This window comes from Sorex fumeus, unplaced genomic scaffold, assembly GCF_029834395.1.
Source record: "Sorex fumeus unplaced genomic scaffold, SorFum_2.1 ptg000047l, whole genome shotgun sequence".
In the NCBI taxonomy this organism is placed as follows: domain Eukaryota; kingdom Metazoa; phylum Chordata; class Mammalia; order Eulipotyphla; family Soricidae; genus Sorex; species Sorex fumeus.
The window spans coordinates 44824935-44894167 of NW_026606104.1; the positions used below are offsets into that span (position 1 = coordinate 44824935).

General features: G+C 50.2%; 1 protein-coding gene across 1 annotated transcript; it reads left to right on the forward strand.

The window, feature by feature from the left end:
* The first annotated feature begins 22636 nt into the window (after window positions 1-22636).
* OPRD1 (opioid receptor delta 1) lies at window positions 22637-60153 on the forward strand. Its single transcript, XM_056123304.1, has 3 exons — window positions 22637-23056; window positions 56687-57036; window positions 59565-60153. Exons 1-3 carry the CDS (start codon window positions 22830-22832, stop codon window positions 60104-60106), a joined length of 1119 nt encoding a protein of 372 aa, XP_055979279.1. The 5' UTR covers window positions 22637-22829; the 3' UTR covers window positions 60107-60153.
* Window positions 60154-69233: the final 9080 nt, after the last annotated feature.

Here is a 69233-nt window from a genome sequence, read left to right on the forward strand (position 1 = left end):
AGACAAATCTTGGAACCCAGCGGCTTTTGGCAGAGATGCGTCTGGTCCCCACAATGGGTTACTGTCGCCGGGCCACCCCAGGGGGAAAAGGGTGCTGTCCCTCCCCCTGCTCCCCCTTGGCGGCTTGGTGGCTGCCATTTTCCAGAGGCCATTGGACAGTCAGGTTTGGGCCTGCAGTGACAAGACACGCGGGGCCTCACAGGATGGGGGTGGAGTCGGCCCTTTCCTCCCTACCCCAACGAGACCCCGAGTCGCCACCCACGAATGGTCTCTCTGTCTCCTGATCAAGCTGCTTAATGGTCATGATCCCAGAGACTCAGAAACAAATCTTGAAACCCAGCAGGTTTTGGCAGAAATCCCTCCAGATTTAATTGTTAAAATTTCGGAATTCCAAAATCGAGCAGCCACTACTGTGGCCGCGCAATAGGATATGTTATTCATAATCAGCAATAGAAAACAAATTGTCTACTGTTGCCTTTTCGGCAGATCTGAGTATTGGGGTAAACTCCCAAATAATAATGGTAGGTCTGGTTTCAAAATATTGAATGTAATTAAAGTAGAGAGAGAGAGTAAAGTGGAAATCCTCAGACCCACAGTTTTGGGAGGGCATGGGATGGGGGGTATACTGGGGTTTTTGGTGGTAGAAAATGGGCACTGATAAAGGGACGAGTGTTTCATTGTATGACTGAGACTTAAACCCGAAAGCTTTGTAACTGCTCTCATGGTGATTCAATAAATAAAATTATAAAAAAGGAAGAAAACAAAAGTAAGGTGGAGTTCATGCCTAATTCAATCAGCCTAATCAGTGGCTGAATAAATAGCAATACTCCTACATTAAAAAAAAGAATTCTATGTTATGTATAAAACTATGAACAAAACACAACAAAACCCATGCTGATCGATAGATTTTTCTTAGACTCAGGCAGATTTCATCTTGGAGAAAACAGGTTTTTTCTTTTTGGATAGCATGTATGCCTACTTGACCTTCTGGTTAAACAGAGGAATGGAATGGAATGTATGTGGGGGTGGGGTAGTTGATACCATAGAATTAAACTATTTTTATTTTGGAGTCACACCTCACAGTTCTCATTGATCACTTCTGGTGGGCTGAGGGATGCCAGGGATGAAACAGAAAAGCAAAGACATGGCAGAAAGCACCGATCCGAGCAGAGAAGGCCCACTAATATGGTAGGAGGCCACTGCATGGAAGGCTAAAGGACCAGCAGGTATGACTGAGGCGAGTCAAATTTGGCTTTTCTGCTGGGACTCCAACATTATGTTTCTGCCCCCTGAACTACAGCCTCCCACTCACCTCCCCAGTCTGTCAGCAGGGTGGTCACAATCAGAAAACAGCCTGGGTTCAGCTGCCTCTGGGCTGCAGGAAAGAACATCGGTCCTGTCCCTGGTAAAGACAGTTTCAACTGTGGCAGCTGCCTGAGGAAGTGCTAATAAGACAGCCTGGAACCATTAGGAAGAAACAGAACAGCTGTTGAGACTGCTTGGAAACAAGACATACAGCCAGAGTGAAGTGTGAGGTTCGGGCGCAGGCTGCCTTGCTTTGATTCCTGATTCTACTTTACAAACTGTAAGAATGTGAGTGAGTTAATTAACCTCCCTGAGACTCAGTTTTACTTTGTTACATGAGCATGACAGTCTCTAACTCAGAGGGCTGTCATGGGGATTAAATACTGGATGTTACTCCGCACAAGACCTGTCACATGGACTTCAGTTCAGCCCTACGTATGGAATCACTGTTTTGGGTTGACAGGAAATTCATAGGACTTCATATGGCTGGAGTCATAGTACAGTGTGTTGAGCATTTGCCTTGCACATGGCCGACCTGGGTTTGATGCCCTGCATCCCATGTGGCCCCCTGAGCACTGCCAGGAGTAATTCCTGAGCACAGAGCCAGGAGTAAAGCCTGAGCATTGCGGGTGTGACACCCCCCCAAAAAAAAAGGATTGATTATTCTTTTGGGGGGGGTCACACCCGGCGGTGCACAGGGGTTACACCTGGCGGTGCTCAGGGGACCATATGGGATGCTGGGAATCAAACCCAGGTCGGCCACGTGCAAGGCAAACACCCTACCCGCTGTGCTATCTCTCCAGCCCCAAAAAGGAGTGATTCTTAAGCGCAGAGGAAGGAGAGAGAGAGAGAGAGAGAGAGAGAGAGAGAGAGAGAGAGAGAGAGAGAGAGAGAGAGAGAAATCTCTGGTATCTTTTGATCCCATAACTGAAGATCATAACCCTAACACCATGACTGAGTGTGTGAGCGCCACAACCAACCAAGCTCCACACCACAACAGGGTGTGTGGCCCCCAGTTTTCTCAGTGGCAAAGGGAAGGGAAAAAATGGAAATTGAACTCACTGGTTTTGATGTGAGTTCAAAGGTGTGATCAGAAAGGTTAGAAAGCAGAGCGTGCCCCTGCTCCCATTGTTATGACCATATTTTTTTCTCATTTGGACTTTACTAAATGTACTTTTACACTGAGTTCTGGACTTTTATTACCTATATCTGAATTTTTTTTACTTGATTTCTTTTTGGGAGGGTGGGGATCTAGACCACACCTGGTGGTGCTCTGGACTGCTCCTGGCTCTGTACCCAGGGGTCACTTCTAGTGGAGCTCAGCCTGTGATTGAATCAGGTCACATTTGAGGGAAGTGCTTATCTCTCTGACCGCTATTTCTTAATTTTTTATGGACTGGGAAAGAGCTTTATTGGCAGCAATATGACAGGTTGGAAGATGTTCACAAAGTAACCATCTTGTCTACACTGTTAAGAAAGTGGAATTTTTGTAGTTTTTTTAGGAGAAGGGAGAAGGGAAGCACCTTCTTGGGGGAGGATGGGCTACAGACTAGTGGGTACCAGAGTGAATAACAAACCCCCTCAAGGGATGGCCCCCTGATGCATACTGAGTCTCCCCTGCACACCTGAACAGAATAAAAGTTAGGCTTTGGGGGACAGACCACTCTAATGACAGCTGTCCTTTTGACTTGGGTGAGAGTCAGCCAATGGCAACTGTCCTTGCCTAGACAAATTTTCTTGTTTCTGGTCAGCAGGAGGGATCAAAGTGCCAGAGCACATGCCTTGCATGCAGGAGCCCCGGGTTCAATCCCTGGCATCATCTGGGCCCTGAGCATTGATGAGAGGAACTCCCAAGTGGAGACTGGAGATAAGCCCCTGGGTACTGCTGGGTGTGACCATAAAAACAAAACCACAAACAAACAAACAAACATTTTCTGGTTTCTAATATTGAATTCAGTGTTTATATCTTTGGGCTGACTTCAAGCTCTACATTCACCTCCACCTTCCATTTTTATGGAAGTTGGGGAATTGGGTCAGATCTGGCAGCACAGGAAATAGCCCTTTGTCTCTTGCTTGGGATTCTGGCATAAGGGAACACGTTAATCTCTCTCTCTCTCTCTCTCTCTCTCTCTCTCTCTCTCTCTCTCATTCTTTCTCTTATAGTTTTTGGGCCACTCCTACTGATGCTCAGAAGTTACTCATGGCTCTGTGCTCAGGTATTACTCCTGGCAGTGCTTGAGGGACCACATGGGATGCTGGGGATAGAATCTGGGTCGGCTGCGTGCAAGGCAAATGCCTTGTCTTACCTGCTGTACTCTCAGTCCAACTCCAACACTGTTTCTGTGATATATTTCCCACTGGGTACCAATTCAGATCTGCCTATCCCTTGCTGGATGGGGCTTTCATCAGGGATACATGGTAATAAAAACAAATTGAGTTGGAGAAGAAAACTTACCTCTTCACAGGTAAACTACATTCTGCCTTGGGACCCCCTCTTATGAAAATAACCTTGTAACCTTTTACTTAAGATACAATTTGGGGTGTGGGGGACAGAGTCAGCTCAGTGGGTAAGTCATTTGCATGCAGCTGATTTGGGGCTAACCCTGCTTCAATCCCTGGCATCCCATATAATCCTCTGAGTCCAACAGAAATGATTTCTGGGTGCAGAGCCAGGAGTAAACATTGAGCATCACTGGGTGTAGCCCCCCCCAAAAAAAAGAACAAAACCAAGACACAATTTGGGTGGCAGATGATTTGTTTCTTTACAGTCCCCTTTTTGTTATTATTTGGTTTTGGGCCACATTGACTGGTGCTCAGAGCTTACTCCTAATTCTGTGCTCAGGAATCACTCCTGTTGGCTCAGGGACACAGCTCAGGGGACCACATGTGGTGCTAGGGATCAAACTTGTGTTGGTCACATGCAAAATCTGGCCCTACAGATCCTTTTCAGAACTTTTTTTTTTTTTTGAGTGGGGAAGCATATCCAATAGTACTCGGAGCTTACTTCTGGTTTTGCTCTCAGGAATCACTCCTGGTGGACTCAGAAGACCATATAGAGATGCTGGGGATTGAACTCTGGTGGGCCAGGTACAAGGCAAGCACCCTACTTTCTCATATTCTCTCCACACTTTTTTGGGGGAACTTCTTGAAAAGTTCCATAACTCTGAACATTTTCTTTTTAACATCTTCCTCCCCAGATACCCCCGGTAAGCAGATTTTTCCCTGGCCATCGTAGGAAGTTGGTTATGGAAGCAGGTGAGGAGGAGTTTTGTGACACCCCGTTTGTGAGTGGGGTCTGATGGGGTCTCCAGGAGGGAGGCAGGAGGGAACCTGCGTGGGGCAGCAAAGGCTTCGGGGCTTCAGGAAGGCACAGGAGGCAGCAGGAAAGGAAGGCATCTCTGGCACCCAGATGTGGGAATGGGGCTGGAATGGGGTGGGGGGATAAAATGGAAAAGAATCCCCTCCTTGAGCCGAGTGTCTGAAAACAGATGACTGGTTAAAGAAACTTTGGTACATCTACACAATGGAATATTATGCTGCTGTTAGAAAAGATGAAGTCATGAAATTTACATACAAGTGGTACTACATGGAAAATATCATGCTAAATGAAATGAGTCAGAAAGAGAGGGACACACAAAGAGAGATTGCATTCATCTGTGGTGTATAAAGTAACAAAATAGGAGACTAACACCCAAGAATAGTCGAGGTAAGTACCAGGAGGTTCACACCATGGCGTGGAGGCCAGCTGCACATGCTGGGAGATAAGGCAGCTCAGATAGAGAAGGGAGCACCAAGTAATGTGTGTTGGGAGGATCCTCCCAGGATGGGAGAAGCATGCTGAAAGTAGACTATAGACCAAACATGATTGTCACTCAATGCCTCTTTTGCAAACCACAACACCTAAAAGGAGAGAACAAAAGGGAATACCCTGCCACAAAGGCGAGGTGGGATGGGAGGGGATGGGGGGGTGGGAGGGATACTGGGATCATTGGTGGTGGAGAATGGACACTGGTGGAGGGATGGGTACTCAATCATTGTATAACTGAAACCCAAACACAAAAATTTGTAAGTCTATAACTGTACCTCATGGTGTTTCACTAATAAAAATTTAAAAAAAAAAGGAAAAAAAAGGAATCCCCTCCTCAGTGACTTCTAGGATTGTGGGCCAGCAGAAGTCCAGCAGGATGGGCCTGGCAGGACACTAGCTGTGTAGGACTCCTGGGTTCCTGGCACTCTTGCTGTGAGAGACAGAGGGAGTGGTTGGCCTGTGTGAGTCTCTCTTCATTTTCTTGGGAGCCTGAAGAACGAGATGAGTCACATTTCCAGATGCATGAGGGAAGGAACCTCAGTTTCTTCCTTCCCGCCCCCCCCCATATCCTCCCATCCCGGCCGCTTAGGCACGACTGGCAGCAGGGATGTTTTTCTGTCTAAAAAAGCAAATCGCTTTGTGAGCTCTTTTCCTGCTTATTTTGAAAAACATAGACAGTTATATATAAATATATGTAGGGGTATATATATTGCTTCATAGAGTCAGCAAAATTATATACAGTCCACACAATCTGTCATTCCATCATCCAAAAAGAGCCTGTTGGCATCTTGGTGCCAAGCTTCCCATACCTGGCTTTTCTCATGCCCTCTCCACTAGGTCACCTGGAGCTATCTCTGGTCTTAAGGCTGAGATAAGAAGACTCAGAGCTTTTATTCAATGTCTCATGGAGATTTTAATTCTCTGTTCAAAACAGGTTTTGTTGTTGTTCTTGCCGTTTTTGGGGGAGCATGGTCCTTTTATTTTATCTTTTGGGTTTTAGGGCATAGGGCTATACCCAGAAATATTGGGGGGGACTACTCCCAGATCTGTGTTTAGGGACTGTGTGGGGCTGGGAATTCAACCAGGGTTATCCACAAGCATGGCAAGTGCCCTATGCTCTGTACTATCTCTCTCGCCAAGACAAGGATTCTTTTTTCAGGACTGAGGTGGCAGAGGGACAGAGGGATGCAAAGGACTGTGGGAGAAGGAGCTGGGTACTTCGCTAATGGGCTCAGTGTGGAGACTTAATGAAGGAAGGGGGAACCTGTACCCTAAAACAGATGTTCTATCTGTACCCTAATGTTCTATAACATCTAACCTATAGATGTTCTATCTGTACAGATGTACTGTAAACTGATGTTCTATCAATAAAAAATAAAATGGACTACTATATGCTGTTTAAAAATAGTCCTTGGGGAGAGGGGCTGGAGAGATAGTACAGCGAGCAGGGAGTTTACCTTGCATGTAGCCGACCCGGGTTTGAGCTGAGGCACCCCATCTGGTCCCCTGAGGAATGCCAGGAGTAATTCCTGTGTGCAGAGCCAGGAGCTAGGCCTGAGCACTATAGGGTGTGACCTCAAAACACAAGGAAAAACCAAATTCCTTTGGGTCCCCGCCACAATGCCTCTCCCCCTGTCACCTCTCCCCCTTCCCGCCTCCCACGCAGTTGGACCCCAGTTCATGCTCATTCCTGTTGCTCCTGGAGGCGGGTCTGAGGCTCAAAGCTCTCACTTCACACCTCAGGTGGTGTCTCCAAATATCATCTTAGGGAGAGACAGTCTGCTCCCTAAGGAGCCTGCTGCCATCTGTTAAGATGACAGTCCCCTCCATCCTGTGAGACATGTTTTTTTTAAGCAAAGCCCAGATCATTCTCCATGTCTACAGAGCAGACATTCTTTTCTCCATTTGGCAGAAGAGGAACCAGGAATGCAAGTCTTTTTTTTTTTTCTTTTTGGGTCACACCTGCCGGTGCACAGGGGTTACTCCTGGCTCTGCACTCAGGAGTTACTCCTGGAGGTGCTCAGGGGACCATATGGGATGCTGGAAATCGAACCCGGGTCGGCCATAAGGCAAACGCCCTACCCACTATGCTATCTTTCCAGCTCAGGAATACAAGTCTTAGCCTGGGTTAGAAGCGGCTCTGCCCAGACTCTGGAGGGCCTGGTCAGAATCGTGTCCTGGGGGTTTACACACTGCCAACACCTTTGATTTGTGGTTAGGGACCTGCTTCTTGCTTCTTTCTTCCTCTTCTGACTAGGATGCAGACCCAGAATGGTCCACAAACCCATCCATCTTGCTCAGCATTCAGTGCTCAGAATTACATCCTAGGGAGGTGTTTCAGACAGGGTTCCCCAGGATGTGTCTAGAGAGGGAAACTGGATCTGAAGGAAATGACTCATGATTAGGGAGGAGGCCAATTTCCACACCTGTTGGGTGGTCTGGGAAGCCTGAGACCCTAAGAAAAGCTAATGTTGTGGTTCAAGTCCAGCTTATGAAGCCGGGGACTCACTGCAGGGAGACCCATTCGCAATTCTAGTCAGGTCTTCTTGGATTGAATCAGGCCCATCTACATTATGAAGGACAATGTGCTTATTTAAAGTTCACCCATTTGGAATTAGGGAGAGAGTACAGCGGGTAAGGTGCTTGCCTTACATGCAACCAGCCCTGGTTCAATTCCTGGCACCACATAAGGTCCCCCAATCACTGTCAAGAGTAACCTCTGATCACATAGCTGTGAGTAGCCAGCCCCTGATCACTGCTGAGTGTGCTCCAAACCCCAAACTCCCCCCAAAAAGTTTACCCATTTGTATGTTATTCACATTCACAAAAAATATCCATAATAATATTTAACCATATATCTTGGCACTATGGCCTAGCCAAGTGAATGCACAAAAGTAACCATCACCATCAGAACCTGAGATCTACTTGTTGAACAGGTGAACAGGTGAATTTGTTGAACTGACTAAGTGAACAAATGAATAAACTTAAGAAGGGTGAGACTAGGGGGCCAGAGAGGGTAGACCTCTTGCCTTGCATGTGGCAGACCCAGGTTTGAACCCCGCACCACACAGGGTCCCTCAAGTCTTCCAGGAGTGATCCCTGATCACAGAGCCAGGAGTAGGCCCAAGACAGAAACAAAACACAAACAAACAAACAAACAAAAAAAAGAGTGAGACTTGCCCAGGTCACATACCACATACTAGCACAAAGAAGGTCCCTGAACTCAATACAGCAGCCCTGCCCTATCCTGCCCTTCCCTTCTCTTCCTTTCCCTTCCCTTCATTTTAAGTTTGCTTTTTTTCCTCCTAGACCCTCCCTCCTTTTGGTGGGGATCAAACAAGGGGCCTTGCACATTCACATCCCCGGCCTCCAGGGAGCTCTTCTGTATACCCCATTATAATGTCCTGGAATTTTGACCAGTGTCAGTCAAGGCTGTAGGAATGTGGTCAGAGTACAGAGACTTTCTTCTCCCAGCAATTTCCATCCTATTAAAATGCCCTCCTGGGGCGAGAGCAATAATACAATGGGTAGATGTTGGCTTTGCATATGGCCGACCCAGGACACCGGCATCCCATATGGTACCCTGAGCAGTGCCAGGAGTGATCCCTGAGTTCAGAGCCAGGAGTAACCCCTGAGCATCACCAGGTGTGGCCCCAAAACCAAAACCTGAACCAAACAAAACAAAAACAAACCAAAACCAATAAACCACCCAAAAAAACCCAATCCTAAAAATTCCCTCTGTGTGTGTGAGGGGGTATGTGTGTGTGTGTGGGCGGGGGCATGCATGTATGTCCCTATCACTCCTGCCCTGAGTCACTGATAGAAAATATCACTGCATGATCTGAAGCAAGTAAAGAATTTGTTCCTTGTCAAAAGGAAGAGCCTTACCTATACCTTTCTCCCACAGGCAAAAATGAGGCACTCTGGAATGGAGATCTGGCCCGAATCTGCTAACTGTATGCCACGTAGTTTCCTCTGTTCTCTACCTTCCAAAATGAAGCTCCCGCCTATTCCTGGCACAAATCCTGCCATTTGCTGTCTTTTCTATGTTCCCCTGGTGCTGTTCCTGCACCTGGGCTGTATCATTTCCCTCCTTTATTCAACATTTCATCCACTTATTTATTTATTCATTCATTCTGCATGATTTCTGAGAGCACCTACAAGGGGGCAGGTGCTCTCTTCACACTGGGGACACAGTGATGAACAAGAGATCTGGGGCCTGGCCCTTCCGGAGCTCATATTCTAGTATTGAGAAAACAGACAAAACTCAAGCTAGTCAATGAACAGGATAATTTCAGGTGCTGAGAAGTGCTAGGAGGCAAAGCAGGAAGTAATCACAGGTTGCCAACACACAGGCAGAGGTGAAAGGGAGAGCCAGGTGGGGAAGAGATATAATTTAGACGGGTGCTAAAGGTCTCTCTAAGGAGAGACATTTGCTATGTGGGGACTCAGGGAAGAACATTCTAGGCAGAGGGAACATCCAGTGACAAAGTCCAGGAAAGAGCAAGTTTGAGTATTAGGGAGAAAGAAAGGAAAAGATAACTTGTATACTTTCAGGCATGTGCTAGGTTCTGTGGATACAAAGATAAGAGCAAAATCCTGTAAACTGGGCAGAGGTCAGTAGTCTGGAGCAAGCAGAAACTATGGTTGATACCCTTTGGGGGTCTACCTGGGTCATGAACCATCATATCCCCCACCCCTCTTAAGAAAGTCTTTCCAGCTCTGGCCCTGGCAGCCATGTTTGAACTCCTTGATTCCATCCTGTGATGGTGGCTGATTGGACCAGAAGGGTCACCTGACTTACACAGGCCCAGTCAGCCGTTTTCCTTTGATTCCAGGAGTTGGGGCTTAAGTACAGCCTCTGACACTGAAACTGCAATGAAGGATCAAATATGTGAGGGTCTCACACATGTGAAGTATATACTCTATCACTGAACCACACTTCCTAATGAGCACTGGAACATTTGTTTTTCATTAATTTTTTTTTCTTTTTGGGTCACACCCAGCAATGCTCAGGGGTGACTCCTGGCCTTGCACTCAGGGATTACTCCTGGCAGTGCTTGGGGACCATATGGGATGCCGGGGATTGAACCCGGGTCGGCCGCATGCAAGGCAAACGCCCTACCCGCTGTGCTTTCGCTCCGTCCCCCTGTTTTTCATTAATTTTTTGAGGGGAAGGCCCATACATGATAGTGTTGGGATACATGATAGTCTTCCCTGCATGGTGCTCAGAACCACTCTCAGAGGTGCTCAGGGGACCATATGGCCCCAGGAATTGAACCCTGGTCTCCCGCACGCAAAGCACAGGCTCCAGTTCTTCAAGCCATCTTTCTGGGCCTTGAAGTTTTGGGGGGATGGGTCACACTCTGTAGTGTTCAGGGCTTACATGTAGCTCTGTGCTCAGAAGTCACTGCTAGTGGTGCTTAGGGGAAAGTATGCAGTACCAGGCATTAAACTGGGGTCAGTTGCATGCAAGATGAATGCCTTAACCCCTGGACTATTTGTTGGGCCCTGAACATTTTTCTTCATTCAGTTTGTCTTATGCAGTTATTGCTAGCGTGACAAATGGATGAGGCTTTTCCAGGACTGATAAATTTCCAAGGTAAAACTAGGAGAGGCAAAACCAGGATGGAAGGGGCCAGAGTGAGAGTACAGCAGGTAGGGCGCTTGCTTGGTCAAGGCCAACCCAGGTTTGATCCCCAGCATCCAACTGATCCCCTGAGCCTGCCAGGAGTGGCCTTTGAGCACAGAGCCGAGAGTAAACCCTGAGCACCACTGGGTGTGGCCCCCAAACCAAACCAAAACAAAAAACCAGGATAGTTGGTCACATTGAACCTGAGAATCCTGAAGCTGTGTGTGGTCAGACTGTGACTGGGGTTGATCAAAGGCTGGTCTGCAGAGAGAGATGCAGGAGAGGTCAAAAAGAGAAAGGGAGACTCCAAGACTCCATTCTTGGTTCCAGAGCCTTCCTAGAGCCAGTCTACATACCTGGTCTTGGCTTCCCAGACCCCCTGCTCCCTTCTACTAAATTTTCTTTGTCTACTTCCCATAGTGCAGGCACTGTTTTTATATGCTCCCACAGAGGACCCACTTTGAGAAGACAAAGTAAGTAACTAACTCAGGAGGCATCCATGGAAGTAGCCACAGTCCAGAGCCGACAGGGCTGTGTGTCCGCAAAGCCTGCCCCAACACAGTCTGTCTCTCAACTCTTCGAAACTTCCTCTCTGACCCTCTCCCATGACACCATTGCTTCCCTTAGAGCTTCTGTGTCACCTTCTCAGCTGTGACAATTCACGTAGGAGTCATCTTTGTGCTTCTCTCCAAGTATAGTATCCAACGTGCCTATTATATGGAAAATTCCATTTTTATCTGCAATAAGGGGTCTATACAGCCAGGAGACGGTGCAGTTTCTTACTGAGAAATAGCTGCTTGCACTTGTATGGTTCTGCTGATTCCTAGGCAAGTTCATTATCTAACTTTTCAGAATTTAGTTATTAGGAATAATAATGACAGCTATTTATTGGTGCATATGCACAAGTCTTGAGGCTCAGAGAAAATACATGTTCTGGGGCCAGAGTGATAGCACAGCAGGTAGGGCACTTGCTTTGCAAGTGGCAGACCCAAGTTTGGTCCCCAGCATCCTATATTATGGTCTCCCATCACTGCCAGTTGTAATTCCTGAGTGCAGAGCCAGGAGCAACCACTGAGCATTGCGAGGTGTGGCCCATAAACAAACAAAAAAAGAGAGATAGTACATGTTTTACCCAAGATCTCCAATATGTTGCAGATTTTACCACAAAGATTCTTTGCTCCTTTTTTTCTTAAATTTGTTTTGGGGAAGGGACTCCCAGCGGTATCCTGTGTGGAGCCAGGAATCAAACCTGGGGCCTCACACTTGAAAGGCACATGCTGTACCACATGAGCCCCCTCCCAGCCTGACTGCAGAGCCTTGTTTCAGGGCTGCAATCCCACGTTCCTTCTGCCCCAGCAGAATCCCTGCATCTCCCAGCTCTGGCTCCTGTCCTGAGCCACAGTGCTGGCTCTCTCCGTGTGGGGTTCTGGCTCTCTCCAAGTTGTGGTGATGGGGCAGAGGTCAGTCTACTCTGTTGGCTGGTCGGGCCCAGCTGGGTGAATTCGAATTCCAGAGCTGCCGCAGTTGCCATGTCTCCTTCCGGGGAGGTTGCAGGGAGCAGCTCACCAACTGCCTGTCTTTGCTCAAAATTTCTTCCAGTGAATTCCAGGTGACTTCTGGAGCTCTATAGAGCAGCTTCTCCCTTTCACAGTGTGGGAGATGTGAGGGGGGTGGTCCACTAGAGTTCCAGAGACACGGTGCCTCTGCAGGGATAGTCTCTGGAACCAGAAGACCCACTTCAGTCCCGCCCCTGCTTGTAACCTGGGTTGTGGGGAGACTGAACTGGCCCTAGTGGCTCTTGTAAACAGTGTCATTCCCCTGCTTCTGGGAAGCCCCATGTTGTGGGTCACATGGGATAAAAAACCTAAAGATTGTACCTCATGGTGTTTCACTAATAAAAATTTCAAAAAAAAAAAAGAAAAAAGATATTATCCTTAAAAAATGTTTTTAATGAAAAAATATTAAAATTAAAAATATGTCTTTAAATAAACTCCTGACAGGGACAGAAAATGGCCTTCAGGGAAGAAAAGCTTTGTCCTTCTAGAAAGATTTCTTTGCATGTTGATGTTGAACTGTGTATGTATTGTTAGTACAAACTTGAATTGATTATTGCTACTACTTAAGCTGAAAATATATTGTATTTTGTTCCTGATTATAATCTTTTCTAAAAATATGGAGCAACGCTGAAAATATGACAGAATGGAATTAAATTTAATTTTTGTTTGGTACCATAAAAATAAATAAATGAATAAATAATTTAAAAAATATTAAAAAAAAAAAAAAAAAACCTAAAGATGCCTGACCAAATGTGGGGTCCACAGGAAACGCTCCTCCCCAGGGTGACGTGGCCTGAGCAGGAGGTCACTGCTACAGGATTCAGAGCATGTGGTTCCAGTCTTGTTTGCCTGTTTTGGGGGGGCCTGGGCCCTGGTCTCTGCAGAGAGGGCAGGCATTTCACACGGGCCTCCCCTTGGCTCTGGTCCTGACTCTGGAACTTTTTCTTTCTTTCTTTCTTTCTTCCTTCCTTCCTTCCTTCCTTCCTTCCTTCCTTCCTTCCTTCCTCCCTCCCTCCCTCCCTTCCTCCCTCCCTCCCTTCCTTCCTCCCTCCCTCCTTCCCTCCCTCCTTCCTTCCCTCCCACCCTCCCTCCCTCCCTCCCTCCCTCCCTCCTTCCTTCCTTCCTTCCTTCCTTCCTTCCTTCCTTCCTTCCTTCCTTCCTTCCTTTCTCTCTTCTTTTTTATAATGTAGGAGTCTGACTCTGGAACTTAGTTCCTTCACAAACTTTTCCGCGAGCCAAAGGAGAATTGGAGTACAGAACCCCTCCCCCAGCTCTACAATTCTGTGTACCCAGTGACAGAGCGCTAATCCTAGGGTACTCAAGTTGGATTGGTTTCACCTCCTCAGTCCGGCCTCCTCCTAGTGGGCTACAGAGCCCAGTGCCTGAGCCTGAGGGAGAGATGCCTTTGAGGGCAGCGGCAACTTTCTCTGAGTGCTGGGCTCTCAGCTCTCAACCCTACTTTCCAGGGGTCCCCTCTCTGGGCAGTCTTGGTGGGGAGAATGGGGGTGAGAGGAGGAGGAGGAAGGTACTTGGGAGAGGGTGTGAAGGGGCCTGTTCCTGGGGTGCTCCCACCTCACAGGGAACCTGAGAGTCTTCTGTAATCCCCTCAGCATCAAGTGTGGAGAGACAGCTGTTTTGGTGCTCAGAGAAATGCCTAGGGAGGAAGGGGAGAGAGCGGGCAGTGGGTGGCTCTAGGGAATCAAGTGGAGGGAGAGAAAGTTCAAAGCCGGGTGGGAAGCAGGAAAGAAATGCAGAAAGAGGGAAAGAAGGAGTCAAGTTTTTCCTTCTGTTTGGGGGCCTTACCTGACTGTGTTCAGAGCTTACTTCTGGCTCTGTGCTCTGGGGTTACTCCTGGTGGAGCTCGGGGAGTCATATGAGATGAAATACTTCAGGGATAAGAATTAGTCACCTGTGTGCAAGGCAAAGGCCTCCCTCTGGACTGTCTCCAGTTCATTACCCTGTACTCTAAACACACAGAGTCTGGACTCAGACACGCAAATCTACTCTAACAGGATCCAGAACACTCTAGTGTGGGTGTCAACACAGGCTAATTGGTCTAATCCATGGATAGATTGGTCTAAATCTGGAATCGCTTTACCCTGTAAGATCAGGCATAGAAGGCTGACACAAACCTGGATGTTGCAGTAATAGTAACAGCCAAGGCAAGGATTTATTGAATGTTTCTGATGTATCAGAGACCACAAGAAGCTCTGTATTTGCATCACCTCATTTATCTTCTTCCTCATTCTATAAAATATGTATTATTATAATTTCCTCTTAATGGATGAGGAATTTGAGACTTAGTGAAGTTGAGAAACTTATCCAGAGTCACACAGTTGGCTTGTGAGCTTGGTGGTGAAGGAACTGGGGAGCCTATGGGGGAAGGTTCCAGACAAAGCCACCACTGTCCTAGCCACAGCTCACACATGCTGAGTGCAGCCAGTGGGCGATGAGAGAGACCAGGGACGTCTGGAAGAAGTTAAGAAACTTGGAGCTGGGGACATAGCTCAGTGACAGAGCATTTAACTTTCAAAATGAGGCCCAAGCTTTGATCCCCAGCAACACGAGAGAGAGAGAGAGAGAGACAGAGAGAGAGAGAGAGAGAGACAGAGAGAGACAGAGACAGAGAGAGACAGAGACAGAGACAGAGAGAAGTATATATTGGGTGGGAAAAATAGTACTGCAGGTAAGGCACTTGCCTGTCTGGATTTGATCCCTGGTACTGCTGCCAGGAGAGATTCCTAAGCACAAAGCCAGGTGTAAGCCCTGAAAATAGCTCAGTGTGGTTGCAGCCCCGTCCCCCAAAGAAAGAAAATTGCTTAAAATCATACAAGAAGTTCAGCTGGGATTTCAAATCCAACCGGCCTGACACCCAAACTCCCCTGACACCCACCCACCTGCCTCCTTTTTGGTTTTAAGCTACAGGGCTTACTTCAGTCCCACCAAAATCCCCTCTTGAAACATTTTTTTTCATTATGACTTACATAATGTAGTTGAATAGTTTTTATGTTTTGATTATAAAGTTACTGCACCCCAACAACCACAGTCCCTATGTCTCCTCTGATCCAATCTTTATTTCCCTTTCCCCACTGTTTTTATTTTACTTTGTTTTGTTTTATTTATTTACTCTTTGGCCACATCCAGCTGTGCTCAGGGATAACTCCTAGTTCTGTGCTTAGGGATCACTCCTGGTGGGGCTCAGGGGACCATATGGGGAGCCAGGATTTGAATCTGGGTGGGTCACACGCCAGGCAAGTGCCCTACCCACTGTACTATAGCTCCAGCCTCTTAACCTACTTTTTTTTTTTTTTTTTTTTTTTGCTTTTTGGGTCACACCCAGCGATGCACAGGGGTTAACTCCTGGCTTTCAACTCAGGAATTAGTCCTGGTGGTTGCTCAGGGGACCATATGGGATGCTGGGAATAGAACCCAGGTTGGCTGCATGCAGGGCGAACTCCCTACCCACTGTGCTATCGCTCCAGCCCCCTTAACCTACTTTTAAAAATAAAATTTGTAATTCAAGGGCAAGGGTTTGTCACAGTTTGATACTGTCTATTGCCTTGTTTTCTCTCTCTGGATTCCAGAGATGAATGAGATCTTCTGGTCTTTGTTCTTCTCCCTCTGACTTTGCTCACTGTGATAGCCTCCGGTTCCATTCATGTTGCAGCGAACTGCAGTAGTTTATCTTTTCTTACAGCTGCGTGATATTCCATTGTGTATCTATGCCAGAACTTCATCCATTCACAGTTGCTGGATGTTTGTTTGGGTGGTTTCCAGATTCTGGCTATTGTGCTGCAAGACACACAGGTGTGTCTCTGTCTTCTTGATTAATGTTTTTGTGTTTGGAGATAGATGCCAAGAAGTGGAATCACTGACAAGCTCCCCTCTAAAGAGCTTAGATTAAGTCTGGGGTCAGAGTGGTAGGTTATTTGGAGAATCGCTGCAGTTTATTTTGGCTGGAACATAGTGGGTGAAGGAAACCTTCACCAATCTTTGAGGAGACAGGGAGACGGAAAGGAAGGGCCAGTCTGTGGTCACGTGACCACTCAAAGGCAGGGGCAGGGACACCACATTAGAATCTATTTCAGTAACTGGCAGCCAGACATGATGATGCATCTGACAAGGAAGGGAACAGAAAAAATAAAGAAAGAATAAGTAACAAGGTGGGATCCTTGGGTTATCTAGGAAGAATGAATTGCAGAACCTGTGACTGTTTAGAGGTGGGGGCTTGGCCAGGTGGGAAGAAATACAGGCGTGAAGAATGACTTAGAAGTCTGACTCAGACAACTAGATGAATGGTACCAGCTCTCGGTCTCTCTCTCTCTCTCTTTTTTTTTTTCTCTCACTGATTTGCTGTGTATCCTTGGGGAATCTCACCCAATCTTTCCAAATGTCTTCCTTGCAGTAAAATGAAGATAATGAAACCAGACCTCCTCATGTAATCAGATGGTGTCAAGATAAGATGAAGTCATCAGTCCGAAGAGTGCTTCGGAAAGTCAAAAGTACTTTGCAAATGCAAGTGGTTATTATTTTATGGTTATCCGTTAGGGAAAGGAATGCCAACACCCCCCTCCCCACCCTGCCCCCAGAGCCTGCAGATGGAGCCAGACTGGAAGGCACCCCAGGAGAGCTGCCTGCTCAGTGAGAGGCAGCCCCAGTATTTTCCATCCACTGGATCCGTCTCTTTGGCAGGTGGGAGCCTCATTCCCACATACTAAATTGTTAATAGCTCCTCTGGGGAGTTCCACTCAGCTGATTCCTGCAGCGAGTCCCGCCTCTCCTCTGCTGACACCTTCTGATGCCCTGGGTGGGCCCAGCAGTTCTCATCATTCCCTGTTTTGATTTATTTATTTTGGTTCGGGGCCATACTAAGTGGTGCTCAGGGCTTACTCCTGCTCTGTGCTCAGGGATCACTCCTGGCAGTGCATACTCTCTACCCGCTATACTATTGCTCCAACCCTCTGTTTCTATTCCTTTTCACTGGAGCAGAGGGTCGAAGCAGCGTCAAAAGGTTCTGCAACCCAGGCGTGAAGAGAGCTCTTCCTATATATGTGCCACCAAGACAGGCTCCAACTTCTATAAGTGACTCATGGGCTTCCCACTGGCCAAGCAGAGAAAGGAGTGATGGGCTGTTCTGTTTGGGGAGTGACTTTCTGCTCTTTTGTCCTGGGAGGCTGCATAGGTGACTGCAGCCTGGCAGGTGGCGTCCCCCAGGCCTGCTGCCACTCCAGCTCCCTGGGGCTGTGCAGTGGAGTGATCAGAGTAGCACCTGCAGATAGGGCTGCGAGTAGGTGGGCAATTAATGGTGTGAGCAAGGTCAGAGACAGGAGGAAAGACAGGAAGGGTGAAGCAGGTAACAGTTTTCCTTAACGTTTAAATCAAATGCCTGGGAAGGGCTGGAGAGATAGCACAGCGTGTAGGGCGTTTGCCTTGCACGTGACTGACCTGAGTTTGATTCCCAGCATCCCATATGGTCCTCTGAGCACTGCCAGCAGTAACTCCTGAATGCAGACCCTGGAATACCCCTGGACAACGCCGGGTGTGACCCAAAAAGAAAAAAAAATCAAATGTCTGGGAGAGCAACGCCAAAGCCACGTTTACGGCGAGGAATTCCAATCAGTTTTATGTCCCCCAGCACTCAGCAAAGCCTCTTGCAAGCTGGTCCTAGGTGAGCACTGAGCACACTCTAGAGCATCGTGTGGCTGTTCCAGTGCATCAGGTCACAGAATCACACCTGGTGCATGACAGCTTTATACTTCCCATGCTGACCGTGGCCAGATGTGTCAGAACCTCAGGCCCCAGGGGTTTTCTCCCATTTGGGGAGGAGAATAGGAAGGAACAGGAAAGGAAGAAAGTCTAAAACCAGAAAAAGACACTAAGCCAAGTCAGTGGAGGTGTTTCCCCTTTGTACCACACTCCTTGCCCTTGTGAGAGTCTTTGTTGCTTTCCTAACAGGCCTTGCCTCCTTTTTCTCTACCTTTCCTTTCATTTTATTTTATTTTGGGGACCACTCCTGATGGCTCAGGAGGTCATATGGGGTGGCAGAGATTGAACCAGGGTTGGCTGGATGCAAGATAGACACCATACTCCATACTCACTGTACTATCTCTCTGACCCCTTCTACTTACCTTCCCTCCCTCCTTCCTTCCTTCCTTCCTTCCTTCCTTCCTTCCTTCCTTCCTTCCTTTCTTCCTTCCTTCCTTCCCTCCTTCCCTCCCTTCCTCCCTCCCTCCCCCCTCCCTCGTTCCTTCTCCCCCATTTCTCTCTCCTTTCTCTCTCCCTCTTTCTCTTGGGACCTGTGTGGTGCTGGGAATCTAATCTGGGTCAACTGTGTACAAGGCAAGCACTTCACCCTCTTTATCATCTCTCCGGCTCTCGTTCTGCCTTTTTTTTTTTAAAACTTTGGCCCACACCCAACAGTACTCAGTGCTTGCTTACTTCTTGCTCTGTGCTCAGGGATCACTCCTGATGAGACTTAATGGACCATATGGCGTGCTGGAGATGAAATTCAAGTTGGCCAAAGCAAGCGCTGAGCTGACTGTACAATCACTTCATCATCACACCTCCTACCTGCTTCTAACTTTTATTTTTTTTCTGCTTTTTGGGTCACACCTGGTGATGCACAGGGGTTACTCCTGGCTTTGCACTCAGGAATTATTCCTGGTGGTGCTCTGGGGACCATATGTGATGCTGGGGATCAAACCTGGGTTGGCTGTGTGCAAGGCAAATGCCCTACCTGCTGTACTATCACTCCAGCCCGTCCCCCACCTCCCGACTTTTAAAGCAAATGTTTGTTTTATTTTGTGCTCTCTATGAAATACTACTTGGGAAGACACAAGACACGGGAGGTTGGTAGGGGGGTACCTTTTATGAAGGCTGCTGGAAGATTAAATGAGACCATCCACAGAGCAAGCATTTGGCCCAGGGCCTGGCCCATTGGAAGCTCTCTCTAAATGGTGGGAGGCAGGACTATTTACAGCAGAATTGAGATGCCCGTTACAGATCGGTAATAAGAATGCTCACATCCAAGGTCTCTTCCAAGTATCCTGCTGGGGAACATTGTGGAAGCTTTCTGGATGCTCTTTCATCATCCTCAGTGGGGACAGATGCTTCTATACCTGGCCTGCGCCCTCACCGGGTCAGACTGCTATACCAGTGCCACAGTAAGGGCAGCTGAAGAGCGACAGAAATTCATTCTCACAGCTGAGTCTGTGGGAAGGTGAGGTCAGGCTGCTGGCGTGCTGGGTTGGGATTGGAGGGTAGAGGTGGTGGTGGTGGGATTCTTATCCAGGCTGCAGCTTGTAGTCTGCTCAGCTGGGGGGAGGGAAGAGCCAAGAGGCCAGCTCCTTCAAAGGGCAGTCCAGAACCAGCTCTGTGTCTGTTTTCTAAGCACTGTATCTCTTCCATATTTGATTCACATAACACAGCTTCTTCACTGTGAGCTCTTTAAGATGCAGGAGTCTCAACAGGGGATATGGCTCAAAAGCAAAGGGCAATGAGAATATTCGAGGCCTAAATTTTGACCCTCACACCAAGAAACAACAAGGAACCCCTGGCTTACTCAGTCCTCACGGCTCAACAAACATCCTCAGCTGGCAGAAGATCTCTCTGTAGATGTGAAAACTAAGCCACAGAGGAGGCTGAGCGATAGCACAGCAGGAAGACACTTGCCTTGAATGTGGCCGACCTGGGTTTGATCCCATACTCCATGTGGTTCCCTGAGCTCTGTCAGGAGGATTCCCTAAGTTCAGAACTCTGAGCACCCCTGGGTGTGGTCCCAGAACAGAAAGAAAGAGCCTCAGAAAAGCTGAAAATCTTATTTTTGTCTTTTCTTCTACCATAGTTTTGACTTTCTAACCATCATCTCCACACCCAGGGGAGGCTCCAAAAACATCCTGGAATAAAAATTAAAAATAATTTTCTTGGGACTGAAGCAATAGCACAGCGGGTAGGGCGTTTGCCTTACACGCATCCAACATGGCCGATCCAGGTTCGATTCCGAGCATCCCATATGGTCCCCCGAGCACCGCCAGGAGTAATTCCTGAGTGCATGAGTCAGGAGTAACCCCTGAGCATCGCTGGGTGTGACCCAAAAAGCAAAAATAAAATAAAATAAAATAAAAATTTTCTTTAGTCATTGTTTTATTGGGCCACACCCAGCTGTGCTCAGGGATTACTCCTGGCTCCATGCTCAGAGATCACTCTTGGTAGCGCTCAGAAGAGCCTTCCAAGAGGATGAAATAGTGTGCAAATGCCCCATGGTGGGAAAGTTCAGTTTATTAGACACACAACCCAATTTCCAAGCCCTTTGGGATGGGATGTGGGGGAGAGTTTTGTGATTCGCAATCAAGTACATGTGATTGCAGAAGGAAATCACTTGTCTGGTGAATCGTTGGGTGGTCGAGTGGGAAGCCCAGATGGAGAGTGTGCAGCTGGGGCAAAGAAAATGGAGAAAAGGTTGAATTCAATGCTCCGGTTTGGTTCTTCCTGGGAAGGAGCAGGGCCTTGTACACAGTAGGATGGTAAACCACGGAGTGACCAGGCACTGATGTGGTCCAGAGCATCATCAGAGCCTAGAACTTCAGAACACGGACTGGCCCATATTTTTCCTCCTGAGAAGTTTTGTTCATCTGAAGAGCATTTCCCAAGCACTCATTGGGACCCTAGTCCTCTACTGGAGGAAAGATCCCAAGGAAGCAGACTCAGGGAGAAAGAATTACCACGTGATTCGATTATCTGCTTAGTACTAGTCTTCTCATCTATAAAATGGGGACAGACAGAATCTACTCCAAAGTGCTGATTCATACATGAAATGAGAGTAATGGTTATTAGACAGAACATTCTGCAAAGGACAAATGTGCCAAGAAGGAAGCTGGTGGTGGGCTGATCAGTTTAGATGGGGGGTATGGGAAAGCCCCTCACCCCCTTTCCACCTGCTCCTATAGTAGCTGGAGAGGTTCTCAGGATGTTTCCTGGCCATGGGGTCTTTCCTTACTTGCTGCTCCCTGACTTTCTCTTCTCCTTCACCTCTTAGGAGTCCTTTGATGGTGTGTGGTTATCTGGAATGTTTTTTCCAGGTTTACATGTTGAGTTCCTTCCCAAACTTAATATCTCCCTTGGAATATCATTTCCAGAGGGAATCTGTCCTGCCCAGAGCCTGGCCCAGGGGAGCAGGAAAGCCTTGTATACAGTAGGGTGGTAAACCACGGAGTGACCAGTCACTGACGTGGTCCAGAGCATTGTCAGAGCCTAGAACTCCAGAACGCCCACTGGCCCATTTTTTAACTCCTGAGAAATTTCATTCATCTGAAGAGCATTTCGCAAGCACTCATTGGGACCCCAGTCCTTTACTGGATGAAAGATCCCAAGAAAGCTTCCCTTTCTTCCTAGTTGGGGAATCCTGTCTTCATCCTAGCTATCTATCCCGGCACCTTGGGGAGTTGGGCGATTATGCCACACTCTGAGGTGCTCAGGAGTGACCCCTGGCGGTGCCCGGGAGCCCACATGTGGTGCCGGCCGATTAAGCAAGGTAAAAGTGCAGCAGCTAGGGCTTTTGCCTTACACGCGGCCCACCCGGGTTCATGCTCCGGCGTCCCATGGTCCCCCGGGCGCCACCCGCAGTAATTCCTGAGTGCTGAGCCAGGGGTGATCCCTGAGCATGGAAAGGTGTGGCAAAAACCAAAGCAAACCAAAACACACAACTCCAAACACCACCGCCACCACCACCAAAAGCCAACCCTTACTGTTTCTCTGGCGGGTGCTTACCGGGAACTCGCCTCCCGCGCTGCGCCGCAAGCCCTTGTGCACAAGCAGATCCCTCATAGTACCTTGCGCTTGCATTCGCCGGCAAACGTCGGTCCAGCGAATGCATGCGGTGCAAGGAAACCAAGGATCCCACCGACCAATTACGGAGCACTTACGCCTTAAGCTAAGTTCTCGCCGCCTTTTATTTAAACCCCCCCCCCCCCCCCCACAAACCCTCGGAGGAGATGCTTGATCTTCATTTCACAGGGGTGGGGAATGAAGTGGAGAGCGCTTAAGTGACTTGCTCAAGGTGACTTTGCCCGTTAGCGCAGGCACGGACGAAGGGCAGGATTCCCATCCAGTGCCTCGGGTCTCCAAAGCGGCAGGAGGGGAAGGAGGTGATCTCCGGGGCGGTGATCAGCCCCAAGAGCACCCCTTCGGAAGGGGTGGGAAGCCTCGGCCCTGCTCCGGGGTGGTGCAGCGCCCGCCCCCAGCCGCGGGCGCAGACTGGCGGCCGCCTCCGGGCCACGTGGTGCGCGCGGCGGGCGCGTCCGAGCAGCCCGCAGCGGCTCGGGGCTCAGAGCGCTCGGGGCGAGCAGGGCGGGCGGGCTCCGAGGGCACCGGCCCGGGGAGGGCGGCCGAGGCGCAAAGGGAGCCGGGCAGCCCCGGCGCTGCAGCGGGCGGCGTCGAGCCGGCGGCCCCTGCCCTGCCCGCGCTCTCGCACCGGCTCTCCGCGCCCAGGGCGCACGGCGGGGAGGGTCGCGGTGCCCGGCGCGCGGCCGCCATGGACCCGCTTCCCTCCACCGACGCCGCGCTGCAGCCCGCGCTCCTCGCCAACGCGTCGGACGCCTTCCCCAGCGCCTTCCCCAGCGCCGGCTCCAATGCGTCGGGGCCGCAGGGCGCACGGAGCGCCTCGTCCCTCGCCCTGGCCATCGCCATCACCGCGCTCTACTCGGCGGTGTGTGCCGTGGGGCTGCTGGGCAACGTGCTGGTCATGTTCGGCATCGTCCGGTGAGTGCGCGGCGGGGCTGGACCGGGGGTGCCCGAGGCTACCGCGGGGCTGGAATCCGAATCGCCCTCGGACCCGGGACTTCTCGGGCCAGCTCGCTTCCTGCAGGGAACGCTGGAGTCCAGCACTGCCGTGTGCGTGCGTGTGCGTGCGCGAGCGCGCGCGTGTGTTTGTGTGTGTAAATAACATTGGATGGTGTTGGCATCCCCGGGTGTCTGGCGTTTGATGATCCGCTGGCACCCCCGTCTGCATCGGGTTATGTGGGATAGTCTGTGTGTCTGTCACAGTTTGTGAGTGGGTGATTCTGTGTTGGTGACAGCACAAATGTGTGTTTGGACCTCCAAAACCTAGCAGGGGTGAGCTGAGATGCCGGAAGTGCCTTGGGCTCTGGGGAAACAGCTGTGTGGGGGCTGTGTGTGCAGGTGGGGGGAGACAGGGGGGTGCGTGTCTGTACCATGTGCTGTAGGCACTAACCAAGTCACATTTGGTGATCCGCCGTTGGGGTCCCTGTGTCTCTCTGTGCTTGTCCCACACGGTCATGTTTGGTTCTCTGTGAGAACTCGGCAATGGTGACCATGTCATTTCTTGTCAACACCCTGTGTCCCTGGGGGAGGGGAACATCCAGGGTGTCCCTGGACACATGTCTTGGTGGCCCTATGTGTGTGTTTGCCAGTGGACAGCCCGAGGGTCGGCTGATTAACTCCCTGCTTCCTTTCCTTGAGGCCAGCATCTTCCATTCCAGAGCTCTCAATGTGATTCTGAGACCTGGATTCTCTTCATCAAAAGCGCCACCTCCCATTTTCTCCTCACCTCTAATCGTCTTTCCCCCCCTATTTTATTTTTGTCCTTAATGAAAGGCTGGGTTTTGTGCTCTACCTCAGGACACAATTTTCCCTTCTCTGTGTGCAGAGCAGGACTTTTTCAGAGGGTCTGAAATATTCCCAGCCGGCTGGGAAACAGTCTGACCTAGCTCCATCCGCTCATGCTTGGGGAAAGGGGTGAGAGAAAACCTCCACAGAGAAGCCAGTGGTAGCTTTTCTTTGGAGATGGGTGCTCTGTGCCCTCGAACAGGGCAGCAAGTAGACTTAGAGGTAGGAGTTGTGAGATGTGGCCACAGTCCATTACTGCCACCCATCACAGAGGGGTCACAGTAGGACCCCTTTCCCCGGCTCCACTATCTATTTTGTCTGCCCCAGATAACCTGACACAGCGTCTTCCTTTGGGAGCAGAAATTCCAGCGTACGGTGGAGTATTTGTGCCTAGGATGGAAGATGGTGGGGGATTGGGGGTGGGAAGTGGCTTTGCAGAAGCTTTGGAAGACCTCTGGGGATCTTCGCTCCCCCAGGAAGATGGAGGGGACAGAATTTCCAATGCTTTCAATGACTCATCGCCAGTGACAGTGGGAAAATTCCCTCAAGTACAGGCAGGATTGATTTTCTTTTTTTTTTTTTTTTGCTTTGCTCTCTTATCAGTACTTCTCCCCATTTTTGCTTTGGGAGGTCTGAAGACGGCCTGTTCTGAGTATTTGTCCAGCTTTGCCACACACTGGCTTTGTGACTTCGGTAAATCACTTAACCTCTTTGAGCCTCAGTTTCTAAATCTGTAGGACTGGGCAAAAATAGAAACTTCTAGAACGATATTTTCATGCAATATCAATGAAATAGCATATATAATGCAACTGGCTTAGTGCCTGATCCAATAACTGGAAGCTACCCATGAGATGAAGAAGAGGAATTTTCCAGATCTTTCCGATCCCAGGGCTTATTAAAGAAGGGCCAGAGCTAGAGCAAGCTCAGTGCACTGGAGCACATGCTTAACAGGCAGAAGTCTGTTAAGCACCTCTTGATCCCTAGCACCTCTTGATGCCCCAAGTGCCATTAGAAGTGACCTCTAAGCCACTTATGCTTCCCCTCCTGTGGGCAGGCAGCTGTTTAGGGCTCAAATTCTCATGACTCAGTTCCAAGAGGATTGGGGTAGAGGGCCCAGAACGGAGTAAAGCCCCTGATCTACGTGTATCCATGACATAACCATAAGTGAGATGGTTGTTTGAATGAATGAGCAAATGAATGTGTGAATTCTATACCAGTCTCTCAGGCAGTTTGGGATGGAGAGAGAAACACGCAAGGAGAGATGAAGAGGCCCCTTAGGTGAGGAGAGCAGGGTGGGGTGGGGTAGTGCGAAGCCCACCAGGTCAAGTTCAAATCCTGACTTTGAAGCCACTTTCCGGCTGTGTACACGGGTCAGCAACCCTCCCTCTGTGAGGCTCATTTCCTCTGGTGTTGGCTGGGGAGAGCAGCTGTGCCTCTGGGCATGGTGCACAGTCATGGGCCCGAGTCTTGTGTCTGGATCCTTTTGACCAAGGTTTCTTCATCTTTTTTTTCCCACGGAACTTGTTTCCTTCTTGAGGTCCCATGTCCTACAGGCCGACCTCCTAATCATGTACCGTGACCCTACATGGATGTGACTTTCACTTGTGGTCCCCTGGAATTCCTCCTTGAGCTTCTTGTCTACCTTGGTAACAGGGTGAGGAGAGGACTCTAAGCTCCTATGGGGATCGGCTGTCACATGGGGGGCCCTCTCCTGTGAGTCCCTGGTGCCCCCAGCCACCCCTCCAGGTAGAGCAGCCGACTGGAGGCTGATGCTCTGCTTTTCCACGAAGGTGGAGCCCTTCCCACCCCCCATCTCACAGGCACAAGGACTCGCCCCATAAACATGGGCTGCTGCTGACCTGACCCCTGACTCCTAACACAGTGAGCGAGGCCCCCAGAACACCGTCTCCTCTGCCCCCGCCACCCCCATTACTGACAGCTCCAGGGGTGATCGGAACTTCCTAGAGCCACCAGAGTCCAAGGGAGGCACCTGAGCTGGCCAGTAAGGCCAGAGGAGGTACAGAAAGAGGGTGGGGAGGCGCTAATGGATAGATGGGGGAGCATTTGGGCTGGAGCAAAGGAAGACAGTTCAGTGGGTGATGATGGTGGAGAGCTGCTTCGGGGGCCGGGGGAGGGCAGTGAAGCTCCCTGAGTCTAGGCTGAGGGAGCCAGGGAGTGTGTGTGTGTGTGTGTGTGTGTGTGTGTGTGTGTGTGTGTGTGTGTGCAGAGAGCTGCTCTGGCAACAGCAGAAAGGCTGGGTGGAGGCATCCTGACCCTGAGACTCACACTGTGCCCTCTGCCACCCAGAGTTGCTGGTGAGGGCTAATGCTGGATGGGCTCCAAGGGGGTCACCCCCTCCCCCCTCCCCCCATGATTGGAAATGAGTCTTGGGAGGAAGAGCAAGGCTGGGGGCCGGGCCAGGCCGCAGGCCTGAGGGAGGGCCCTTACCGAGACCCCTGTTGCCATTTTGGGTTCTTGGGCTGCACGATGCGGTGGGAAATGCGGGAACTTCAGTGCTGGCCAAGGAGAGGATGACTTTGGAGTAGGACGGTGTTTTTTTTTTTTTTAATTTTAATTTTTCAAATGGAGTCACACAGTACAAAGCTGTTCATAATCAGGTTCAGTCATACAATGATCCAACACCCATCCCTCCACCTATTGTCCATTGTGTCCGTGTGTGTGTGTGTGTGTGTCCGTGTGTGTGTGTGTGTGTGTTTGTGTGTGCAGAGAGCTGCTCTGGCAACAGCAGAAAGGCTGGGTGGAGGCCATTTCCTACCACCAATAACCCTAGTTTCCCTCCTGCCAACCACTGCCCCCCCTGCCCCGCCCCCAGAGTAGGACAGTATTCAAGAGGATTTGGGGGGCAGGAGAGAGCTCAGCGCCTCCTCCACATGTCTGGTTTGCGGGAAGCACTTACTTTGAGGCCAGCAGTCCATGAACTCCAGAGTGACCAGCCAGGAGTAACCCCAGAGCACAAGTAGCTCCTAGCAGTAGAGTGAGCTTGGAGTGGGCTGGGCTGGCAGTGCCTCAGATGTGAGGGAGTCAAGGGTGGCTCAGGCAAGAGGAGAGAGCCGACTGACCTTGAGAGGCCCAGCAGCACTGGCCTTGGTTGTCCCTCTCGGAAAGCACCCGGAGACAGGAGGCTGGGCCTCATGACTGGGGTGAGGCCAAGCAGGGACAGTGGACAGCAGGCGGGCCTGGCTGGACTCTGCACATCTCAGTGAGGGCTCAGCCCTGGGATCTTGGTGACTTGTGCACTTGGGGCCGGCCAGGAGCGACACAGAGGGTCAGTTCTGGGCCTCCCACTGCCCTGGTTTCTTCACTGTCCTGCAGCAGGGACTGGAGGTGGGCTTTTTAATTTTTTTGCTTTTTTAGATCACAGCCGGCAATGCTCATGGGTTACTCCTGGCTCTGCACTCAGGAATTATTTCTGGCAGTGCTCAGGGGACCATATGGGATGCTGGGGATCGAACCTGGATTGACCACGTGCAAGGTAAACGCCTTACATGGTCTACTATTACTCCAGCCCCCGAAGGGGGCCTTTAAAATTTTTTTTTTCGGGGCCACACCCAGCAGTGTTTAAGGGGTTAGTCCTGGCTCTGTACTCAGGCATTACTCCTGGCCATGCTCAGGGGATAATATGGGAATGCAAGAGATTGAACCCTGGTTGGCTGCATGAAAGGCAAGTGCCCTACGCATTATACTATCACTCCAGTCCTAAAATAATTTTTATTTTAATTTTACAATTTTTTTGGGGGGGTCACACCCAGCAATGCACAGGGGTTGCTCCTGGCTCTGCGCTCAGGAATTACTCCTGGCAGTGCTTAGGGGACCATATGGGATGCTGGGAATCGAACCCGGGTTGGCCGCATGCAAGGCAAACGCCCTACCCACTGTGCTATTGCTCCAAGCCCCTAATTTTACAATTTTTAAAGTGAATCATAATACTTTTATTGAATGAAATTTACATAGAAAGATATAAAGGGAGAGAACATGGGCCTCTCCAGAGTGGAAAAAAAAGCAGAAATACATGTTCAAGAGAAAACAGTCTTGAAAGAGCAAGCCATTATATTTCTTCTTTAAAAAAACATTTTTTACTGATCCAGATTCTGTGATTTACCATACTGATAATGATGGTTTCCTGTGTACATAATCCCAGCACATCCCATTCCCCCATGCACCCACCTCCCCTCCCCCAGGCGCCCCTGAGTGCTGAGCCTTCCTTTTCTTTCTTGTTTTTTTTTTTTCTTTTTGGGTCACACCCGGCAATGCACAGGGGTTCCTCCTGCTCTGCGCTCAGGAATTACCCCTGGCGGTGCTCAGGGGACCATATGGGATGCTGGGAATCGAACCCGGGTTGGCCGTGTGCAAGGCAAACGCCCTACCCGCTGTGCTATTGCTCCAGCCCTGAGCCTTCCTTTTCAACATCCGTGTACCCCTCATTCAGTTGTGTGAATCAGTTACCGCCCCCCACCCCCCACCCCGGTGTATTTCTGGATCTTTCCCTTTCCTTCTGATGGACTTTACTCGGCTTGGTATCCTGGCGCTGGAGGTTCTTACTCATCAACCAGAGCAGAAAGCTGGAGGGGGCAGCTGCCTCTCAGCCAGAAAGGCACAAACCCGGATTCCGACTCTCCAGCCCCTCCATGGCTGTTCTCTTTGAGAGACCCTGCAGCATGAGTGAGCTCTGGGCGTGCCCATGAGGGAAGGGGCTGGGCAGGCCCTCTGTGTGGGGCCTCACCTTTGAGAGCTTGGGCCTGGGAACCAGGAGGAACTGGGGTCACATCCTGTTGTGTCATTTATTGAGAGGGTGAACTGGGACCTCACATGAATGTAAATCTTTGGAGCCTTGGTTTACTCATCTTCAGAGCCTCGGTTTACTTGTCTGTGAAAGAGGAATAGTGAGACATACTCCCAGGAACTGTGAGGACCCCAGGCCTGATGGGATGGGACTTCAGCACAGGGCCAGGCATTTGGCACTGTTTTCAAAAACCCTTAGAAGGGGCTGGAGCAATAGCACAGCGGGTAGGGCGTTTGCCTTGCATGCGGCCCACCCAGGTTCGATTCCCAGCATCCCATATGGTCCCCTGAGCACCACCAGGGGTAATTCCTGAGCACAGAGCCAGGATGAACCCTTTGCATTGCTGGGTGTGACCCAAAAAGAAAAAACAAACAAACAAACAAACAAAAAACCCTTAGAAAATACTGATGAAAAAGCTTTCTTCTCCCTCATTTGATTGTCATTTATTGAACCCCAAGGGAACTTGAATTACTGGGTGGATGCTATAGAAAAACTTTATTTGCTCAATATTCAAAACTTGCTTTTTGCAACCGGTGCTGGCACGGATGTGGCGAGAAAGGGACCCTCCTTCACTGTTGGTGGGAATGCCGACTGGTTCAGCCCTTCTGGAAAACAGTATGGACGATTCTCAAAAAATTAGAAATTGAGCTCCCATTTGACCCAGCAATACCCCTCCTGGGAATATATCCCAAAGAGGCAAAAAAGCATAGTTGAAGTGACATCTGCACTTGTTTGTTCATTGCCGCACTCTTTATAATAGCCAGAACCTGATAAAAACCTGAGTGCCCGAGAACAGATGACTGATTAAAGAAACTTTGGTACATTTATACAGTGGAGTACTATGTAGCGGTTAGAGAAGATGAAGTCATGAAATTTATATACAAGTGGTACTTCATGGAAAGTATCATGTTAAGTGAAATGAGTCAGAAAGAGAGGGATAGACATAGAAAAATGGGGCTGGAGTGATAGCACAGCGGATAGGGTGTTTGCCTTGCACGCAGCCGACCCGGGTTCGATTCCCAGCATCCCATATGGTCCCCTGAGCACCGCCAGGAGTAATTCCTGAGTGAAGAGCCAGGAGTAACCCCTGTGCATCGCCAGGTGTGACCCAAAAAGCAAAAAAGAAAAAAAATGGCATTCATCTGGGGAACGTAAAGTAACAAAATAGGAGACTTACACCCAAGAATGGCCGAGATTAGTACCAGGAATTTTGTTCCATGGCTTGGAGGCCAGCCACACATGCTGGGGGAAAAGGCAGCTCAGATAGAGAAGGGAGCACCAAATAAAGTGTGTTGGGAGGATCCTCCCAGGATAGGAGAAGCATGCTGAAAGTAGATTATAGACCAAACATGATTGCCACTCAATGCCTCTTTTGCAAACCACAACACCCCAAAGGAGAGAGAGAACAGAGGGGAATGCCCTGCCAAAGAGGCAGGGTGGGATGGGGGGGTATGGGGGGTGGGCGGGATACTGGGATCCATGGTTGTGGGAAATGGTCACTGGTGGAGGGATACGTATTTGATCATTGTATAATTGAAACCCAAGCACAAAATTTGTAAGTCTACAGCTGTACCTCACGGTGTCTCACTAATAAAATTTTTTTAAAAAAACATGCTTTTTGAATCATTAACGCTGCAGTAATTATTATTATTATTGGAGAGAACCAGAGGTACAGTACAGCGGTAAAGTGCTTGCCTTGAACAACTCCAACCCCAGTTTGATCCCTAGTCTCACATATGGTCCCCCATGCATTGCCAGGAGTGATCCCTGAGTACAGAGCCAGGGGTTAGCCCTGACACAGCAGGTGTGGCAAAAAACAACATTTAAGCAGAGACAAACATGACCCATAGTCTTTCCACGCAAAGAGGAAAGCTTTGTCTTCCCCGTGTATTTCCTTCCTTTCTCTCTCCTCTCTCTCACACCAGGACCACACTACATTGGAATAATGATCATAGCATTTATCATGTTTTGTAAGCTGTCTGTTCACATATCATGGGCATGTCCTCATGTTTTCAAATGTTTTTCGAAATATCATTTTTGATGATTGCTGTGTTCTGTTTGGGGGAGATGTACATTGTTTTCATTATGATGTCAACCTAAATAATGTGTCTGCCCATATTCCTGAAGGCAGTGTTCGTGCACGACTCCTGGTTTTTCCAGGAGTTTTCCCTGTTCTCACGGGGCTGGACTGCTGTTTGATGCGGGCTGGCATGTCCCCGTAGGTCCACTGTAGAGGACCCTGCGAAGGCGCTGGGTGGAGGATGGTGCTGGAGACTTGGGTGGAGACAAGATGAAGCCAATATAATTTCCTTCCCCTCCCACCACAGAGGAGTGAGAAGACTTCCCAGACTTCTGCCAGATTCCCTTCCTGGAAGGCGATGCGTGGACTTTGAAAGGAAAGGGGGTCTGGCTCGGGCACAGCGTGGCACAGTTTCACTGATCTGAGTTCCTGGGACCCCTCAGTCCAGTTGGCTGCCCAGAGCATCCCTCTGTGTGTGGGAAGAACGGAAAGCCTGCTGCTTACAGGAGCGATCCACCCTCCGGCAGGCTGCGGGCGGAGGGCCTGCGGTGGGGTGGGGCGGGGCGCTGGGCTGTCTTCCATTGATTTCTAGCTCCTTGGCAGCTGCAGAAATCAGCAGCTTTGTCTCTGGCCGGGCTGTGTGTGCAGAATCTTATCTTCAGTAGCTTTCTGAGAAGTGGAGGGAACTCAGACCTCAGAGTCCTGTGGCATGGAAAACACAAGGCTGGGAGAAATGGGAATAGCTCATTCGTCCCCCCACCCCACAAGTCTCTACACCTCCCATCCCACCTCCCCTCAGAAGTGAGTTTCTCGAGGCTGGAGCAATAGCACAGCGGATAGAGCGTTTGCCTTGCACGCGGCCAACCCAGGTTCTATTCCCAGCATCCCATATGGTCCCCCGAGCACCGCCAGAAGTAATTCCTGAGTGCATGAGCCAGGAGTAAACCCTGTGCAATGCCGGGTAAGTAAAAGTAAAGTAAAGGCCCTCCCGTTGATCGTCGATTTGCTCAAGCGGGCCCAGTAATGCTGGGTGTGACCCGAAAAAAAGAAAAAAAAAAAAGAGGTGAGTTTCTTGTCTTGGTGCAGAATTTTGAACCCTGGCTCATGATTCTCTTTAGTGGATGCTTGTTTTTGTCCATGCTCTGTTAGAAACATATAGATATTGGTCAGTTTAACCCTTGAATTTTTTTTTTATTGGGCTGGAATGGTAGTACAGCGGGTAAGGCACTTGCCTTGCATATGGCCAACCCAGGGTTCAATCCCCAGTATCCCATATGGTTCCTCGAGCCCCACCAGGAATGATCCCTGAGTGCAGAGCCAAGAGTAAGCCTTGAGCACTGCCAGGTATGACACAAAAAGCAAAATAAAATAATTATATATATAATTATAGAGAGATTGAAGCACTTTGATTTACAAGTTATGATTTATGAGCTATGATATGATTTACAGTTACAAAGCATTTACTATATTGATAGGGTTTCATGCATACAATGTTCCAAAGCAGCACGACCCCACTAGGGTACCTCTACAGCTCAGTCTGTCCCCCACCCTGATAGGTTCAGTTTTGTAGATCGATTTTCAGGGGCTCTGCATCTTTTAAGTTAGTGACCATGACAGGAGCAGAAATTGCCTTTCCTAACACCTTGCCCCATCTACTTCCATCTCTTTCCATGTATGGCTAAAAGTAGCCCAAGGCCAGATACAGGGCTACCCAGGAGCATGAGAAATGGGTTTCTGAGGGGCCACCGATAACACTTAATAGGTCCAAAGAACCCCAGATGTCTTGTGGTGGTGCCAGCGGCCACATCCTTTTGAAGCAGAGATATTGGGGTTCCAACACAGACTTGCTTCCTACGGGGGATCCACCCTGGAGCTCACTTGACTTATCTGCTCTCCTCCCTAGGAGATGGGCAGCGTAGAAGAACACTTCTCTGCTTGTGGCTGGGGAGCTGATACTCAGCAGCCTGTCCAGGAGCCTGGCACATGCCAGGTGTGCAACTTCCATTGGCGATCAAGACACAGGCAGCACCCAGAGAGCTGGTGTCTGGGGGGCAGACATGAAGCCCAGGCTTGAGTGATGAAGTCTCCTGAACAGGCAGGGTGGAGGGGTGCGGAGCTCTGGAGAGGTCAGGAGGAGCCTCTTACCGGAAGGTGATTTCACAGCTGTTCTGATGAAGGCAAAGGTTAAGAGAGATGATGTATGGGGAGGCACAGGGTCTGGCCCACGACAGGAAGTTGTTGGTGATAATGACGCCTTTTGGCTGCTTACCCAGAGCTTGCAAACTAGGGTCAGGGAAAGAGCCAGACAGAGGGAAATGTCCAGATGCCCTGCAGGCAGGGAGAGCCTCTGTTTTCCACAGGTTACAGAAACACCATCTTCATGTATGAGAAAATGTCCATTGAGTGATTTTCCACTTCTCCCTGTGGGAGGGAGCAGTGCCTGCATGAGACCCGGGGGTCTGTCCCAGCGGGGGGGCTGGGAGCCCCAAATCACCCCTTCCCCTGCCTGGTCGGACTGAGCACCTCAGATACGGAGGTTCTGTCAAAGTATGGCTTTTAAAAAAAATTTAACATTTTAACTTTTGCTCTTCCCCCTTTGTTCTGCTGCTGCTGTGAGGACAGGTAGATCATGTGGCCTGCTGTGCTCATATGCATGCTCACTGGGGGGGTCACACCTTTGTGTCCGTGTGAGCGGTTGGGGACACCATCTGTGTTGGGGGGCTGCTCCTAGTTCTATGCTCACGGAGCCACTCACGGCAGTGTTCGTGGAATCATCTGATGCGGGGGATTAAGGCCAGGTGGTCTGCATGCATGGTAAGCACCATAAACCTGGTGCTATCTCTTCGGCCAGACTGCACTCTCTCTTCAGTTATGTGCATTCACGTGCTGGAGATGAGTCACAGTCACGCATCTTTTTATTCAGTTGTGTGCTCTATCGCATGTTCCGAGGAACAATTGCATGTTCCGAGGAACAATTCTTCTCCAGTGTCGAAAACAGTGTGATGAGATTGGTGCCTTCTTGTCTTGGTCAGGCCAACGATGTCGTACTTGATCTTTCACGCTTGTACCATCAGGTCCTCGATGGATGCATCTGATGCTAGCGTATACGTGCATTGAAAGTACAGACGATCATTTTTGTCTTCCTTCGTTGTGGCAGCCTAGTTCGGCCTTGAGATTTTATCAGCCTCTCCTTTATCATACTTCTTAGTGCTGCCATATTGGTGACGCCTTCAGGGTCAGGGGAATGAGACCCACTGTAGTTACTGGTTTTGGCATATCGAATACACAACGGATAGCTTGCGAGGCTTTGCCGTGCGGGCGGAATACTCTCGGTAGCTTGCCAGGCTTTCCGAGAGGGATAGAGGCTTTTGGAGTGACCTCTAATCGCCCTTGTAGGTGTTACCATATTTGAACCCATCAAATATGGTACGGCAATTCTGGAAGATGGGTATTTGGTGTCTTATAATGTGTTGCGCGGTCGCTTTGCGGCTGCGTGGGTCCGGAAAGCATCCTGGAGTGTGGCGGCGGCTGGGTAGTGGAGGTAGTGGAGGTAGTGGAGGTCTGCCAGTGAGGTATTTATCTGGTCCTGGTAGGCTACGGATTCACTACCAGGATCTCACCATTCTACAAAGAAGTAATCACTGATGTCAAGAGAGGGGTTCGGCAGGGTGATACCATTTCACCGAAACTCTTCAGTGCCACCCTCGAGGACATCATGCGATGACTGGAATGGGAAGGAATGGGAGTGAAGATAGATGGTTGGCAACTACACCACCTCCGCTTTGCTGATGACATTGTTTTAATAACACCAAACATCAGCCAAGCGGCACAAATGCTGGCCGACTTCGACCGTGAGTATGGAAAGGTCGGACTACAGCTGAATCTTATGAAGACAATGTTTATGAGAAACAGCCTCGTTCCTGACTCCCCATTCACTCTCAATGAAACTACCATCTCCGAATGCAACAGCTATGTGTACCTAGGTCGAGAAGTCAACATGACAAATGACCTGGCACCCGAGCTGCGCAGGAGGAAGAGAGCGGCTTGGAATGCCTTCAAGAGCATCGAAGAAATAGCTAAGAGGACGAAGAACCTCCGGCTCTGGGCATATGTCTTTGATTCCACTGTTCTTCCTGCATTAACATATACCTCAGAAAACCTGGGCCCTACAAAAACAGGATGAGAAAGCTATTCAGGTCTCCCAAAGAAGAATTGAAAGAGCTATGCTTGGAATATCACGTTTCACTCAAATGAGAGAAAGAATCTGGAGTTCCGACCTCCATCGATGATCAAGAATCAGGGACGCTGTCTCGTTTGCCAAGGTGTCAAAAATCAGATGGGCTGGTCACGTAATGAGATTTAAAGACGACCGCTGGACTAGAGCTGTTACCGACTGGATTACACGGGATGTCAAAAGACCGCGTGGCCGCCCACCTACCAGATGGTCAGACTTCTTCATCAAGATCATGAACGATCGGTTTGAGGCTCTTCATGTTCCTAGAGCGAACAGATGCCATTGGGCTACACTAGCATGCAACAGGGACAAATGGAGACGTTACTGCTACCCGCTCGAGCAACTCGATGATTAACGGGAAGTCAAGTGATCAAGTGATCAAGTGTGTGCTCTATGCTGGCCCTGGCCTCCAGTAGCAAAGGTCACTCATGCCAGCTGGAAACCTCCCGGGACTCCAGAATCTCAGGCAGTAGAGTGGCCCTGGGGACTAAACTTTTGAACTCACACCTGCCAGGCGGGGGCTTTAGCCACTGAGCTAACTCCAAGCCCCATGATGGCTGATGGACTCCATGAGATGTCAAATAGAACTGCTGCCTTTCTTGGGTGAACGGGGTGGCCAGCTCTGTGCTCAGCATGCCCCATGTTATCCCACTTGATTCCTCCAACTCGGTGGGGTTTCTGTTTGACAGTAGGTCTCAGAGATGGTGGCTCACTCATCTAGGCCTCCATGAGCAAGCAGAAGGTCAGCTTTGGAAGGAGGATGGTGTGGCCACCCTGAGGAAGGCTGAGGGCCTGACACACTCTGATTCCAACCAGGGGAAGATGCTTTTATTTTTTTTGCTTTTTGGGTCACATCTGGCGATGCACAGGGGTTACTCCTGGCTCTGCACTCAGGAATTATCCCTGGCGGTGCTCAGGGGACCATATGGGATGCTGGGAATCGAACCCGGGTCGGCCGTGTGCAAGGCCTACCTGCTGTGCTATTGCTCCAGCCCCGGGGAAGATGCTTTTAAATCAAGGCTAAAGGAGCAGGGTAGATCTGTTTGTAAAGGTAATGCAAGTGAATCTGTATTGTGTATCAGGCAGAAGGAGATACAGCGCCATATACAGCATGGCCACGGCCTCGAGATGGGAAGACTGGGGTTCTCGGAATGCCTCAGTCCAGATCCTGGTGCTCCCCTCTGCCCTTCGGGACCAACCCATTTCCTTTGGGCCCTAGTTTTCTTCTGTCAACGAATTGGGATCAGATTTTTCCCTGTCAGCACATGCAGGTGTGATTCACATGGTTGGTATGAACAGGAAGGGAGTGGATGTGATTGTGTATACATGATTGTGCGTGCATGTGTGGTTGTGTGTGCATGTGTGGTTGTATATGTGATTGTGTGTCTGTGTGCAACTGTATATGCATCTGTACGGGCCTGTCTTGCCCACTGTCCTCAAAAGGGTGTCCCTGGGGGGTGGGGGTGGGGACAGGTAATCAACCATCTCAGGTTCATGGAGAATGACAAACTCAAGGGTAATGGTTTTGCATGGGATTGTGGGTTTAGAACATTTACTGGTGATGGAAGGGCCACGAATCCCTGAGAATCCAAGAGTGGTAGCTGGTGGCCTGTGCCTCGGTTCAGGAGAACTTACCTGCAGAGTCTCAGATCTGTGCTGTAGAGACAATGGAGAAGAGAAGTCTGTATGACTTTGAGGGCACTTGGTTAGTGAGGGGCTGCGGAGCCCTCTCTCTCTCTCTCTCTCTCTCCCTCTTTTCTCCCTCTCTCCATCATATCTCCAGTGCTTCTCCCTTCCCCACAGCAGCCCCTATGGGGTGATGGCTGTCTCTGTCCTTTCCTGGGGGAGGACAAATTGTGTGACTCCCTGGCCTGCAGCCACACCCAGAACCTGGGCTTCCAGCTCTGTGTCAGTCAGGCTCTCGTGATGTGAGGTCTGGCTAGGTAGGTCTGACATCCATAGGACAGGCTGGCAGTTCTCAGGTTGGTGCTACATTCTGCAGGCAGAATTTCTTCTTTCTCTGGGAAACATTAGCTTTACTCTTCCTTTTTGGGGGATGGTGGTGGTGGTGGTGGTGGTGGTGGTGATGGTGGTTAGCATAAGCTGGTTATGCTCAGGGTTTACTCCCAACTGTGCTCAAGGATCAGTCCTGGAGGCTCCTGTGACAGATGTGGTGTCAGGGATCAACCTGGGTCAGCTGCATGCAAGATAAGGGCCTTACCCCTTGTACTAGCTCTCTAGCCTTCAGCTTTACTCTTAAAGCTGACCCTTATTATCACAGAGATCCTCTTTGACTTAAAGTCAACTGATTGTAGACATTCAGCAAATCCACAAAATGTCTTCACACCTGCACAGAAACTGGTGTTGGAGCAAGTGATTGGGTACTGTAGCCTCACCAAGTGGATGCAGTTACCCTCTGGTGGGAGGCTTGGTACTGCAGCTGTAGAACTTGAATATCTCTGCCTTCCTGAGCCTCACACTCTTTGTCTGGCAAAGTGAGGTTGTGTTACCACAGTCATTTGTTGGGAGGATTTTTTGTTTTTTTTGTTTTGGGGCCATACGGGATGGTGGTCAGGGTTTACTTCTGGCTCTGTGCTCAGGGATCACTCCTGGAGGGTCTTGGGGGACCATATGGGATGTCGGAGATTTAACCTTGGTTGGCTATGTGCAAGGCAAATGCCCTAACCACTGTACTATCCTCCGGTCCCCTCTTGGGAGGATTTAATGCAACGATGTGAGCCAACTACCCTTACCTGGTGCTAGTCACAAGAGCGAGGGAAGGCCCGGGGGATGGTTCAGTGTCAAAAGCTCCTGGTCTTGCACACCTAAGGCCAAGAGCTGGATTTCTGCTGCTGCCCCAGTACGTTTGTCAAGCACTGCCCCAAAGGCTCTGTCTGGGATCCCTGGCACCGCAACTAAATGTGTGATTTCTGGCATACAACCAGGTGTGCGTGAGCACCATGATGGTAGGTGAGAGCACTGTGGCCAGGAGAGAGAGCCCCAGGGGCGCTTGCATCCAGAAGGCAGAAACGCAGAAATGTGATCCCCCCACCACCAACACACAATGTGTAAGTGCTGCAGCTAGCGTGTAGCCCTGGCGAGCACCATAGCCAGGTTGTGTTGTGTGGCCCCCGTCTCACAACAGCAGTGAAGGGAAAGGAGAGGAGGACGGGGAAGACACAGCCACAAAGTGGCTGTAATGTGGGATTTCCTCCTTGTGCAGTTGCTGGGCATTGTGCATTGCCGTCCCCTCGTCACTGGTGGCTCTTGGTGTGCAGACACTGTCCCATCTATTCATTGTTCTGTTCCAGTCCTGGCATCAGAGGCGGCATCACTAAGTATTTCTTAAGTATCTAGTTGGCACTTGGTTAATGAGATTCCCTCTGGGGAGTTGCAATCTATAATAACCCCAACTTCCAGGCAAGAAATCAGACGTGAAGCCCTCAGGCCTCTGTCATTTCCTCCTCAGCTTAGTTAATATTCCCTCCTGCTGGCTTCTTTGATGCCCTCCGGGCCAGCAGGCTCCCCTCCTCCCACTTCTCTGTTTTCTCAAGACGGTATCCTGGTCCCCTTCCGAGCGTAGACCACGGAGACCACGCTTTCTGCCACGTGCCTGCTTGTTTATCTCTCCCCAAGGAGCCTGTGCTCAGAGCTGGATCCCCAGTCCCGTGGCCTAGCCAGCAGGTTTGTACATCCCGACGCCCGAGAGCCCCGGGGGCTGACATGCTGGACCAAAGGACCCTGCTGTTGGAGGCCTCTCTTAGGTCCAGTCGCTCCATCTCCAGGTCCAGTGCTCTTCAGCCAGAAATAGGGAGGAGGGCGGGAAAGCGCGTCTCTTCTTGTGGTTCTTGCGCCAAACCGAACCGATTGGCAGTGCCTGTTGCTGAGTGCGAGCTGGCCGCTCGTCTCCCACTCAGCCCGGGAGCCCTTTACTTCCAAGTGCCAGCCCTTAACCTTCTCCCGCGACAGGCTCGCTGGGTCCCGTTATAATTAACTGCTTTCTTTTCTCAAGCTTCGCCAGAAATGAGACAGCTAATTAATTTCTGGCCGCTCGCCACTCCCGTTAGATGGTGGGCAGGGACGTGGCTCACAGCCCTGGCTGCCCAGCCTGGCTTGCTTTGCCGTCAGAAGCGCAACCGCCCTTTGTCTGCAAATAGAGGGAACTCCAGCTGGACCCCGGCTGGCTGGCAGCTGCTTTATTTAAGCTCTTTGTTCTCTAGAGGGCAGAGCCTTTGTGAGCACTGCGGGTGTAGCTGTGCCCTGGTTACCTCATCTATAAAACAAAGAGATGAAATGCGTCTGGTTGTGGGGGCGGAGAGGACACTGTCAGGCCCTGCCATTCCTAGTTGTCGGACTTTTAGGGACTTTTTTCTCCTTCTGAGCCTCAACATTCTGCACCTGTGCAATGGGAGTGATAACGCACGCTTGCTCAAGGTGTCCAGATCCACTAAACGTGTGTGTGGCATTCACTTAATGGGGCAAGCTGGCGCCAAGTGAACACTCAGCGAGTGGCCCAACTACCCTCTTTGCTCCCACCATGGACATTAAGTTTTTGATGAAGAACCTCTTTCTGCTGGGAGTAATTTTAACAGACGCTGGTTCTGTTTTCACTCACAAGATGGCTAACCCAACTGGATCAGCTCCTGAGGATTGTGCTAACAAATGACCGGAAAGGGAGTGCTTTCAGGCCAGAGGAAGGGATTCTCCTGTCCACCAGAGACAAGGCAAAATCGAGGTGACAGTAGGGCCTTGCTCCGCCGAGGACCCCAGGGAAGCTTCTGCTGGCCTTGCTTCTGGTGGCTCAGCAGCGCTTGTCCTTCACCCGCTGAGGGTGGCCCTGCCTCTCCCTGTGTGTCTGTGGGTCCTTCACGCCGGTCTGTAGTCCTAGTGGACTCAGGCACTCATCACTTTTTTTTTTTGCTATTTTTTTTTTTTTAGGAGGGGGGTGTCACATCTGGCGATGCACAGGGGTTACTCCTGGCTCTGCACTCAGGAATTACCCTTGGAGGTGCTCAGGGGACCATAGGGGATGCTGGGAATCGAACCCGGGTTGGCCACGAGCAAGACAAACATCTTACCCACTGTGCTGTTGTTCCAGCCCCTCAGCACTTCTAAATACATCACATCTGCAAAGACCCTGTTCCCACCCAGCCTCGTTCTCAGGGCTCACGGAGATATAGCTGGCGCGTTCTCCAGGGCTCACCTGCCCCCTCTGTCAAGTTTGAGACTCGCAGCTATGCCGTGGGTGGTCAGAGTGGTTCTATGGGGCAATCTCTATGGTATTGGTTGAATTTGATGGAATGTGTCAGTGCACGAGAGCCGCTGGGACAGAGCCTTAGCTCCAGGGGCAGAGGCGGTGGCAAGGTGAGGACAGGGATAAGCATGGTTCTGTCCGTGGATCTACCACGTGCTGACTAATTACTGTACCCGAGAACCAGGGGTGGCCCCTCTCAGGAGCCGCAGCCTTGTGGAGAGCCTGAAACCCTGGACAGGATCTGTTCCCTTTTTTCTTTTACTCAGTCCACTCAAACCCTCATCTGACACATCCCCTGAGGAGGCAACCTGAAGAAGTTCAAGACCTGAGGCTCCCGGATGCCGGGAGAACTGACATTGGATGACTTGGCTCCTCCCTTCTTTTCTGCTGACGGCCTTAGTTTCCCCACCTATATGTTGTGAGAAGGTTTGAACTCCCAAGTTCCAGATCAGAGCCTCTTTCAGGGCTGCGGTTCCAGCTCAGGCCTCAGGGCTCCTCCCTGAGGGACAGAGGGGTCACCCAGCATCATTCTGGGCTGGGTGTTCCCTCTGGACCAGAAGAGAAGGCAGTGGGATGTGAGTGCTCTGACCTCACAGGCTCACTCAGGTCTCATTACACCTCGAAGATGGAACATCCAGACCCAGGTCCGAACATCCAGACCCAGGTCAGAGGGAGACTGCAGAAGTTAGGATACGCCCAGCCACAGACGCATAATGGCCCAGACGTGCCCTAAGTCCAGTGCCTTGTTTCTCTCTGAGCCTCACCCTTCAAGTGGGTTTGTTTCCTGGGGTGATCACACCACAACTGCTGGAGCAGCAGAAACTTCTCTCCTGGTTCTGAAAGCTTTCTAGAGTCCTGGGTTGTGCTCTCAACAACTCTTGGGGAGAATCTTTTTGGTCCTTTCCATTTTCTGGGGGCTCCATTCTACCATTTCCTGGCTTGTAACTGTTGTTTTGAGAGTGAAAACAAAAGCATATGGAAGTAAAATTGTTGAGATGGGGTGATGCTTTTTTTGTGCTGCGGTTGCTGTTTTCGATTGTTTTGTTTGTTTGTTTGTTTCTTGCCAGCTTTGACCCCCCCCCCCCCCCCCACCATGGGATGCTGTGCTTAAGTGGGGAAAAAATAGCCCCAGGTTTAGTGAAAAACAGGTGATGGTTTGAATAGATGAGCTGACGTTTCTCTTCTCCAGGCCTGGAAAGTCGCCTGGTCTAGGGAAGACAGGACAGATCCTTCGCTTGGTCTGGATGGAGGGTAGAAGGCTGGTGTATGGGTTGAGGGGAATGTGTGTGCTACTGTCTGCCAAGGGTCGGGACACCTGGTGCCCTTTCCCACAGGGACACTTCCAGTGAACGCCATGTCCCCTCTGACCCTGGCAGTGTGGAATTCTGGGACGAGCATGAGAGCTCACCTCCCTGTCTTCAGGGTTCCTGCTCAGTGCCAGGTGCCAGAGACAGGTGCCAGCCTGCTTTGGAGCACATGTTTCACCAGTCAAAGACTGGATGGGCCCAGGAGAGAAGCTGAAGCCCAGAACTCCGGGGCTGAGCACTGGCTGACATCTCCCCTCAGCCTTTCCTTCTTCTTTTCCTCTTCTTCCAGCCCAGGGATGGAACCCAGGGCCTCACCCTGCAAGGCAGGTGCTCTACCGCAGGGCACTCATGACTCTGAGCCCCTTTCTACCAGTGGGCTCTGTCTTTCCCTCCCTGTTCCCTATAAAATAGGAGCAAGGAACCCCTGTCCCACCGAGTCTGGGAAGATGAAATGATATAAAATGGTTCCCACTTCCCGGCATCTCTGTGTCCATCAATTATCAATGACCTAGTAAAAGTCCAGGCCAACCCCCAGGGTGAGGAGCACCACAGGATCGGATCTGAGAGAGCCCTGCGCCACGCTGCCATCTGCACACGGCCCGCTGTGTGTTGAATTCCCTTTGCTCCTGGCCTCACTCATTGTCTTGGACTGTTTCCCAAGTAGAGTTGGGGGGTCACAGATCAGCTCTCCACTCTGAGTCCCAGCTTCCAGCTTGCCTCCCGCCTAGGCAAGGGCTGATGGTGAGCTGGTGTGGATGGTGGAGGGTGGCGGGGAGGCTGGGCACAGTGGAGCCCAGCCCCAAGGGACAGCAAGGGGAGGCTCTCAATCCGAGTTGCAATCCTGTTGCTGTTGCTTCTTGTGGTTGCTGCTCTTGGCACAGGGAAGGAAAGCTGAGACTATGACTCCACAAAAGCCAACAGCCGCCCCCACCCCAGCTGTCAGGCAGTCCCCTTTTAGGCCTCCATAGAAAGGAGGATACTGGGCACTGGGCAAGGAGATGCCAGCCAACTGCCCTGGGTTTTCTGGGGGACGTGCTGCCTGGTCCGATGAGGGCCTAGGTGGGGTGGTGGCCATAGGCGGTGCCAGGGACTGAACTAACAGCCTTTTCTGTGCAAAGCAGGTGCTTTCCGCTGAGCCACATCTCTGGGCTCTTTTTTTCTTTGATAGTTGCCATCCTAATGGGCATCAGGTGGTATTCCATATGGTGCATAGTCCCTTATGCATTAAGAGAAGAGCAATAACTCAAAGAGTAGTAAAACCTGCACTACTATTAAAATTTAATTGTTTTATATAACAGCTTACATCACTATATTTTTGAGTTATAATTTCATGTCTCCTCAAGATACCTGTTACCATACCACACCCACCACTAACATACCGATGTGCCTTCCTGGATGCCTACCAGACTCCTCGCTTTATCCCCTCTGCTAACCATTGTTCTGTGTTCTGAGTCTCAAGACTCTACACATTTATTTGTGGGACCTGGGAATGTGGTACCAATTGTAGAGCACATTTCTTGGGTATCTGAGAGCCTGGGTTAATCCTGGGCACCATGTAGTCCCCCAGTCCTGCACTCCCTCCCTACCCCTGGGGTAGGAACCTTTGAACTCTCCTTACTATAACCACCTCCATACGATTTACCATATACAAACATTAACAGGATAACAGAAAAACAAATCAGGATGCGAATAAAATAAAAGGAGCAGATTGCATTTTATTTTTTGATTTCTTTTTTCAGCTGTTGATATGAGTGATAGCACAGCAGTAGGGCGTTTGCCTTGCGTGCGGCCAGCTTGGCCGAGCCAGGTTCAATTCCTCCGCCACTCTCGGAGAGCCCGGCAAGCTACCGAGAGTATCTCACCCACACATCAAAGCCTAGCAAGTTACCTGTGACATATTCAATATGCCAAACACAGTAACAAGAAGTCTCACGATGGAGATGTTACTGGGCCCACTTGTGCAAATCCATGAACAATGGGAGGACTGTGCTACAGTGCTATGCATTTAATGATAAGCAGCTCTTTGTGTGCTTATAAGCCTTTTTTAAATTTAGAGAAATATTGGCCTGGGGCCAGAGCATAATATGGCAGGTAGGGTGTTTCAATCCCCAGCATCCCCATCCCATAGGGTTCCCTGAACCCATGAGGAGAGATCCCTGAGCACGGAGCCAGGGGTAAGTCCTGAACACCACTGGGCGTGGCCAAAAAAAGAAAAGCAAACAAATTTAGAGAAATGTCTGTTTAAGTGCTTTGCCCATATTTTGATCATTTTGTTTGCTTTTTCATTCTTGAGTCACAGTAATCTTTTAACTGTACTTTCATCCATTTTGAATGTGTTTTTGTAAATGGTGTTAGGTAAGAATCCAACATCATTCCAGAACATTTTGAAACAGAGAAAGGTATATTGGAGGTTGGGTGTGGGTTTTGGGTACATTTGGCCACATTTGGCAGTGCTCAGGACTGACTCCTCATTCTGTGCCCATGGATAACACTTGACTGGGCTTGGGGAGCCATATAGAATGCTGGGGATCCACCCCATGTTGGCCACATGCAAAGCAAGCACCCTACCTGCTCCTGCTATACTATCTGTACTGCTGTACTATCGCTCTGGCCCCAGAAAAAGAGAATTAAAAAATTAAAGACCAACAGTAAGATGTTAGAGAGTAGCCTAAACAGCCTCATTCTCTAGAAAGTTCAGTTTCTTGCACACTCCTCTTGTACCCCTCATCTACCAGCCTCACTGAGGTTGGAGTGAGCCTTAAACAAGTAAACAGACACCTAAATCAATCCCCATCCCTCCCAGACCTGATTAAAGTCTCTAATGGTGGGGCTGGATAAATAGTACACTTGCCTTGCATGCAGATGAACCTGGCTTAATCCTTGAGCACTGCCAAGAATGATCCTTTCTCACAGAACCAGGAATAAATCCTGAATACAATTGGGTTTATTCAAAACAAAACCAACAAACAAAATTTCTGACTAACAAATGAAATTTCTAAGAGTGGGCCAGAGAGATAGTACCAAGGTTAAGGTACTTGCCTCATCTGAGGCTAAAGCTGTGACCCAGGTTCAAATCCTAGCACTGCATATGGTCCGCTGAGCACAGATCTAGGAGTAAGCCCTGAACACAGTTGGGTGTGATCAACTGTGGCTAACCCCCTCCCCCACCGAAAAATAAAATTTCTTATAGTGGGGCTTCAGAGAGACCTCAATGGGTTGGGATACTGTGATACATCCCTGAGTACCGTTGAATATGGCCCAAGTCTACCCCTGACACACACACACACACACACACACACACACACACACACACACACACAACTAAGATGATCTCTGATGGCTTGTTATTCCACACCAAATAGAATCCAAGCCTTTCCCGACTCAGGCCATAGCCCCCCACCACCTCTCCTGCACTCCCCCAGGCCTCACCATGCTGCAGTCGCACCTGCCTCGTGACCTTCTGTAGGTCATTGCACCCTGTCCCTGAGTGGGAGGCTGCACATGAGTAAAATCGGCCCTTCCCTGCACAGCTGAGATTTACTCATCCTTCCCAAACTGGCAGAAATGTCACCCTGACTTACCTTGAGCTGCGCTAAATGGCACCAAGGGAACAGAAGGGCTCGGGCCACAGAAATAAATTTTCCCACAGTTTCAGAGGCGGGAAGGCCCAGATTGGGATTCCGGTGCTGCCGGACATTCTGTGGCTTGTACATGGAGATTTTTGTTTGTTTCTTGTTTGTGACCACACCCAGTGGTGTTCAGGGACAATTATTGTCTCTGTGCTCAGAGGTCACATCTGGCAAGGCTCAGGTGCCCCTGTCCAATTCCAGGGATCAAACGGGGGTCAGCTTCTTGAAAGGCCAGTGCCTTATGCCCTGTGCCCTCTCCCCAACCCCTGGCCAGAGGTTTGCTTTAGTGGAGTAGAAACTTCGAAGAAAGAAGAAATGTAACTATGAGTTTGGAAGCAGCAGAATAGAAAGGGCAGAGAAGCCAGGAAGCTGACTTATGGGGAGGCCGGACTCTGCAAGCATGGGGCCCTAGTTCCATCCCCAAGCATCAAAAGGACCAAAAGCAGTGCTGGGCGTGGCCCCAGTGACCCCAGCCGCTGCAGGCCTGAGAAGCACTGGGTCTGGGTCTGAGCTGTCAGCTCACACTGCTGGGACCTCACCAAAAAAGGGTTAGAGCCGGGTGTCGGTTGGAAAAAAGCAGCCCCAGCTCTCGCTTCTAACCCTGAGACCAGAATCTTTATCATCAGAGGTATGTTCCTTCATTAGGAAACGTGTGGAGTCTCTTCAGACGGCTCCAGAGAAGCCATGCTGGCTCTGATTTATAGAGGGGGGTCCGCATTACAGGCGGGTCCACCTCAGTGCCCCACAGTGCAGCTCACCTGTGGACAGCACATCCCCCACACCCACAGCTTCGAGTGAGAGCTTCACAGACCAGCCTTTAGCCAAGTATCACTGTGGGGCACACACCCAATGATGCTCAGGGTTCACTCCTGGCAATGCTGGGGACCATATGGGGTGCTGGAAACTGAACCCGTATCGGCCCTGTACAAGGCAAGCTCCCTACCTGCTGTACTACCACTCCAGCCCCCACCAGGTATTTGAAGGAAGCATCCAGGAAAAGAGGGAGACCAAAGCAGACAGACAGAAACGTCTGGAGCAAATACACAACTCTAGAGCTAAAACAAAATAATAAAGCAAAGATCAGCCTCCTCAGAGATAAGAGAATATGTTGTATCATGAAATAAGGTGCTATATAGGGAATAATAAGGAAAGGGACGATTCGGGAAAATAAACCTGAGAGCACTGTCACTGTCACTGTCCTCCCATTGTTCATCGATTTGCTCGAGTGGGCCCAGTAATGTCTCCATTGTGACACTTGTTACTGTGTTTGGCATATCGAATATGTCAGGGGTAGCTTGCCAGGCTTTGCCGTGTGGACGAGATACTCTCAGTAGCTTGCTGGGCTCTCCGAGAGGGGCGGAGGAATCGAACTTGGATCGGCCATGTTGGCCGCTTGCAAGGCAAATGCCCTGCCCGCTGTGCTATTGCTCCAGCCCCGTTTGATCATTTTATGACTGAAATTCAAACATGAAAGTTTTGTAATTGTAGCTCATGGTGACTCAAAAAAAAAAAGAAAGAAAAGAAAAGAACATGGAAATTTTCAGAAAGATGTCCCTGAAAGACCAAAAAATTAAAGGAAGAAATAAAAAAGAAGAGACAAGAAAATTGGAGGAACATGGCAGGCCTAGGTTTAATCCCCAGCATTCTGTGTAGTCTTCCAAACACCTCTGTCACTGTCATCTCGTTGATTGTCGAATTACTCGATCAGGCGCCAGTAACGTCTCTATTCCTCCCAACCCTGAGATTTTATCAGCCTCTTCTTACTCGTCTTTTCCCAACGATTGGAGGCTCTTTCAGGGTCAGGGGAATGAGACCTGTTGTCATTACTGTATTTGGGCTACTGGGAGCTTGCCAGGCTCTGCCCATGCGGGCGGGATACTCTCGGTAGCTTGCTGGGCTCTCTGAGTGGCATATATTTAGATATTTTTCTTTATGATTTGTTGCCTACTGTCTGAACCCTATCAGATATAGTGTAGTAATTGTGGAAAATGGGTAAGAAGTGCCTTATAATGTGTTGTGCGGCTGCTTCACGGAAAGTGGCTTGGAGCGTGGTGGTGGTTGGGTAGTGGAGGTCGGCTGCCGGGGCTTGATCCCTTGGGGGTGGGGAGGGCTCTCACCCGCCCCACAGCCTGGCGCGGAATCCAGTGGCATGGTTCAAGCACCTCTAGGTAGAATAACCCCCCCCAAAAAAAATCAAAAGAGAAATAAAATATATCGGGGAAGTAAATTATAAAATAAGCTGCTAAGAGGTGAACTTACCAGAGGAAGCCTGCTAAAAAATTCAGGCAAATAGGGTTAGGGAAACATCTCAAGATAAAGTCCAGGGGCTGGGGCTATAGTGACAGTACAGCAGACAGGGCACTTGCCTTGCACATCATCTGGGTTCAACTCCCAGCATCCCATATGGTCCCCTAAGAACAGTGAGGAGTGATTCTGGAGTGCAGAGCCAGGAGTAACCCCTGAGCATCACTGCGTGTGCCTCCCCACCCAAATATAAAGTCTGTGTCCTGCATGAGCAAGGCTCTGGGTTCTATCTCACACAACACGGCCCCCTAGACAATGCACCCCACCCCAGCAGCATCACACCCCACCCAGGAGTGGGAAGCCCTTTCCTCCAAATGATAAAGAAGTAAAAAGACTGGAGAAAGGTAAGGTGAGGTGAGGCACCCCAGAGGAATGTAGGCGTTCCTTTGGCCTTTAAAAGGAAACGAACATACAGTTTTGGTTAAAATTAAAATGAAATTAAAAAATAAAAAGACTAATCAGGAAAATTTAAAGCTGGAGTATTTTTCTGTCTGTGAAATAGAAAAGAATTTTGACTACTGTCTACATTTTCTTTTAAGGTAACTGTATACAAAACAACATGAACAAAGATTTGAGGAAAACAAATGTCTGAAATAGGGCTATGCTCCCCCAAATATGTTTATGCCCATGACTCAGACCAAAGTATATGAAGCAACATGAAATTGGAACAATAGCCAAATGAAGCAGAATATATTAGTGTGGAATTAAAAAAAAAGAAATAAAGAAAATTAGAGGAGGCCAAATATCTAATAGAATTTCCAGGGTTTCCAGAGAAAGCTGTGGGAAGGAAATGATTCTTAAACGATGTGATTTATCCAGGAAGACACAAAACTTCATTCTCGAGAACCAAATCAGAGTGAAAGAGCCTGCAAGGCTCGTCTCTCAGACAGAGTCTAAGTTAAGGGGGCAAAAGCAGAAATTATAATTCTAGGTTCCTCCTGGCAACCCTGGGTGCTGGGAATGAGGGAAGCATGCTTACAGAATTCAAATAGAAGATGAGTTCCAAATAATGTTTCCTGTGCAGTCAAAGAAAGAAGAAGTTGAGGCTAGAGTGATAGTACAGCAGGTAGAGCACTTGCCTTTCACACCACTGACCAGGGTTCAATCCCCGGTCCCCAAAGAATCCTGCCAAGAGTGACCTCTGAGCACAAAGCCATGAGTTAAGCTCTCAGCCTATCTGGGTGTGGTCCAAAAACAAAAACATCCCCTGCCACTATAAAGAAAAAAAAAGAGAAAATCAGAAATGAGAGTAGAGAAAGGACATTTTTTAGACATGCAAAGTAAAATACATTTTTACTTGCTATATGTCCTTTCTTAAGTAGTGAGGAGAGGTTGTCTTCCACTAAAATGAGGGCATAAATCAAGATAGTTCTACTAGCGCCTAGTAGAACTCTATAAAAAAAACATACAACCCCATCAAAAAATGGGGCAAAGAGAGGAACAGAAACTTGCTCAAAAAAGAATAAAGATGACCAAAAGGCATATGAAAAAAATACTTTGTATCACTTATCCTCAGGGAAATACAAATCAAAACAACAGTGAGATATCAGCTCACACCAGTGAGACTGGCATACATCACAAAGAACAAAACCAGTGAATGAGGGTCCCTTTCCCCCAAAATCTACCCTGGTGTGAATGTAGGGGAAAGGAACCCTTATTCACTGCTGTGGGAATGTTGACTGGTCCTGTCTTTTTGGAAAACAATATGGACACTTCTCAAGAAACTAAAAATTGAGCTTTCATATAATCTAACAATTTCACTACTGAACATCTATCCCTAGGATTCATAAACTCAATTCAGAAAAACCATCTGCACTCCTATGCTCATTGCAGCACTATTCATAATGGCCAAAACCTGGAAGTGATCCAAGTGTCCAAGCGTTCTCTTAATCACACTGAAACCATCTTTAGGCTAAAAGCATGGGGATTTAACCATTTAACGTCAAACGGACCACAACTAGGCAGTCTTCTGAAATTGCTGGGTAGGGGTTCAGAACACCTTTTTTAGGAGTTTTTCTGGTCATCATAGCAATGATGAGACAAAGAGAAGGGCATAAAAATAGAGATTTTTCGTTTGGTTACTCTGTCACAGTTCACCCTGTGGGAGGACTACATAGAGGGCATTAGCAAGGAGACCCAGTTGCTAGGAATTTTTGTGCTGGTACTTTCTGTTTTAGAGGGACATTTATTGTTCCTATGGTCCCCTCCTTTGCCTTGCCTAGGTAGCCAGATTGGTCTGGCTCTTCTGTTCTGGTTAGCTTTATGCTTTTTTGTTTGTTTCTGGGCCACACACAGCGGTGTCAGGACTTTCTCCTGGGTCTGTGCTCAGGGATCACTCCTGGTAGGGTTCAAGGGACCATACCAGAAGCCAGGGATAGAACCTGGGTAGGTTGTGTGCAAGGCAAGTGCCCTGCCTGCTGTACTGTCACTCCGGCCCCAATGATTTGTGACCTACTCATCTTTGTCTGTTTCCCAGAATGGGTGATTCAGAGATTCCTGCCTCTAGCTACCTGATTAGTATTTCCAACTTTCCCACCATGATAACAGCACAGTAAAGAAGGCATTTCTTAAACCAAAGGAGTATGTGAAAAAAGAGCAAAACTGCAATCTAACCCTTACATATTATAAGATCACATGATTAGATAAAGGAACTATGGTACTCGCCTTCTCCAGATGGAACCCCGGTGACCATGAGCTTCTACAAGCATAGCTCTGGCATGCAGGTACCAGGACATTTTTTCCCAACTGCAATGGAGCCGCTCCAGCTCCCAGGCAACCTCTGATTCCGGAAGTCACACACACAACTCACCCCCTAGCGCCATTTTACAGCACACAGCAACAAAGAAGAAAACCGGCTGGAGGGCCCCACAGCTCCCGGAGAATGCTCCAGGTCCCAAACAGAGCTGATATCAGCGGGAGGTCCCTGATGTGGTAGGTGCTGCTGTCCCGCCTTCTCCAAATGGAACCCCGGTGACCATGAGCTTTTACAAGCATAGCTCTGGCATGCGGGTACCAGGACATTTTTTCCGAACCGCGTGGCTGCATGAGTGATCAATGGAAAGTAAATCATCCAACATTTCTCCCTGAAAATCAGGCTTAACTGTTTTGCAAACCACAACACCCAAAAGGAGAGAGAGAAAACAAAGGGGAATGCCCTGCCACAGAGGCAGGGTGGGATGGGGGGGTTGGGGGGGTGGGAGGGATACTGGGATCCGTGGTGGTGGGAAATGGGCACTGGTGGAGGGATGGGCATTTGAAAATAGATGAATAAATAAAAAGAAAAAAAGAGAAACTATGGTACATATGTGCAATGGAGTATTCAGTTATAAGAAAAACATGAGATCATTAAATTTGCTGCCATGTTGGTGGAGCTGCAGATACGATGCTGAGTGGAGTCAGGAGAGCAGCCGCAGAGCTATCTCTCGCATGTGCGGGCTATGCAAGGAGAGAATAGGGGAACAACAAGTGCCCACAGGCAACAGAAACGGAAATCTTGTCTCCAGTCGGGAGTTTACCAAGGGGGTAGGAGACAGTGGGCGAGGGACCTGGGGCAGTGGTGGAGGGAAACCCTGGGTGGAGGGTATGGTGCTGGAATCCATGCATGAAATCCTGCTAATAGTTTGTAAACCACAGTGCCCAAGAGATCAGAGAAATAATACAGTAGTTAAGGTGTTTGCTTTGCATACTGCCAACTTAGTTTCATTCCCCAGCACCCCATATGGTCTCCCAAGCCCACCAATAGTGATCCCTGAGCACAGAGCCAGGATTAATCCCTGAGCTCTGGAGGGGGGGGGGGAGCCCAACCCAAAAATAGAGGAGCCGGAGAGATAGTACAGTGGGTAGGGAGGGCACTTGCCTTGCATGCAGTTAACCCACCAACCCATATGATCCCTCGAACACCTCTAGGAGAAATTCTTGAGTGCAGGGCCACGATTAGCCCCTGAGCCTCACCAGGTGTGGCCCAAAAACAAAAGCAACAACAAAAGCAAGTGAAAAATTAGTAAAAGAAAGAAAGAAAAGCCTTGCCAGCAGAAGGTTCCAGCCAGGAGAGAGAGGAGATGGGAGTGGGGGCGGGCACTGGAAAGACTGAGAACCCAGATTCTGCAACTGTGTGGGGAAGGCGTTTCACAGGGCCGCTGGATGGGGTGGAGGGCTGAAGAGATACAGTCATGTGTACACCCACCCAGCAAATGGGAAAAGGGGCCATTGTTAACTTCAGGGAAAATCAAATCTGTACTTGGAAATACATGTAATTATAGCATACCACTGTGGCTTAGCAGTGAAGAGTATTTGTTAAGTCCTAAGAATGTAAACACCTTAAACAAATCCTAAATATGAATTTAACCCCCAGATTGTGTATTGTGCACTAACCATATTGGAGGGGCTGGAGCGATAGCACAGCGGTAGGGCATTTGCCTTACAAGCGGCCAACATGGCCAACCCGAGTTCGATTCCTCTGCCCCTCTCAGAGAGCCCGGCAAGCTACCGAGAGTATCTCGCCCGCACGGCAGAGCCTGGCAAGCTACCCGTGACGTATTCGATATGCCAGACACAGTAACCAGAAGTCTCATGATGAAGACGTTACTGGGCCCGCTTGAGCGAATTGATGAACAACGGGAGGACCGTGGACCGTGGAACCATATTGGGAGGCTGGAAAGAGGGAACTGGGTGGTATAAGAGTTCATCTTCCAGGGTTGGAGCAATGACACAGTGGGTAGAACGTTTGCCTTGCATGCGTCCGACCCGGGTTCGATTCTCAGCAGCTCATATGGTCCCCTGAGCACCGCCAGGGGTAATTCCTGAGTGCAGAGCCAGGAGTAATTCCTGTGCTTCACTGAGTGTGACCCAAAAAGACACACACACACACACACACACACACACACACACACACACACACACAGAGTTCATCTTCCTCTACCATAGTATGAAGTTGTGGGGAATGTTGCTAGTGGTCAGTGATATCAAGTCCCCCATCCCCCCAGCCTCACAGCTTCCTGTATACCATATGGTCTCCTGAGCCCCACCCAATGGGGCCCCACGACTGGCTGAGGTCATCAGGTGCAGGAGAAAGTGCTAAACTGACCTTCTGGCTATTTCTTCTCCCTTAGTGGTGATCTGGAAGCCTCAGTCAGGGAAAGAGCAGAGCCCCCAGTTGGAAGCAGGCTGGAGTTGCTTCCCAGGGACTCCGAATAGCCTTGGCAAGGGAGACAAGGAGAGCTTTATTGTGATAAAGCATGGAGATTAGGGATTGGCACCGCTGAGATTTGGGACTGTTATAGCCCCAGAGCCTGGCTTCACTGAATGCAGACTTCAAGAGACACTGTGAAATTGGTAAATCAAGAAATAGCACTTCAGCTTAGTTAGAACTATGGAGATAATATTAGAAGCTTCAAACACGAGAAATGGCTGCCTTGGGGAAGTAGGCAGGGGAGGGAGGGAGGAAGGGGAGCGCAGGGGCTGCCATTTCCACTAGGTCACTCCATGGTGCTTTATTTGTTGTTGTTCTTCTTCTTATTATTATTTGGTATTTGGATCGATTTGCTCGAGCGGGCCCAGTAATGTCTCCATTGGAGATTTTGTTGTTACTGTGTTTGGCATATCGAATACATCACGGGTAGCTTGCCAGGCTCACACCTAGTGGTGGTCAGACATTAGTCCCAGCTCTACACTCAAGGATCACTCCTGGCTCTGCACTCAGGAATCATTCCTCGTGGTGTTCTGGGGACCATATGGGATACTGGGATTGAAGCAGGGCTGGGTGTCCCCAAGGGAAGCACCTTACCCACTGTATAACTCTTCCAGCCCCTTTTTTAAAAATTCTATTTTTATAACTTTGTTTACAATAATTTATTACATTCAATATTTCAACAGTAATCCAACCACCATTACACCTTTCTACTATCATTATTTTGAATTTTCCCACCACCACCCAAACGTGCCCCAAAGGCAGATGCTAAATAATTTATTTTGTATTGCTTGTTATGAATAAACCACTAAAAAAGATCCAAAAAGCTTTTCTTAAAGGAAAGTGTATTTTTCCTTTGAAAGGTAATTGTATCTCATCTTGGAGCCATTAAGTTCGTGTATAAGAGATCACTAACATGTTGTTACAGGTTGAGCCATGTGTGCTATCATATAAATATATACATATCTATGTATACATGTATATATTTTTAATCAAGATGAGTTGAATTCTGCTCTACACCCTATCAAATGTGGTCTTGGTACATCAGTGGCATAAAGTATGAGGATTTTCCAGGAATTCTGAAATTTTAAATAAGGTGATAGAGCTGGAGTTAAGTGTTTAACTAAATGGTGATTTTGGCATCTCTGTAGAATGTTGCTCTGTTCTGAGATTTATTTGCGAGTCTCTGGATCATGGCCATTAATGAGCTTATATGGCACCCAGAAGCTGTTCCTGGGCATGACTGCCAGGCTACTGAAAGCACAGGGAGATGGGAGGAGGGGGGCCATTCCTGACCCCATGCGATTCTGGAGATTTCAGTCACAAAACCCGCGTACCCGGGTTTTTCAGCAGATTCATTCTTGTTCATGAGGGCTCATCCTGAATCTGTGAAGATCGGCTGCGAGCATGGCAGCGACTGGGTTTTGGAGGTTTTGGGCTGCTGTGGCTCTTCTGGGGCAGGCAGAGGGACTCATCTGCTCTGCTCCAAGGACCCTGGATGAAGTCAGTTTGTCACGAGGTGAGGAGGCAGCTCTGAAGTGTGTTGCTCTTTTCTGAGGTTTATTTGTGAGTCTTTGGATCATGTCCGTTAATGAACTTATATTATGGCTTCTATTTTTAATTATTTTGTTTTTTAGCTGTACCAAGTGGTGCTCAAGCTCAGGACTTACTCTTGGGTCGGCTTCATGAAAGGCAAACACCCTAAGTGCTGTACTATCGTTCCAGCCCCCTCTCCATGGAGCCTTAAACTGTGCAGTCCTATTCCATTGGCAGGGAGAACATTTCAGACAAAGCTGGATATGGAGACATGGTTAGCTACGATTCTGACCAAATCTTTCCAGTGTCTTCAGAGGGCAGGCATTCAAACTGAATGTCTGAGGAAGTTCAGATAGACTGGACATGGGAAGACATGCAGGCAGAAGCCAGATGGATGGAATGTCAGTCTGAGGAGTCAGGTTTTATTCAGGAGACAGTGGGGAGTAGAAGGTTGTGCACCCTGGAACGTCCTGAGCAAACGTGTCTTTTATTGGGAGTACCCTGACTAACTGGATGATAAGCTGCTGGGAGAAGCTCCTTGGATGGTTCTCCGTGGAACTGATGGTGAGGCCTGGACTACAGCATTCATTCAGTGAATGTCTGTGCAGTTCATTGTTGGCAGGCCCGAGGGGGCAGGAACACAGACTGGACACAGTGGGCCAGAGGAGCAGTGAGAGCTGGTTTCTGAGTCCCAGCCCTGCAGGATCCCCTGAGAACTGAGAATAGCCCCAAGCTTCACCAGGTGTGACCTCTGCCCCCCCCTCCCAAATAGAGTGACCAATGTCCTCTGCCTTCAGCAATAGGTCAGGTGTTCGTTGTGCATTCTGTTGACCCTGGCTTGAGCCCCCAGCACCATGATCCATTGAGCATTGCCTGAAATCTCTCCAGAGCACGGAGCTGGAAATAGCCCCTGAGTACTACTGGGTGTGACCCCCAAGTCTTCACCCCCATCCCCCTCAAAAGGCAGTGTAAGGAGACGGAAGTGAAGCTGGGGAGAGGGGTCCTGTAGATTGGGTGTCACCTCTCTGAGGAAGTAGCATTTACATTGAGTCCTGAATTAAGTGAAAGAGCAAGCCATGCCACACTGGGACAGAGCTGCCACGGAGCGGCCCTAAGGTGGGGACAGGCTGGCCAGGGAATAACAGAGCCTGTGTATGGGGAGCACATATCTGTCAAGAGGAAGGTTCTGGAATCAGATGCCTGAGAGACCCAGGGAGCAAGTGGGGATCTTTGTGGCCTGTGGGAGACTTTGGGAAGTGAGAGCAGGCAAACAACATGACACGTGTGAGTAGACCCATAGGACAGCCAGGGCTAAGCGTGGGTGAGCTGAGGGGAACTGTGTGTGGAAAGGAGCCCCACGCCCAGTCTGGCAGAACTGTACCTCTCCGTCCTGCTTGGACTCACGGCAGCTTCATCACCTCCTTCCCAGCACTCCCTAGTCCTCTCCGGAATGGAAGGATCCTTTACAAATCAAAATAGCAGGCAAAGAACAGCCTCTAATTGTTCAGAGTAAAAAGAAGTGAAATGAGCCGAGTCAGCTGTGGGGTTGAGACCGCCTCCCACACAGCTGGGATCCGGCAACTCGCAACCGCAGCCCGCTGAAGACAGACTTCCCGAGACCAGAGACGTGCAATTCTGCTGTCTCCCAGCAAAACTTCCCAACCCCGGGGCAAATGACAGCTATTCTGGGAGGGAGCAGGACAGATGCGGGCCTAGAGGACAGTGAGCGAGTCCTTTCTTTTTTTTGAACTGAAGAAACCAGTCACCTCTTGAACATACGCCCTTTGCTGGTCATTCATTTGGAATCCAGAGACAACATTTGTCCTGTGTGCCGGGATGGATGATGTGTGGAGGATGGAGGGTTCTAGAGGTCTTACCCTGGCAGAGGAGTTTCGAGAGCACTGGGCTGGGAGGCAGGGGTTTAAGTTCTCCCTTGGTTCTGCCATTTGCCCTGTGCTCTGTGCTCAGGAATGATTCCTGGTGGTGCTCAGGGACCAGATGTAATGCTGGGGATTCAAACCAGGATTGACCACGTTTAAAAAAAAAAACAACCCTTGGGGCTGGAGCCATAGTACATCAGGTAGGGTGCTTGCCTTGCCGATCCTGGTTCGATCCCTGGAATCCCATAGGATCCCCCCAAGCCCACCAGGAGTGATTCCTGAGTACAGAGCCAGGGGTAACTTCTGAGCATCATTGAGTGTGCCCCCCAAACACACACACAGAACCCCTGTGCTCTTTCTCCAGCAACAGTTTTCTTCTTTCACCATACTGTTTTTCTCGAAGTGTATCATTCTCAGAAGATGACTTCCCTAAGCTCCCTTATACCAAAGACAGAGTATAAAGGAATGAAGCTGAATTGGATAGTACAGAATTCTAGCTCCACCTCTGCTTCCCCTTTTATGTGACCTTGGCTAAATCATTTCACCTCCCTGAGTCTCCTGTGAAACTGAACTCTGCAAAACGCAACAATTTTTTCATGTGCTTCCTTTTAAGGTACACTAAGATGAAGACAGCCACCAATATCTACATCTTCAATCTGGCCCTGGCCGATGCATTAGCCACCAGCACGCTCCCTTTCCAAAGTGCCAAGTACCTGATGCAGACATGGCCTTTCGGGGAATTTCTCTGCAAGGCTGTGCTCTCCATTGACTACTACAATATGTTCACCAGCATCTTCACACTCACCATGATGAGTGTTGACCGCTACATTGCTGTCTGCCATCCAGTCAAGGCCCTGGACTTCCGCACCCCTGCCAAGGCCAAACTGATCAACATCTGCATCTGGGTCCTGGCCTCTGGGGTTGGCGTACCCATCATGGTCATGGCTGTGACCCGACACCGGGGTGAGTTCCCAGGGCAGTCTGGGCGCTGGTCACTCGCTATAGTAGGAAGCATGTGGTTCTGCATTTACAGGCCACTGCCAGGGTGGGTGTTGATAATATGCCAGTGAACATGCAGATGGCTGGTCAATGACAGTAGATGGCTGGTCATGGGATTATGGGTAGCCAAGGAGTAGAAAACTTTTTCCTATAAATTGCTGGGTCAAAGACATCTACGGATGCATTGTAAGAACGTTGAATTAAAGATGCAGCTGGCCAGTAGCATGTGGATGACTAACACAAAGCAAGAGGGATGGATGGCCAGTGATGTGAGGGGTCACGATCAGTAATCCATGAAGACCATAGTACTTGTAGCCCCATCCCACACCCTTTTCTACCCAGCTTGAAAACCAGGGACTGTGAATGCCAAAGTCCATAGCCTAGAGTAGCATTTCTCAACCTTTTCCCAGCTGTGGTCCCTTTCCAATCTTGTTTCCTTCCTGTAACCCCCCCTTGTCCTACCAGTTGGCCCTATCATCTCGTGCTGTGACTCCTCTCCCTGTTGATATTGATTCAATTTCACCTGTGGCTCTTTGGAATCTCCTAGAGGTGCACAGGAGGTCACCTGATCCCCATTTGAGTAATGGGAATCTAGAGAATGCCTTACAGGGAATGCAGGCGCATTTCCTCTGCTAAATGGTCACTGTCTTTAGAGTGAAGTGGTAATTATTAGAATAAGTTCCTGAGTTCATTAGGGAACTTGTAGCTGGCAGTCTCCAAAGCTCGGTGTCTTTACACGCACATCACAGCCCAGTATAAGAGGAAGCCAAGTGCTATTCCACACATTCATACAAGGACCTCGTTCTAAACACTGCTTTGGAGTCCTTCACTGTGACAGCTGGCCAGCAGGTGACTCTGTAGGGGAAGCAGTGAGAAAGCACCAATGCTTTTAATGGAACAGCCCTTTTTTTTCCCTGGTAATCACTACTCTTGTGGCTTCATCTTGCATAGGGATGTAAGGAAAATCATTTAGCAAGCTGAAAGACACAGGTCACCAATTAACCTATCGGAGCCACATTATATTGTGGGGTGTTGAGAAGATGAAATGCGTAAAACACTTAGCACAAGGACTGACTCAGAGCCAAGACTCACTAAACAGTAGCTTTTATTGATGAAACCTGTGGGATAAAGGCACAGACTCCTTCCTCCTTTGCTTTCAGAAAACCAAGACTCAGAGAGGCTTGGTGGTTGACTTAAGGTTACACTATTGGTCATTAGATGAAACGTGGCTTAGAACCCAAGGCTCCCGGTGCACCAGTAGCCACTGAATAGGAGGTTTGTGGAGGCTGGGAGGTGGGAGAGGGAAACAGGGTTGCTGGGAAGCTTCTTGGTCATACTTGACCCTTTGAAGCAGAGAGCCCCAATACTGATTATTGGCTTTGACTCAGCAGCTGAGCCCCATTCCTCATTGTCAGCTGTCTGTTCATGGGCCATTAACTGCAGCCCTGCTGGAGCCTACTCAACACACACACACACACACACACACACACACACACACACACGTCCTCTCCCAGGTGTGTCTGCAGCACTATTGGTTCTCTGTGATTTTGGACAAGATCTGTTCCTCTAAGGCCTGGTTCTCCCATCTATACAATGAAGTCATTGGACTGAACCAGTTCCCAGAGGCCTGCCAGCCTGATATCCTGCAGATCCACTCTCTGGGTCCCAGTGCCCTCTCTCATCCTCCTGTCTCATGTTTCCTGGGAGGTCCTTCAAGAGCCAGAATTCTAATCTTGGGATTCCCAGAGGCCAAGCTCAGGATTCAGCCAGTGTCTGATTCCACATCCTCTAAGAAGTGGTCAAGCTCATTCCATCATGAATGCCCCGCTGAGCTCTGGCCTGGCAGCCAGACAGTTCTTGCATGCAGCCATGAGCCGCCAGGGTGGTCCTGGCCCAGACCTCTGCATTCCCGCAGGGGTCTGCCCTGTGCCCTGGAGTGCAGGGGCTTCCAGGCCAGTGTGCAAAATGACTGATTAGCCCATTAAATCTTCACATCCACCCCTGAAAGTCAGCTGTTGTTCCTAGTCCCATTTTACAGCAGCTCTCATAGAAGCAGAATAAATTGCCCAAGGTCAGAGAACATAGTAGGACCTTGTAATAAGTCAATCTTTGTTGTATTGTTGCCACTGGAGCTTGTCTGGAAACGTGCAGGGAGTCTGACTGTAACGACTGACAGTGGGTTTGGGTTAAATTATCTCATTCCTGTCATCCATGGACATGGGAATTTATGAAGTGACTGGGAGGACAGAGAGAAGGGAGACCTCCTAGATTAGGGTCGCTCCTGCTGGGGCGTTCGGGAAAGTAGGATTTCATCAATTGCAGAAACCAAGAAGGACAATCCCGGTGGAAAAGTCCGCTTGAGCAAACCCAGAGAGGAAGAGGCGGGACCTGACAAAGGCCGGGGAAGGGATTTGGGGTGGGAGGGTAGGTAACCTCGGCAGCCACACTGCCCCTCACCACCTGTCTTTGCTTGTTTCCGCCCCCCGCCCCAGACGGCGCTGTGGTGTGCATGCTCCAGTTCCCCAGCCCCAGCTGGTACTGGGACACGGTCACCAAGATCTGCGTGTTCCTCTTCGCCTTCGTGGTGCCCATCCTCATCATCAGCGTGTGCTACGGCCTCATGCTGCTGCGCCTGCGCACCGTGCGCCTGCTGTCGGGCTCCAAGGAGAAGGACCGCAGCCTGCGGCGCATCACGCGCATGGTGCTGGTGGTCGTGGGCGCCTTCGTGGTGTGCTGGGCACCCATCCACATCTTCGTCATCGTCTGGACCCTGGTGGACATTGACCGCCGCGACCCGTTCGTGGTGGCCGCGCTGCACCTGTGCATTGCGCTCGGCTACGCCAACAGCAGCCTCAACCCCGTGCTCTACGCCTTCCTCGACGAGAACTTCAAGCGCTGCTTCCGCCAGCTCTGCCGCCGGCCCTGCGGTCGCGCGCAACCCGGCAGCTTCAGCCGCGCGCGCGAAACCACAGCCCGGGAGCGCGTCACCGCCTGCAGCCCATCCGAAGGCCCCGGCGGCGGCGCGGCCGCCTGAGCGCGCACGGCAGCGGGGTCCGGGAGCCCGGGGCCGCGGACGGGGCGGGGCCAGTCGAGGAGGGGCGTGGCATGGATGGGGCGGGGTCAGTGAATGGGCGGGATCGAGGAGGAGCGGGACCAATGACGCGGTAGACCGAGGAGGGGCGGGGTCCCGCGAGGCGGGGCCACGGAGGAGGGTCAGGCTTGAGATGTCGCTGTAGGACCGTGCAGACGCACAGACCTCCTCGTCCTCCTGGTCTGGAAGCGGGCCGGACTCTGGGCCAGTGACTCTGGACCAAGGGCACTGTCCGAGGCCTTAGGTGTTCCGAACAGCTGTGACTCCTGTAGGGCGCGAAGGTGGGCCCTTCACCTAGACCCAGCTACGTGGTCTCCACATGGTGGACGGGCCCCCACCCAGGCCCAGCTCTACCCCCGAGACTAGCTGGAGCCGGTTGCAGGAGTGGGGTCCAACCTGAGTCCTGGCACCAGACGACAGCTTGGCACCCAGGAAGCTGGGGAGTAGTTTAGAAATTGAGCTGCAAGATTGGGCCTCTGTGAAGAGATGGGGGGCCCGCTTCCTGGACAAGATCAAAAGGACAGCCAGGCCTGAAAAGAGAGAGAGCTGGTAGGGCGCTCGCCTTGCATATGGCCCATCCATGTTCGATCCCAGCATCCCGTATGGTCTTCCAAGTACCGCGAGAAGTGATTCCTCAGTGCAGGACCAGCAGTTACCCTGGAACATTGCTGGGTAGCATTGTAGCACTGTAGCACTGTCCTCTGTTGTTCATCGATTTGCTCGAGCGGGCCCAGTAACGTCTCTATTGCGAGACTTGTTGTTACTGTGTTTGGCATATCGAATACTTCATGGGTAGCTTGCCAGGCTTTGCCATGTGGGCGAAATACTCTTGGTAGCTTGCGGGGCTCTCCAAGAGGGGTGGAGGAATCAAACACTGGTCAGCCTGGTCGGTCGGTCGCGTGCAAGGCAAATGCCCTACCCGCTGTGCTATTGCTCCAGCCCATTGCTAGGTATGGGCCCAAAAAATCAAAACAAAACAATAAAGGACAGTTGGCTGGAAAGATGGTACAGTGGATAGGGCGCTTGCCTTGCACACACAGACTGAGGCTCTGTCTCCAAGCCCACATATGGTCCCCTGAGCCCTCGAGGAGTAATCCCTGAGGACTGAGATAGGAGTAAACCCTGAGCACTGCCGGGTGTGACCAAAAAGAAAACATTAAAAACCAAATAAAAGATCCAAAGTGCAGTGAAGCATGGCTACAGCTGTGTATTATAGCCTCAAGACAGGGCCTGTGTGCCAGGAATGGGACTCGAATTTGAGGGAAAGCGCAAGGAAGTCGCACAGTGGTAGAGAAGTTTCCTTACAGGAGATCTGGTGCTCAGTGGGAGGGTTGGGGGTTGGAGCCCAAGTTTGGCACACAGCAGGCCAGGGTCAGATCAGGAAAACTGCAGGGAATGATCCTTAAGCTGACCTTGAGGACTAACACCCCCCCCCCCAAAAAAAAAAGGAGACAAGGGCCATGGATGAATGAGACTTTTACTTTTTTCTCTCTTTGACAATCATTTTTAGTGAATGTACAGGAGCACCTCAGTATTATAGTGTCTCTAGAACTGTGTCCCAGGAGCATTGGGACAGGGTTGAGTCTCCAAGATAGGGAAACTTCCGCTGAGGGTTCTAGCCCCGAGTTCTAAAGCTCTAATGGGGCCCAAGGGAGGTCCCTGAGCTTCCACGCCCAAATGCCTACTAACCTCAAAAGAGAAGCCTGCCCCCTCTAACACTGGGCAATAGGGCGGGGTTGGAGGGGTCAGGCTTCTGTGTTGAGGTTAGTGGAGGATTCTGTGGTTCCCAGGGCCCTGACTCCTGGGACCCAGCACCAGGAAGCAGAGGAGTGCACTTGTTAGCCCCCTGGAGGATAAGTGTCACTGGCCAGAGGGCACTGGCCCACCTCCTCCTGCCCTGGGTCTTGAAGAGAACCACCAAGGGCCAGAGAGAGTGTGCAGGAGGTAAAGCACTTGCTTTGTGTGCAGTTGACTCTGATTTGATATCCAGCACCACATGGTTTCCTGGGCATTCGCAGGGCCAAGGCCTGAGCGCAGAGCGAGGAAGAACCCCTAAGCACTGTCCAGTGTGGCCCCAAACCCTCTCATAAAAAAAAAAGCCTCCAAGAAGTCCCCTCTCCCAATATTTGACCATATCCAACTCTCAGTCGTCCTAAAGAGCTGCTGAGGCTTGCACAGGAAGCTGATTTTGAAGGACCTGGGGACAGAAACTTCTAGAACTGCAGGGTGCGCCCCCTCTCCTTTTCCTGTCCCACTCCTGTGCTCCCAGCACCCTGCTGTAGCTGCCTCCAAGTTGCTAAGGGGTTTGGGTGGGGGGAAGTGGGGACCGAGTCCCACCCAGTGTCGGATGTAGAAGCCCTGGCTTGGTGTTTTATCTGGGCGTTCTGGGGTCCTGGATGCCTGTGTCTGTCCAGGTTCCATCTCTTCCCTTCCCCTCACCCGTACTGCCTCAATCTCACTGTGCACCCCTGACTCCCCAGGGAAGCAGCACACTGACATCCTTGTAAAAACAAATTAAATTTTCTTCCCTTTTTGGGACAGAGGGAAAGAAATTGACGTCTTTGTCTCAAACAACACACAAAAAAAGGAACAATGTATGTCTCCTTTTGACAGTCATTTCCTTGGAACAAAAGCCTTTCCCTCTCTCCGGGAGACTGTACCAGAGAGGGCTGATGGCAGGAGCACTCAGGGAGCTAGGGGCTCTGCGAACGTCAAGGCCAGCCTCCCACTCCTTCTCTGGTGAGGTCCCGCAGAGCCTCACCTGGGTCGGGGTGCTAAAATGAACGTTGCCAGCTGGACCCATTGGGGGTTGGGATTCAGAAATTCAGCATTGGCCCTTCTCTGTGAAAGCTACAGCGGGTATGAGAAATGAAGCAGAAGAGAGGCAAGAGAGAAGGGTTGTGTGTTTTTGGGGTCTGGGGCTTATCTGGGCATCGGCCGAGGCTCCGTGCCAAGCACTGGAATATTAAGCACTTGCTCCCTTCTGAGCCTCTTGATGTCCCAGGGAGGCCGCATTCCCCTTCAGAGATGCCGAGGTCCAGCCCCTCACTCCGCAGTTTGGAGCCCATCAGCGGGAGCAGAACCCAGGTCTTTCCAGTGAATTCCAGGCCTCAGTGAAGGAAAAGAGCTTCAGTGACTGGAAGCCAGGGAGGAAGTTTGGGGAGACTTTAAACCAAATGGGAAACTCTGAGGGGAAAGACAATTTTCTCTGCACTCTTGTTCCTTCTGAAGCCTCCAAACCTGCATATTTCAAAATGCACATGATGCATTTTAAAGCTCCAAATTGACAGTGTAATTCTAGATCATCACAAGGCTCTCAAGATTGGAGTAGGTCTGGTTTCCCCTAATTTCCATTTTTCTCTCATAGGTAGGAGGGATTTTTTTGCCTCTGGTTTCAAAATGTCTTACAATTTATTCTTAATTATCTGGTGGGGGGCACATCGAACCGTGTTTAGGGTCTCAGGACTACATGGTGGTGGGGAGTGAAACCAGGACCTAAAACACGGCATGTGTTCTACCACTTGTTATTTCCCTGGTCCCTACAATGTTGTATAGTTTTATAAGCTCTTACTATTTTTTGAGGGTTTTTGGGCCACACCCATCTGTGATCAGGGACCAGCCACATGCAAGGCAGTGCCTTTCTTCCTGGACTATCTCTGTCCCCCAATATTTCCTCTTATAATAGAAATAGTAATGAAGGTCAGAATCAGATTTTAGCTTTCCCTGTGCCTCAGTTTCTCTGTCTAGAGAGTAGACATACGTTATGGGTTCATTCTGAGGCTATAAGGAGTCAAAATTTATAGAGAGGGCCAAAGAGATAGTACAGGGGTTAAGGCATTTGCCTTGCATGCAGTTACCCTGGTTCAATTCCCGGCCACCCATACGATCCCCTAAGCCCACCAGGAGTGATCTCTGAGCACAGAGCCAGGAGTAAGTTCTGAGCACCACTGGTGTGGCTCAAAATTAGTAAATTGATTTAATAAATTCATTAAAATAGGGGCTAGAGAGATAGTACAGCCCATGAGACATTTGCCTTGCAAGCAGCTGACATGGGCTTGATCCCTGGCACCAGATATGATCCCCTGAGAAATGCCAGGAGTGATCCTAGAATGCAGAGCAGCCAGGAGTAAATCCTGAGCACTGTGTGGTCCCAACGCCTGCCCCAAATGAATTTTAAAATAGTAGATTAAGTGTGCACAGGGATAGCACCGAAGTGAGTGCTTGGGTCACTGTGATCTGCCATTTGAAAGCGGCACTGTGTGCAAGGTCAGAGCAGGAGATGGAGAGGGCAGGGCTGATGAGCTTCAGGAGCAGTGGGGAAGGAGAGTCGGGGCCCAGCCAGGGCATCCCTCTGCTTTCCAGGTTCAGGAGCCTCTGAGGAGAGTGAGCACCGCCCAGGAGCAGGAGGAGGATGGGGGAGAGCGCTGCCATGGAAACTGGAGGCGGAGGGCGTTCCCCGGGGAGGGCGTGATGGGGAATATAATGTCAAGTGTCAGATAGAAGAGGTGCAGGGTGGGGAGGGCAGGGGGATGATGGAAGCAAGCCTGACCCCTCAGGTTCCGTCCTCTGCCTGGCCTGCCAAATCCCAGATCTGGACGAGTCTCAGTCCAGACAAGTGTGACAGAGGCAAAGGATCCTAACTCTGACCTGTTTCCCTAAGGCTGAAGATAGGGGCGGGGAGAGTCCAATGTGATGCTGCGTGCAGGAAGAGTCCTGGCGTGCCTGGGTTCCCGATAGCCCTTGGGCAAGTTGCTTCACCTACAGAGCCCCAGGAATCTAGAGACGAGCCAGGTGCCTTCCACCCCTCACCGGCTCTGGAAAGGTGCCCGGGTGCCAGAGGCAGCTGTGTGAGGAGCTTGACTTGCCTTGCTGTTTGAAATGCTCTGCAGTTAGACAGGGCCACCCTGACATAGAGAAGCAACAGCCTGAGCTGGGCACGAGCCCTTCCCTCGACTGCGGATCCCAAGCCCGCAGTCTGATAGCCTCTCGGCTCTGCCACTGCACACCCACGCTGGGAAGAGCTTGGGTCTCCCAAGCCCCCCATGAGGGTGGCACATTCTTGCAGCATGCATGCATACATGCGCGCAGGCACACACACACACACACACACACACACACACACACACACACATCTTTCCTCTCAGTTGTTCATTCATTGTTGCCAAATCTTATATGGCGCTGCACTGTAGCACTGTCCTCCCGTTGTTCAATTTGTTCGAGCGGGCACCAGTAACGGTCTCACAACAAATTGTGAGTCTTGTTGTTACTGTTTTTTGGCATATCGAATATGCCACGGGTAGCTTGCCAGGCTTTGCCATGTGGGCGAGATTCTCTCGGTAGCTTGCCGGGCTCTCCGAGAGGGGTGGAGGAATCAAACCCGGGTCAGTCAAATCTTACATATTCTATATATACTATTCCTGGACAGTGAGCCCAGTGCTGGCAGCTGGGAGGAGTGACAAGAGTTTGGGTCTGGTCCCCCACTTCCGGTCTTCAGATATTGGATGGTGGGGGGACCAGGACAGGTGGCTGTGTGGTGTGGTGCTGGTGGTGGGCAGCTTGATGGTCCAAAATAGGGTTCTGGGCTGGAGCAATAGTACAGTGGGTAGGTCACTTGCCTTGCACATGGCTGACCTGGGATCAATTCCCAGCACCGTATATGTTCCTCCTGAGCCTGCCAAGAGTGATCCCTAAGAGCAGAGCCAGGAGTCAGCCCTGAGCACCAGTTCCTGTGGCCTGAAAACAAACAAGCAAACAAAAATGGGCCCTGAAGGGGCTGGAGCGATAGCAGGTAGGGCATTTGCATTTTCCTTGCATGTGACTGACCTGGGTTCGATTCCCAGAATCCCATATGGTCCCCCAAGCACCGCCAGGAGTAATTCCAACCCCTATGCATCGCCGGGTGTGACCCAAAAAGCTAAAGAAAAAGAGGGAAAAAAAGGGCCCTGAAACCAAAGACATAGTAACAGTGGGGTAGGGCACTGACCTTGCATGCAGCTGACTTGGGTTCAATCCCCTTCACCAAATATAGACCCCTGAACACTGTCAGGAGTGACGCCTGAGCGCAGAGTCAGGACTGGCCCATGAGCACTGCTGGGTGTGGCCCCTACCCCTAGCCAGGAGCCCTGGACAAGGACACGTGCTCTGCCTATGTGAATCCCTGGTTCCATGCCTCACACTACCATACGGCAAAGGGTGGGGGTGGGGAGTGCTCTGCTAGAGAGCGTGTGGCTATCCCTTCTGGAGTTCAGAGGGTCCCGTGACCTCTCAAGGTGAAGGCAGGCCGGAGCCCCCAGCATTCAGCTGCACTTTCATGGAGTGACCTAGTTACTGCACATCTGTAGGGGATTGACTGTCACTATACTCTTTTTTTGTTTGTTTTTTTTTGGGGGGGGCACACCTGGCAGTGCTCAAGGGGACCTGTCTTCCCACTCAAAAATTACTCCTGGAGGGTTGGAGCGATAGCACAGCGGGTAAGGCGTTTGCCTTACACGCAGCCAACATGGCCGACACAGGTTCGATTCCCAGTACCCCAAATGGTCCCCTGAGCACCGCCAGGAGCAATTCCTGAGTGCATGAGCCAGGAGTAACCCCTGAGCATCGCCGGGTGTGACCCAAAAAGAAAAAAAAATTACTCCTGGAGGGCTTGGGGTGACCAGATAGGATTTGGGGGATCAAACCTGGGTCAGCTGCATGCAAGGCAAGCGTCTTCCCTGCTGCACCATCATTCCAGCTCCTACTATCCCTGTCTTACAGACAGGAAACTGGGGCTCGGAGAGTAATGACTTGCCTCAGATTATACGGCTTTGTTGGTGGTGGGGCTGGGCTAGCCAGGACCCCCAGGGTAGGTCTGTCACACCTCCTGCCTCACTTTCCCTCCCAAGAGAAAATTGATGCTTCCAGGGGCACTTGGAGCCACACAATCAAGGATCAGGTGCTGGATCAGGCACGGTGCCACCACCTTGGCAGCAGAGACACAGGCGAGAGGCCCAAGAAACTGCTGTGCACTTGGCAGATGCCTCTCTCGACCCCCTCTGTTCCCGCCGCAGACGCTTCCTGTTTCTTCCAGCCGGTCCCTGCTGTCTGACCTTGGCCACGTTGCTTCGTTCTGTGAGCACCTTTCCTCCACTGCAAAGAAGTTGAGAAGGTTAAAAAGAGGCCACAAGGGAAACGACTTAATCTGCTCGTGTTACAAAGTGCTCCCAGTCTGCTGCGCTGGAACTGAAGCATCGTGAGAATCTCTCTACCTAGTGGGTGGATGGTGAAGCCCAAGCCTGGGCAGGGTTCTGCAGACAGGGCTCTCTAACACCCTCTGAAGTTCCAGATGGACCCTGCCCTGGCCCAGGTCTCTCCATGCCTGTGGGTTAGAACCCAAAGATTTCCTCTGTTATCCACCTCCTCGAGTTCAGAGATGAAGAACGTACACCGGAGAAGCAGGTTCTTTGGGGCTGGAGCAATAAGACAGTGGGTAGGATGCTTGCCTTGCACATAGCCAACCTGAGTTCCATCCCCAGCACCTCATCGACCTGAATTCGACCCCTTGAGCACTGCCAGGAGTGATTCCTGATTGCGGAGTCAGGGGTAATCCCTGAGCATTGCTGGGTGTGGCTCCAAACTAAACCAAAACCAAAACCAAATAAACCAAGAGAACATCATCCCCTCGAGTCCCGTCTACATAGTTGTCCCTTCCTGCCCCCACCGGAACTGCCTTCGCAGGGCCCCCTAACAGGCTATAACCCCTGAGCAAAGTGAAGTCTGGCTTGCATCAGGGAGATGGAGTCCTTTGGTGAATGCTGGTGTGGGCAACGTCTCATCTAGAATTTTCTCTTGGAATGGCCCGAGCCAGCAGACAGGGAATGTGGGTTTGCCTCAGGGGCCTCCATTTCCTTGCTGTGTGACATTGGGTGGTGTTTATTCATCTCTGGGCCTCTGTACACTAGAGGAATAGAGGTAGAAGAGATGGACCCTGAGGGCTCTGCCATCCAGGGGGGAAGACGGTCCCTCCTGTTCCTGGACCCCAGATTCAGACACCCATCCATGAAATCTGCTGCGCACTGGCCCAGGCACAAGAGAAGGAGGCCTGGGGCTGGGGCTGGCCACAGGCGCTGCTCTTGGTGGGGTGGGGGAGGCGGAGCTGGTCAGAAACAAAGCTTGGCTCCTACACCGGCTTGGCACCTGTCCCAGTCCCATCTTCTTATCAAGGACCAAGCGCCTGTCTTCCCAATAAAGTGAGCACTGTTCTCAGTGTCTGCAGCTCTGCCTGTCCCTGGACTCACTCTCAGTGCTCCCTTCATAGAGAGCCCAACCTGGAGCGGGGGGCAGTGATGTGGGTCTCTGACCCTGAGAGGAAGCTTGTAGCTTTGGGGGAGGAGACCTACCCTAAGAACCCCATTTAGGGGGCTGGAGTGATACTACAACAGGCAGGGTGTTTGCACTTGCATGTGGTCCACCGGGGTTTGATCCCTGGCGTCCCATATGGTCCCCTCAGCACCACCAGAGTGATTCCTGAGTGCAGAGCCAGGAGTAATCTGGCATTGCTGGGTGTGACTCAAAAGCCACCCCCCCAAAAAAAGAACCCCATTTAGGTGTGGGGCTCTAGCCTCATTGTATTTCTAAAACAAGAATCCTAACTAACAGTACTGTAAATCACAGGGCTGAAATTCTGAAAATGATTTTAAAACAAAGAATTCCAAGTAGATGGCTTCAAAGATGGGACATATAATTGTTTGTTTTTAGTTTCACACAATCACAAATCACAAATCATCCTGTTAATCGTCGATTGCCTCGAGCAGGCCCCAGTAACGTCTCCTTCATCCTAGCCCTGAGATTATATTCAAGGCTCTTTAGGAGAATGAGACCCATCATTGTTACTGGTATTTGGCATATTGGGTACGCCATGGGGAGTTTGCCAGACTCTGCCGTGTGGGCAGGCTACATTTGGTTTGGACAAACTGGCAGGCTACTGAATGTTTTTAGTTTAGTTTTTATTTATTTATTTATTTTTTTGCTTTGTGGGACACACCCAGATGTTGCTCACCGTTTATTCCCGACTCTGCACTCAGGAATCACTCCT

Excerpts from the sequence above, each read along its gene's own strand:
- OPRD1 (XM_056123304.1), top strand. The coding sequence starts at position 22,830 with ATGGACCCGCTTCCCTCCACCGACGCCGCGCTGCAGCCCGCGCTCCTC. Across the intron at positions 23,057-56,686 it reads GTCATGTTCGGCATCGTCCG|GTACACTAAGATGAAGACAG; the intron begins GTGAGTGCGCGG and ends CTTCCTTTTAAG. Across the intron at positions 57,037-59,564 it reads GGCTGTGACCCGACACCGGG|ACGGCGCTGTGGTGTGCATG; the intron begins GTGAGTTCCCAG and ends CCCCCGCCCCAG.